The sequence below is a fragment of the Melanotaenia boesemani genome, chromosome 2 (assembly GCF_017639745.1).
Source record: "Melanotaenia boesemani isolate fMelBoe1 chromosome 2, fMelBoe1.pri, whole genome shotgun sequence".
Lineage (NCBI taxonomy): Eukaryota > Metazoa > Chordata > Actinopteri > Atheriniformes > Melanotaeniidae > Melanotaenia > Melanotaenia boesemani.
This window is the reverse complement of record NC_055683.1, coordinates 35,757,260-35,829,348: the sequence shown is the minus strand read 5'-3', so window position 1 is coordinate 35,829,348 and position 72,089 is coordinate 35,757,260. Positions and strand designations below refer to the sequence as shown.

General features: G+C 38.7%; 3 protein-coding genes across 4 annotated transcripts in view; 1 reads left to right on the top strand and 2 right to left on the bottom strand.

Moving 5' to 3' along the window:
- Positions 1 to 10,822: 10,822 nt before the first annotated feature.
- nog1 (noggin 1) lies at positions 10,823 to 12,216 on the bottom strand. Its single transcript, XM_041969975.1, has one exon. It carries the CDS (start codon positions 11,874 to 11,876, stop codon positions 11,208 to 11,210), a length of 669 nt encoding a protein of 222 aa, XP_041825909.1. The 5' UTR covers positions 11,877 to 12,216; the 3' UTR covers positions 10,823 to 11,207.
- A 30,126-nt stretch (positions 12,217 to 42,342) lies between these two features.
- On the bottom strand, positions 42,343 to 70,032 carry LOC121646773 (phosphatidylcholine transfer protein). Of its 2 annotated transcripts, XR_006011719.1 has the most exons (8): positions 69,873 to 70,032; positions 67,935 to 68,052; positions 66,023 to 66,102; positions 65,755 to 65,926; positions 65,502 to 65,569; positions 62,596 to 63,207; positions 43,888 to 43,890; positions 42,343 to 42,354 (listed from the first exon to the last, which is right to left on the bottom strand). XR_006011719.1 is itself a non-coding variant. In XM_041995924.1 (6 exons), exons 1-6 carry the CDS (start codon positions 69,999 to 70,001, stop codon positions 63,133 to 63,135), a joined length of 642 nt encoding a protein of 213 aa, XP_041851858.1. In that variant the 5' UTR covers positions 70,002 to 70,032; the 3' UTR covers positions 62,443 to 63,132. The 2 variants fall into 2 exon arrangements, 1 of the variants encoding a protein (XP_041851858.1); XM_041995924.1 differs by lacking the exons at positions 42,343 to 42,354; positions 43,888 to 43,890 and having other exon boundaries at positions 62,443 to 63,207.
- Positions 70,033 to 71,210: 1,178 nt separating this feature from the next.
- tmem100a (transmembrane protein 100a) overlaps positions 71,211 to 72,089 on the top strand; it is a 5,680-nt gene continuing 4,801 nt past the window's right edge. Inside the window, exon 1 of the mRNA XM_041997139.1 lies at positions 71,211 to 71,452. The gene's annotated coding sequence lies outside the window, so the exon portion shown is untranslated. The remainder of the gene's footprint in view (positions 71,453 to 72,089) is intronic.

Here is a 72,089-nt window from a genome sequence, read left to right as displayed (position 1 = left end):
AACACGGAAAGTTTCGCATAGGTTGCCGGTTTGTGAGAGGACGGTTCTTTTATACAGTCTATGAAGGACGGTGAACATAGCGCCAGCAAACATCATGATGAGGAGCGAAGATGAATCACACACACAGTAAGTTGCTATGCTTTGCAATGCTAGTGCTAATTTCAGGCACTAATTTACGTTAGCATAAAATAGAGTGTAAAACGCTGCATTAATCAACAAATGCCACGCAGCGGCAGTTTTCCCTTAGTCTCACCTAATTAATTAATTTGTTAGTAATTTCATAAGTTTATAAGGACAAACACAGTATTCACTTGGCCCAAACATCATTACATTTGCTGTTGTAAACTAACAGGCCACCAGTTTACTCCACTAATACATCCATACAGTCACACAAATACATTTAATGAGTGCCAAGAAATAAATTAGACTAAAATCTTTGTAAATCTTTGGTTAATTTAAGCAAAATTCCGGCGCTGTCGAGGAGAAACTTTGCTAGCTCAGACTTATCCACCTTTCAAAAGATTCTCTAATATTGATCCTCTTTTTATTCCGTTTTTTGCTTTTTTTAGTAGGATGCCGAGGCTTTTTAGGTTTTTCTGAAACTATTTCTGTTCCGTTTCTTTTACTAGCTTCCATACCTGCACGCTGCTGCTCTTTAGCCAACATAAAATACCAAACGCTGCTTTGTTGTTGTTAGGCAACCGTGGGGAGTCACATCTGATTGGTTAAGGAACCAGGAAGTTGGAAAGAGAAACACAGTGCACCCAAGTTATTCTGGCACAGAACTCGTATTTTGAAGGAGAAAAACTTGACAAAGACATTCTTGATGTAGAAGACAGATTGTTTATAGGGGAGCTACCTTTTATTCCTCGCAGCAAATGAGAACATTTTACATTATTTTTAAGGAAAAAATCCTAATTTTTCAGCCTTTAATAAAAGAAAAACTCACAGTGGTCACAGAAATAACTTGAATCTGACCAAAGGAATAATAAATAAAATTTCTATGAAATTTAACCAATGAAAGTCAGACATTGCTTTTCAACCATGCTTCAACAGAATTATCAAAAAAAAAAAAAAAAAAAAAACTCTTGAAACAGGCCTGGACAAAAATGATGGTACCCTTAACTTAATATTTGTTGACACTGTTTAGCAGCGGGGTAATGGACCGGTATGAAGTAGTTTTCTACTGGTCAACATGCCCTAAAACACTAGCATATCCTTTCTTCAGAAGTTCACGCAATTTTTATAGTCATTGTCCTCGTCTTCCTTTGCTGTTTTGTTTCCTTCCTGATCTTCTTCTTCTTTGGTTTGTTTCTTTCACTGATCATATGCTAGCTATTCTGCTCAGCAGTGTCCCTGCATTTTCTGGCGGTATTGCTCTATCTTCTGCATCAAGCGACGGATAGCGAAGCTCCCTAAAAGCTGACTAAATTATGCGCGTAACCGATGCAGAAGACTGTATATCGGTCTTCTGAGTCCAGCATAAATGGGCCTTAAGGGTAGATGTTACCCCAGACCTCCCATTCTTAGGTTTACAGCCCTCCAAACCACAAATGTATCGACTGTTATTGGGTTGCTAAAATAACCCTTCACTGACTTAATGTTCATGAATAAAAATTCATTTTATGGGACTCAATTTAAAAATAAATTAATTTAATTAGATAGAGGCTTTGTAATTAATTAATCTTGATTTATCGCATTTTAATTGCATAACAATATTTGCCCCAGATTTAAATGTATTGTAGTGTATGGCCTGTCACATCATTTGTTCCCATTTTTTAAGTTGCATCTGTGAAAAACATCAAACATAACACAGTTTAATGTAAAACAGCAACAAGGTGATTCCCAAAGAAATATTATAAGTGGAGGATAAAAGAGGAAGTGGTTTCCTTTAAATATTTAATGAAATAAGAGGCGGCTTAAGATTTTTGCACAATCTTGTCTTTTAAATACAATTAATCTTTAAACCTCACAAACCTCCTGCAATGATCGTTTTAGATACTTCCCATCTGATCGAAACCAAGAGTGAAGCAAGCGATTTCCTGTGTATGGGAAAGAACTGGCATGCACTCAGATGTGAATAAACCTGAATGCGCCTTTGGTTTACAGAGATGGGTGGACAGAAGAAAGTTTGGAGACACAGGAGAGGAGTGATGGATGGCTGGCACGCCAGTCATTGTGAGAAAATTATAGCTGGATGCTGCCAGCTTAGGCAGCGTGGTGGCTGGCCAAAGCTCAATGAGAACAAAGGCCAAGGATCCCTGAGTGAGCGAGCGCCGGCCTGCTGAGATCCAAAGCTTCATATTTACATGCGACACTCAAGAGTTAATTTGCAGGGAATTCCTGTGCTGGGTACAAAATAAGGGCTGTTGTTTCTTTATTTAACATGACAAATACACCATGTCCATCCATTCCTCTCTGTTTCTAAAGGATCTTTATCCAAAGATGAAGAAGGATTTGAGCCCTCACGCGTCATAATAAACTAATTAATTGCTGTTTATTTTAAATGTAATGCAGCTCAGGGGTGAGAAACTTGGTTTTTTTCACCACAAAGAAACACAGTGATCTTTACAGAGAAACAGAGCAGTACTAAGTTCATACAAGCAAAAATTTGGTTTAAACATTTTTTGTTATCGCTGCGTTTTCGAGCTCAAAACATGGACGTTTCACACATTCCTAGAATTACCTTGCATGTTTGGAGTATTATTTGCATTTAATTCTGCTTCTTAGAAAACGTTCATGTGTGCACTTTTGGCTGCAGGAAGGCAAAGAGGCCCCTTTAACAAACCAGACCTCATCTTCACAGTGGTCGATGGACTAAAGCCAAAATGTGTCAGGGTTGCTACGGTTCCTGATTATTTGCAAATAAACGGTGCCCTCTCAACTCTCCCAGCTTGGCAGAGCTGCCCCCGTGCAGATCAAAGTGAAGCCTGACCTTGCATACCAGATGAGGGTTCGATTAATGAGCTCTGGACATCAAACAGAGGATCACCCCCCAACACACACACACAAATCATCAAAAACCAAGCTCAGTGATATTTTACAGCAAGCAAAAATGCTGGGAAAAAGAAATCCACATCAAACTTGCCATGCATCTGAGTCTGGACATCATGACCAGGACAGGGAGCAGCAGCAGCAGCGAGGAGATTTCAAAAGAGCGCATCCCACTTAGTAGCATGCCGAACAGCATCTTCTACCAAACAAATGACAAAATTAACAATAATTCATATTCTAAAATAACAAAAAAATAAAGTGGAACCAAACAAAGCATAAATATACTGGCTGAAATCTCCTTAGTCATGGTTATTTGATACCATAAACAATCCATAAAATTTTGTTTATACCAAAATCTGAGAGGCAAGCAATAAGTTTTTATGCCAGATCCTGAAATTAAAGGAATTCCTTCAGGCCCAAGTTTAAAAATCCACATGCAAAAGCCTCAGTTCTGACAGAGGAATGATGTAGGAGGACGCTCCAAAGAAGCATCCACTTGAATAACGAAGAGATAACCTCTAATTACAGGATGATCCCACAGCTTTGGTGAAGGTATGAACTCCATTGTGCAATTATTAAAATAATTCAATTCACCTGCCAAGTGCTGAAACTTGCCATTTCCCAATGTCTGTTTTGCACAATCAACTTTGTAATTTTCCATCTGTACAATGGTGCATAAGCTGAAAAATCCCCTTGATGAACACAAGTACAAGGTTTTTCTTTTACTTGTATTTAAATCAATTGCAGATTATAAGAGGCTGATGTCAGTTAATCAAATTTTATTTATGAAATGCTTTACTACAACCATGGTTGTTCAAAGTGCTGGACAGGGATTAAAAAATAAATCAAGAAAAAAAACATATCACACTTAGAAATTATGTCTTTAGCCTCTCGATGTCACTAGTCTGAGTTTCTTCTTTGAGATGCTTCACTGATTGCTGCTGCCTTTTTGTGTCTTAGTGCCACAAGGTTTTGTCTTCAGTAGGTGAAAAGCTAGAATTCATCCTGCCAAGCTTCCCATTTTTATCACAAATGCAAACATTTGGAGTAAACAATGCTCCAATTTTAGCCATAATAGGCAGGTTTTGTTTCTCCATGCCCATACCATCACACTGCCTCCACCGTGTTTGATAGATGATGGGGTGCTTTTCTTTAAATCTCTATATTCTTCTCTTCCTATTACACCAGTACAGATTCAGCTTTCATATCTGATCTGAGTTTGCTGGATGTCTTCTAACACATCTAACCTGGCCTTTCAGTTGTAAGTATTAGCAGTGATTTGTATTTTCTAAGTTAAACTTTCTGGTTTTAAATAATCAAAAGGTTTTGTTGCCTTTACTTTCTGAGCATCCTCGTAGGCTAAATGTTGTAAAACCATTTTGTTGCGTTTCTGTTTTGTAACCTTCCCTAATCTTCTAGGCCTTTTTGGGTTCTTAAGTTCAAAGGATATTCTTTCTTTGTGTATATGTAAAGAATTTATATATGTGTATATAAAGAATGAGTAAAATAAAATAAAATAAAATAAATATGGGCACTTAATTGAAACAGGCTGGATCTTGCCTGTCTGATCATGCTCTTCTGTTTTTGGCTCTTTTCCTGTCAGCTACTTTAAAATAAAGGCCACTTGTGCCCAAAAATCCTCACAAATCTGCATCAATATGTTACTAATTCAGTTTCCTTAGACAACCACAAAAAAATGCCTCAAACTTTAAGTGATAAAGGGGGTTTTCAGATTTAATGTCCTTAACCTGTGAAGATAAAGGCACCACATGCATCTGTTTGTTCTGAAATTCAAGCTGAAAGTCAGTGGCATCTTGATTGCACAATTCAGATTAATTGTTGTGGTGACCTGATGGAGTCCAGACTGTAACTAAGCTACTAATAAGTTAAAGACAGGAGGTGGCCTTTGGAATCACTGGTATCACACAATATTGTAAATATTAAGAATTATATTAAAATCGTTATAGCTAAGCTGTTAGTTTTGTCTGATAATCTGCCTGAATAAAAAAAGATAAATGCGAAGTTCCCAAAGACAATAACACAAAACATCATTCACAGGAGAATAAAAGAAAAGGAGCAAAGAGCATAAAAGTTGTCCATGCTCTGAACAATACGAACCTGGCAAACAAAATGAGGCTGTAAGTGAGCGACAGGTTCATATCTGAGCTGTGTGAACAACAGAAACAGCTGCTGGCAGAGAACACCTGCTTTCATTCAGGTCCGTTTCCCAGAGGCCTCGGCTCCAGCCGTGGCCGGACATCTGGACGGTCGATGAATGAAACTTCTTCAGATTTCCTCAGATTTGATCATACTGACAGATGTACGCAGACAAGTCGCTTAGGTCACTGAAGGAGGGCTTGTTTGCACTGGCAGGTTGGGAAATACTGATGAACTCCACATTGAATTAGCTCAGAGATTTATGGTAGATTTTTATTGTTTGTATAGTTGCCGAGTGCTTGAACTTTCTTAATTGTGTCAATGTTAAACATTTCATCTCTGACTGTCGTCTTAAACTCAACATTTGATTGCAGAAATTTGTGTTTATGTTCCCTTAAACCCCAAATTAAAGCTTTACTTTACTACTGTGGCCCTTAAAATGAGCTTTTTGGTGTAAAAATTCATCTCTAGACTAAACTCTGTTGACTTTTTTAGTTTGATGAATATATTTTAATGAGATGTGCCTTGTTGCCAACCAAACCTTCTCTGACCTGCATTATCAGGATCAAAGAGTTCTCCGTCTCTTTCATCGCCGCATAAACTCATTTTATTACAGAGCTGCGCTCCGAGTCTGGCTGAATATTTATACACGAAGCTTTCAAACCCGATGATTACAGCACATCCTTTCATGGTCTCATTGGTATGGTATTATTTTTTTTTTTGTAATTTCCACTGAATAAGCATCTCTTTGCTGACTTTTACCAACCAAGCCTGCAGACTCATAATTGAGGTGCAACAAAGGCTACCTTTGGTTCATTAAGGAGCTGGTTTGACTTATTAAAACTAATTTTATCATCTGTAGAGAAAAATGAATGACTTGTGTTTGATATTGTTGGCTGAAATAACAGGGAGAAGTTTGCTTTGATCAGGATGTAGGAGAACTTAATCAGTAACAAGGTTTTGGTTTCAAAATATCTCAATAGAAAAAAAAAAGTTGATTAGGGTTAAAGAGGAGGGGACGGGGAGTACAGTAACAAAAACATGCATATACCCGAAGACATCATTAAGTTAATGGATTGCTGGTGACTAAAAGCATGACATTGTTGGGGTATGTGAGACTTTGGTGTATCTGTGGACGAGGCTGTGACAGAAGGCGTTAGCAGCCCTTGCATCCTCTGGTCTGCAGCTGGTATTAGCAGGCACCGAGTGCTCTGTCAACACATATTAGTCCGTACACAAATCATCTGACCGGCGTCGGCACTCTGCCTGTTTTACAGCAGGAAAATCTGAGGGACAAAAAGGTGGAAGGAAAAAGAAGTGACTTGTGTTCCTCAGATGTGATAAGGAATATAATAATCATATTACTTGAGGACAAAATTATTAGGTTCCTTCTAAAATTTAAAGGTTTTCTCAAAAGGTGCTTATTTAACCATGCAAGGAATTTTCAACAAGGTATTTCTAAACATACTAATAGTGTTTAGAAAGTACAAATTATTTTTATGTTTACACAATAACAGAACTAATTCAGAAAAAGTACAAATAAGTGTCAACATTATTAGCTGCCTTAAGAGTTTACTTTATTTGAGCCACTGTTGTGCAATGATGGGCTTTAACTATGTTATGCTCAAAACTCAAAAATCAAATTAAACCTGAGGGTTAATTTCAGTAAGGGTTGGAGCTGTTACTTGAGAAAGCATCAGGTCAAAAACAAAAGAAATCAGTTGAGACTAATGAAAAAGAGCTGTTGATGCTTACAAAGCAGGATAAGGGTTTTCTAATATCAAGAGCTGGAATGAGAAGGATCATCAAGAAGAAGCCTGGCAGGGGCAGGGAGGGACCCTGGAAAGTGAACTACTGAGAGATATGTCTAAAGACCTCAGAAGAAGAGTCAAGACAATAGAGAATGACTTGGCCAAGTCAGGAATATTGTCTCAAAGATGATTATCAGAGCTCTGCACATGAATGGACTGCAAGGTTGCAGAAGAGATCTTCAAAACAGACTGAAGTATGCAAAGGACGTCCTGGAGAAAGATGGTGCATACTGGAAGCATGAACTTTAGGGGCTGTCCCCACGACACCAGAAAGTATTTTAGCAAACCACCATTTCATCCCCACAAAGCCGGGGATTAGCCTCCATGAAACCGACCATGTCTGAAGCCAGGTACCAAAGTGGATAGATTTGAGTCCTCTACCGTCTGCTGTACTGTACAGACAGCGAAGCCGCACAACTCGAGGATATGACATCAATGTGACGAACACGTGCCGATTCCTTCCCTCCACCCTTCCTCTAAATTTTTTTATGCTTTGTAGTCAAGCATTTTTGAAGAAGAAGCTCAACTTCTTCATTAGTCCAAAGAAATGTTTCTCTTTTGCTTCGCAGTGAATCCTCAGCCATCTTCTCTTCTCTGCTTCCAATGTGAACTTCCTGCGACACGCAATGAGCCTTTATCTGTCCATGCGTTGTTTTGCTCTAGCTTTGGAGTGTTACTCTTTAGCACCCCCCACAGCCTTGTAGTATGTACTACAGTGGTGTCGGGCGATGTTGAAGCCTTTCTCCTAGTTTTCGTCACCGTTTTTACAGTGTTTTCACACCTGAACCGGCTTCGGTACCATGTGGACATAGTCTTAGTCAGATGAGACAAAACTAGAGCTTTTTGGCCACAGAAACATTGCTTATGTTTGGAGAAATACTAGAAGGAGTAAAACCCAAACACCACACTCTCCACAGTGAAGCACAGTGGTGGGACTATTATGCTGTAGGGAAAACTCATCAAAGTTGATGGAAATATAAAAACAGAAGGATATGTGAAGATTTTAAAAGAAACCTAAAGTCGTCAGCAGCTAAACTAGGTCTGGGTTGTCAAAGCCCTGATTTGATTCCCTGTGAAAACCTGTGGAGTAAACTTAAGATGAAGGTCTACACCAGAAGGCTATCAAATCTGGAGAAGTTTCAGAGATTTGCCAAAGAAGAATACGTAAACTTGTTGAAAACTACAGTAAACAACTGCAGAATTTAGCAAAAAGGGTTTATAGATGACTGTTGGCACGAAGGGGGGTAAGAATTTTGACCCTGGTTATTGGAGAATAATTTGATTTCTGTGTGCAAAACACAATAGTGTAAGCTTTAATGTAATCTAAAATAAAACTTTGATGCCCCTCCTCTTTGTTTAACAGCATTTATGAAAAAGTTATCAGACCCTGAGGGCTTCAACCCGGAATAAAGATCATTAGTTGTTATGGTAGGGGAGACCGGGGATGGTTGTAACATGGGGAGAGTTGAAACGCCACTATTTTCACCAATCAAGAATGAGACAGGAGTCAGATGATCATTCCAGTGTTTGCCCACTTCCTTCTCAATCTCACATGGCAGTGAACAAGGCTGAAAACACATGCATGCTGATTTTATTGACTAAAAACTGATTTTGGGATAAGAAAGTAATTTTTTTTACCAACACTTAATTTAGTTTAGTACTTATGCAACTTAAAATAAAACCATATGACTTACAGTAAATGAAAAAGCTGTCTTTTAGGCGAAATGTGATGCAGTCCCCCCTTGCTAATTTCAAATTACTATGCTAACACAGCTACCGAAACATTGGCTGACAGGGTTGGGGTGGGTTGTAACATTTATGTTAACAGTGTTACAACCATCCCATTCATAAAATTAAGTTTTTTTTTTTATTATTTTATTATTTTTAAATCATATCTAGGCAATGGAAAAAAGAAAGAGAGATGTGTGGCGGCTTTTTTTTTTTTCTTTTAAAAAGCATGAATAAAAACATGAAAAACGCTGAAAGGCAATGCTGAAGATTCTGAGACCTTGTGGGAATATTTGTATTATCTACATGGAGCCATCTTGCAGCTCAAGGCCAAAGGAAGTTTGGGTAAAATGTACCCAATGTAGTCTATGGGGCCACCAAGCTTGCACTCCAGGGTTACCAACTTTCATTTGTCAATATTGTGATTAAGATTAAGAACATAGTCAAACAAAATATGTACAAACTAGCCCTGTTTTCTTTTTTCTTTGTTTTTTATATGCAAAAAGTATGTAAGCACAATATCAGACCTGAATCTTTTTACACAAGTGCAGAGTTATCATTAAGCAGCCATAGTCCTGTTATGAAAGTTTGTTCAAGTAGGCTTATTCAAACACAAAGTCACATTAATTCAAGTTAAACATTGAACATTGAATGTTTGAGCTGTAGTCAGTTAAAGAGAAAAGAATTTGTTTGGGATCTTTTTTTTTCTTTTCAATAAATCCATTTTTGAAGCATATTATATGTTGTGGCATCTGTTTAGGCTTCTTTTGTCCAGTTGTTACAACCCTCCCCAGTATGTGTTACAACCATACCCGGTAGTGGGGTAGGTTGTAACAAAGGACAACCATGTGTTTGACATTAACATACGATGTCTGTAATGTTCTTGCAGATTTTTGAATTGGTGCATTTGTAGTGAAGAAAAATGGGTATTTCATATCAAAGTTTGAGAACTGTAGCTCAAAAATTCAATGAGTTACAGGTGTTGCAGCAAAAAGTGTTACAACCATCCCCGGTCTCCCCTACTGGCAGTAAGCTCACCAAACACGAACAGTCTAGCACACACTTCAAAGGCCGTACGGTGTGTTTGTTTAGGTCGTCCTGTTCAGATCGTTGGTCTTACGTTACTATCCAGTGACAAGCACGGGGATCTGTCAGCTGCACGCGTGCATGCAGAGTTGGCTCTGAGGTTAAGAAGCATCATTACGGACTAAACACAACTCAAACAAAACACAGGCTCTCTGGTGCCCTACAGTCTACCCAGCTGAGCCTCTGGAACAACTGAGGGGGAGTGGGTTGTCTAGAGAGAAGCAACCTCACAAAAACTTAAAACTGGGAATAAATTTTCATTGTACATTCTACATCTTTAAAGACTCATATGGGCTGTATTTGTTTCTTTTGGAAAATATTTACAATATTCCTTTAGATATGAGGCATTATGATGCTTAAATTAATAAAAACTGAATGTAAAATCAACATGAAGCTGGCAGAATTTTTTTTTTTAAGTTTATGATTTGTCACCCTAAGATTTAGATTCACTGGGGGAAAATGGCCATTATAAGTTTTTAAAGTGAAAAGATGTGATTCAGACTGTAAGAAGCAAACTACAAGTCCTGCTCTTAAGATTTATTAACAACAAAAAGATAAATTTACTGTAAGGAAATGTTTAAAATCTGCTCCTGCTGGGCTACAAATGGGGAGGAGGGATTGTTCAGATGAAAGTGTGACCTGCTGATTCCTCCAACCACTGGATCTCTGCTGCCTCCTTTATCAGCTTGTAAGGGCTCTGATGGCTCTGGTTGAGGGCCTCGCACTGATAAGATAAAGCTGGTTAAACCGAGAGCAGGAGAAAACCTACTGACCGCAAACAAAAGAAACATTTTCTTCCAAAAAAAGAAAAAAAGGGGAAAAAATCCTCTCTGTTATCATGCAGCGTTAAGACGGAGTAAACCTGACACCATTGTGGAGCTCATAAGCGCTTGATTGTAAGAAGTAGGTGATGCGTAAAATAGTGTAGGGCGAGAGCTGCGCGCAGCATGGCAGGTGACTTATAACTATCCAGCTCTCCTGATCAGAGTAAGAGGGAGGAGAACAAACATTTTAAATCATTTCAGTGTTGTTTTATTGTACGAATATAAAGAATAAATAATGCATTTCCTTTATTTACAGGATAAAAAGTCACTGATACATGTCTGTATCCATAATTAATGTTCAACTCTGAGGTCGATCTGCTTCATCCAGATATGGAAACAGTAAGTCCTTACGTGGCTCTGCGCCACAGCTCCATAAATACAAAATATATAACCAATATTCTCCACAAATAAAGTAGACTCTGGTTACAATAATACTGACTTTGTACAAGGAGTTTTATAGATAGCCATTTATATAAAAAAAAAAAACAATAAAAAGAAACTGCATGGCAACGCATATACAGAAAATACATTCATACACTCCGTAGTGCACGTGGAAAAATAATTATAAAAATACTGAGCTTATAATTTAAGTTTAGAGAATAATCTTTTAACTTGAGCAGGAGCATTTGCAGTCTGTGATGACCGGATACTGAACCGGGATCCAGGCGCATTTCAGTCCTCCTTTCCTCTGTATGCATCTCCATCTCAGTATGGTCAGGTGGGTTGAGTTCGCGGGTTTACACACCATCCCCTCCGGCACCGAGCACGACCTTTTGCTCAGACAGCTGCCTGCGCGCACAAACCGCGGCCAGAATCTGCTCCCCAGGTCGGTCCAAGTGTACGCCACCGGACAGAAGGAGTAGGCCCACAGCCACTGCTGCAACCGCCGCTTCAGTTTCTTGCTGGGCTTGTGCTTTTTGCCGAACTGGACGTCGAAATCCAGCGCTCGGATCTCCTTGGGCAGAATTCCGGTCGCCTTTTGGCTCTCAAAGTCATCGGATTCCTCGATGCCTGCGTATTTGTCCTCCACGGGCGGCAGCACGGACAAAAAGCGACTGTCAAAGTCTCCCAAGATGCTTTTCAGCTCAGTCTCGTTAAGGTCCCGCTCCTTGGGGTCAAAGACCGGATCCGGATCCTCTTTTAATTCCACAAGTGGCAGGCTGTCGCTCGGGATGGGCCGTAGTAGGTAGTAGTGCTGACAAATTCCTCTGTCTATTAAAAGGCCGAGCGACAGCATCAGCAGATAGACGGCTGTGCACTGATGAGACTGATCCATGTCAAACGGTGAGATGAGCGCGCGCACACACGAGCTTCTGGAGGCCACTTTCTTGTGCGCAATTACGCCTGAGCCGGATCTCAAATTTCCCTAAAACTCACTTTCCCATCATAAAAATCCGCAGCAGAGATAAGAGATTCGTCCGGAGCAGAATCAGAGGAACCAATTTCTGCTTATCATACGCGTGGCAAAGATCAGCTGTATCCCTATGCTCCGTGCGCAGGGGCTCGGCATGATGCTCCAGTAGTCCCTTTTGCAGGGAAAAGCGCTGAGCGTAAGCCGCGACCTCCGTTTTATCCTCCACGCGCAGCGTGATGTAATTCGTGTGCCCTTCTTTGAATGTGGGTTTGTTGTCTCGGAGGAGATCCCCAATACCTCCTTCTTCCACGCAGTAGGAGGGGAGGGGGCGCGGAGAGGAGACGCCCCCTGTTGGTTTTCCAGTCTACATTAAATCAGTCTTTCATTCTTCAGGGGTGTTGGTCAGAGAGTGAATCCTGCTGGGAGTCTCTGCAGGATCAAAAACCTCCAAAAACTACTCGATTAAATGAACCAGAGACTAAACGTGTTTATTTATTCATGTGGCATTCCTACATCACATGAGTATTTTCACTTTCAGGGGCATAAAGTAGACGAATATTTCATTCCCATGCAGTTTCAGATAATGGTTCTCTTTTAAAGAGCTACAACATTCAAATACATGGAAATTCAGCACAAACAGCTCCAACTAGATGGGCTGATATAAAGTTTCTAATAAATATTACACAAACAGATCCATGTCAGGATCTTTTATCTTAGTTTACAGTCTGTGAAACCTTTTGGACAGCTCCTTTTGGGGTTTGTGTTTTTTTTTTTTTTTTGTGGCAATTTAGCACAAACAGCCAAAAAATGTATTCAGACTCAAGTCAAATTAACTCAAACACCTTGTTTTTCCCCCAAGACCCCAAGTAGGTCGCTGGTTAGAGCCTCGGCTGGGGGGTTTGAACCTGGGGGCGGTGGCCTTTCTGTGTGGAGTTTGCATGTTCTGTGTATGCGTGGGTTCTTTCCGGGTTCTCCGGCTTCCTCCCACCGTCCAAAGTCATGCATGTTAGGTTAATTGGTCACTCTAAATTCTCCCTAAGAATGAGTGAGTGTGTGAGCGTGCGTGAATGGTTGTTTGTCTCTGTGTTGGCCCTGCGATGGACTGGTGACCTGTCCAGGGTGTACCCTGCCTCTCTCCTGTTAAAATGCTGGGATAGGCTCCAGCTTACCCACAACCCATATTAGATAAAGTGGTTCAGGTTCCTTCAGAGAAACAGATCACTGTATGGGCCATAACTGATATATATGATGGAAAACAGCAAGGTGACCCTGACAAACTGCAACCAAGTTTTTCAGTTTTTATGTTGTGTGGATGTGAATTACTTTAAGAAAAAGAAGAAAAAGAAAACACCAGTTGTATGCATAAGTGTAACTCTTAACCATAGAATAAAAATCTTGGGAGGAAAGAAACTAAATACTTGATTAAACAGTCTGGCTATCACTTTTTCATAAAGAGGTACAAGGCGGTCCTATAAATGATGTTCTGCAACAGCAAAAAAAAAATATATATCACCCTTTTATACTTGATTGAATAAAAACACAATTTACGGTTTGATCGTGCGATAAAACAGCCTGCTAACTACTACATTTACTGCTTGTGTCCAACTCAAGTGGGACAATATTTCTGCCTGTAACCCGGCCACAGCACCTCTCAATAAAGCGGGCCAAATTAACTCCCAAATAAACAACGCTCTCTAAGCTGCAGCCATGGAAAGTATCACAATTTGCAAACCTGTCTAAAGCCGAGCTCAGAGAATCATTCTTTGAAAAAATAATTTAATGGAAGAACTTAGCCAGCTGCTACATCAACCATAAACCATCTGCTTAAGATAAATGCATCTCTGTTTCATTTTGAATGAGCTAATTCACACAAGCACTTGAGCACACGACTCATTTAGTTTATGGTCAGCTGATGGTAAAAAGTCTGGAAAATGTCACGCTTATATTTTTCATCTGACCAGCACATATCATAAACCATCGCTCCTGAGAAGGCTTGACAGATAGGCTCAATCCAGTGCATTCACACCAGGGACGGTGCATGCAGAGTAAACAACTCGCACAAACAAACCTCGGTGCCCAGCATTTGATAGCAAAAAAATCACTGATTTTAACCCAAATTCCAATGAAAAACTTCAGTGCGGTCACTTCTCTTCGTATCATGATGAACCACTTTATCTCACACTTGAGTTAAAAAAAAAATATTGGCATGTCATGTTAGTTCTCTTAAGAAATAATATTTAACACACTGGTAAATTTCATGTCTGATGTGGCTGTATGGGAGAAGTCCAAATATGGTTCTAATTAAATGTCATCAGGATTGCCAGGCTCATTTAATGCAGAGTTGTTTTGGTTTCTTCTAATCCCTTCCTACTGTTTAACCACAGGAACATTTTGATAGTGAAATATTCCTCCTTAAAAAGTCAGGCTACTTGAGACAGACGCCTGCCTAATTGAGTAGTTTTTTTTTTACCCTTTAAGTTAACCAAACAGTTCTCTGGCTAATAAATCGCTGGATGTAATGACCTCTTTTTTTTTCTTTTTTTTTTTTTTTTTTTTACAAAAACAGGGTCTGGTTCCTGAAGACTTTTAAACCTGCGCTTTAGGATATACATCCAGAATTAATCTCTGTGCTTGTGCCGAGCGCAGGTCATTGTGGCCTTCCCTGCTGATTTCTCATTTAGTGAGGAAAAGCAGACTTCTGTCTTGGCAGCTATCTTCACAGAGGAAAGTCACGCTCAGGTAGAAACGCAACACAGAGACCTTGAAGGTTCAGGCCGGTTTCATGCATGCTGCATAAAACCACAAAAACTTGAGAATCCTTTCATTTTTTTTAAACTTTATTTTAAAGAAATAATTCAAGCAGACTTGTGAGGCTCCACATTCTGCCTTCTGAGCTTGGTGCAGCCTCAGTGTCATTCAGAAAGTGCTGCATCTTCCCCAGCAAGTCGTTTCACACCTCGTGCTGACTGAGCCCACACCACCAAGCTGAATACACAGACAGACACAAAGTGGGTGCCACTCTGTTTACTCTGGCACTTGGGAGGTGTGCAAATTGCTAGTTTGTTTAGCACTTTTTTCCATTCCTCTGCAATCCAAAGGCACACAATCGCAATAATCACTCCCGCTGTGAGCTTAATTAAAACTAATTGCTACTTGTGACCGCGAGCCATGAGTCAGATGACAGATTGTCTTCTCCCGTCACACTCTTCCAGTCCCATTTAAAGCCTGAAGCGGCCTTACTTTTTCAATTCTGCAACATTTTCATTTTCTGTTCATTTTACGTAGCGAAGAGGTGAGAAAACCTTGATGGACAGCATCTAACAAAATATGCATTCATAAGCAAACAACAGACTCTAACAGATGAGCTGGATTTAAATAAGAAACATTAAAGAAGATTAATTTTCAAGCATAATGACTTCTAAAAATAAAATAGTCCTAATGTGTCAAATCATGATGTGGAAGAAAAGTCATACAGAACTACTAAAGGGACACCCCATATTCCTCCAGTAAATGGCGCCAAGATATGTTTCAGGTATCTTGCATGAAGAGCCCTTCTGAAGTCTGTTGACAATTTTCATTTATATGTTGGGGACTGTGAGGACCATGGCTCAGCCTTTAGCTTGCTCATCTGGAAGCAGTCTAAAAACTCCTTGAATAATCCTCCAAGACAGTCATCTGTGGCCAGGGCAATAAAGTTTCAATCTAGGAACTATGGACATATTTTAGGTGTGATAATCATCAATACAGGCCATGTTCACAGACCACCTTCAGTTTTAATTCTTTACTGATGTTACAGATGTTACTGATACAAAAAAATACACCCCAAAGATGCTGTACTGGATTGAGATCTGGTAACTCTGGAGACCACTAGAGTACAGTGACCTCTTTGTCATGTTCAAGAAAGCAGGTGGAGATGATCTGAACTTTGTGACATGGAGCATTATCCTGCTGGAAGTAGCATCAGAAGATGCTACACTGTGGTCTTAGGCTAGGTTCACACTGCAGGGCATCATGCTCAATTTGGATTTTTTTTGTGAAATCCAATTTGAGAGTCCGTTCACATTTCCAGTTAAATGCGACTTGTATGTGATCTCCTGTATGAACCTTATGCACACCAAAAGTGTCCCGTATGCGTAGAAGACACGACGACGTGACAGTGAGTGTGCATGTGACGCCTTCTTGTTTGCGGAAGTAAACATGGACGTAACAGCGGAGCTTATGTTGCAATTTTTAATTTATTATCCAACCGTAGCCAGCACATTTTCAATGGCATCATTTTAAGGAGGAGATTACAAAGAGGAGAGCCAGATTTTTGGCCATGGCATTTTGTGGAGCAGTGGCAGCAACGTCTGTACAGAGAAACGTGTAGGTAAGAAGTCGCAGTCAGGAGTGGTGAGAGATTGATGTGAGCGCCTTTACAGATAAGAGTTTATAAACAATGATGTGTAAGATGTGTAGGTTGGATTAATGCAACCTGGCTGTTCAGACTGAAGTCGCATGGCAAAAGATTAGATACGTATCGGATTTAGGACCACACATCCAAGTGGCCTGGGTCGCATTTGAAAAAATCGGATCTGTGTCGTTCAGACTGTCATGAAAAGAGCAGATACAGGTCGCATAGGGGCCAAAAAATCGGATTTAGGTCACTTCAGCCTGCAGTGTGAACCTAGCCATAAAGGGATGGACATGATCAATAATCAGGTAGGCTGTGGTGGTTAAACCAGGCAACGCTGGTACTAAGGGACCCAAACCAACCCCCAAACCATTACACACCAGTAGCTTGAAGTGTTGATCCAAGGCAGGATGGATCCATGTTTTCATGTTTCCACCAAATTCTTCGTCTTATTTATTTAACCAGGAAAAACCTCATTGAGATTAAGACTCTTATTTACAAGAGTGTCCTGGCCAAGAGACCAGCATTCTGAGCCTAGCATCTGAATGTGGAGTTGAAATGGAGACTCCAGAAAACTGCTGCACACTGGATATTTTTTGTTTTCCTCTAGATTCTGAAATACTCTGACCAGCCTGTCTGGCACCAACAACCATGTCACATTCAAAGTCACTTAAATCTTCATTCTGATGCTCAGTTTGAACTCGAGCAAGTCATCTTCATCATGTCTATATGACTTAATGCATTGAGTTGCTGGCATGTGATTGACTGATTAGATATTTGTGTTAACAAGCATTTAAACAGGTGGACCTGATAAAGAGGAAGTGAGTTATCATATCTGTTGTGGTGTCTAAACTTCTGCAACTCTCAGATTGTACAAAAAACTAACCAACCAGGTTCCTGTTAAATGTTAAAAAGACTGCATCATCATTAATGGTGTGCTGTTGTACTCACTTGAAGCCAGCTTGTGGAGATTTCGGACTCTCTTTCAGTCCATACAGCATCATCATCATACTCTAATGGTTAAATATCTGTGGCATTTAACCACATTAAACTCTATAATTAGTGCATTTAGCTAATTTTTCCCACAGGGAGCAGAGTTAATGAAAAAAGAAAGAACCCAAAGCCTGATGTGAGTTTGTTTTCTTTCCATTCCCCCATGAAGTTTTCACAGACAGAAAATTCTGCCTCCAAACAAAGTTGTTAAACCGAAACTCAGAGCAAAACACTGCAATTTCTCAGACAACTGGAATTTTATTTGAATAGACATGAGAAAAAGTCGAGTTAAACTGAATCGTAAACTGAAATAAAAGGTATATAAAGAGCTCTCGTTTGTTATCTTTAAAACTCAAGTGTTTACTTCTGGTGTTTTCTTGATGAAAAGGTATTGGGTGTTACAAAGTAATGTAAGGGGTCAGGCAGTAGCAGCCTAACAAGTATTTTTATGTTTTGCTCGTAACTCCTGAACCGTGGCTTTATTTAACTTCTTCACAGCTGAGTTGTTGGCTCATTGTGAACACCTATTTTTCTTTCTGCTGGGACAACTTCTCCTGTCTTCTGAATTCAATTGAAACAACAACTCTGGTTTAAGTTCACCTTCCGTAACAGACTTTGACGCCAAAGCCCAATGGAAACAAACAGAAAGTGGAGGTAAGCTCAGTTCACACCTGAAAGCAACATGTTTTCATTGAACCAAATGTAAATCTGGAAGATTCCTTTGAAACTTGAATGTTGTTTACTTGTTATGTGGCGATTGTGGCAGCAGAGGATATAATGTTGGCTGCTGATATGAACATCTGCAGTGAGGACGCCTGATCACCACTCACACTCATTGATCTTATCCACAAATGCTACAATAAAAACTATTTTTAAATTAGAAGTAATTTCTGAATGGCTGCAGCTCAGGAGGAAGAGCAGTTGTCTGCCAAACGATTCCAGGCTTCGCCTGAATATATCCTGAAGTGTCCTTGGGCATAACACTGAACCCCACGTTGCCTCCTGATGTGTCTGTCAGGGTACGAATGTGAGTGACAGTAGAAAGCACTTAGTATGTAACAATAGAAGTGCTGTATGAGTGTGTGAATGAATGGGTGAATGTGACATGTAGTGTAAAAGTGTGAGCTAGAATGTAGCCAATTAGAGAGCGAGCTGGCTGGGGAACAAGGAAGTAAATAAAGTCCATTTTCACGCCGTCTCCAGTCTGTTATTTTCTTTCCATTTCTGCATTTTTCTGTTAACAATAGTCCCAAGACCACCATCATTCCCCCATCCTATATATTCTCTTCCACGCTGTGTGTTGTGTTTTCCGGTTGTTGCTTTGGTTCTTCTGCTACGTTTCGACGTTTGTCCGGCTCGGAGAACTAGATTGTAGATCACTTACAGGACAGCATCGTCATGCGTGTGTCGTTCTGTAATTACATTTTCGGAGCACACAACACACAGTACGATCAAAACAGATTTTTTTTTTTATTTTCACGTGTGAGGTCTCGACCAGATAAAAAATCTCATAAGATTAAAAAAATTGTTATGTGTGTACCAGGCTTTAGATGCAACCCTTCTCCAATACACCTGAATCAAATGGCTCACTTCCCTCATCCACATGTCATTCAGCTCTGCAGACGCCTGGTAACAAGTCATTCATCTGATTCGGGTGTGTTGGGGAAGGGTTGCATCTAAAAGTTGCAGGATAGTAGATCTTGAGGACTGGACTTGGGCACCCCTGATCTATGGGTAACTGGAAAACTATTCTTAGTTATTATAATTGATATGATTAGCATTCTAGAATTCACCAATTTGGCAGCAAATAGTTTTTCAAAGATAGGTGACTTTTTTCTAAGACTGTCCACTGTCACGAGATTCTTTCATGCTGGTTTGGAGGCTGAGTTCAAGACTCTTTCAAGATTTGCTATCATGAGTGTCTGTAGAAACAGAAAAGCTGTTTTCCAGTGGGGGACACTGATTAAACTCTCAAAAACCAAATGAATGAAATAACACCAAATCCCAAGAGTTGAAGAGGCAAAGGGGATCCAGGGCAGGAGTAAGTTAGAGAGAAAAGAGGCGGAAAATGAAAGTATTTCTTCCAGACATTTTGATGTGAAATGTGGTGTTGTTAGCAAACAAAACTGATGAGCTCAAAGCGCAACAAGGGCACCGAAGAATACAGAGAATGCAGCATTATGTGTTTTATCAAGACATGGCTACAGGAACATATACCAGACTGTAATGTGTCTATAGACAGCTATATGACTGTCTGTCTGCTCGTACAACCAGGTTAACAGAAAACTAAAAGGAGGATGTCCTGCAATGATTTTCAACTTTAACATGTCATGGCAAAGGAAAAGATCTGCACACAGGATACCATTGTCAGCAGTGAGTTTCCATCCATATTATTTTACAAGAATCAAGATTAAGAAGGTCTGGTTCTGTACTGGGGACTGATCTGGAGGTCCTGAAGCAGACTGCCCAGAGAGGAAGGCTGCAAAAACGGCAGAACATGATGGAGAATTGTTCACATCCTCGACAATGCTATGAGGAAACAACAGTGTGTTCACGCAGATGCTACATGAAGACTTTGAGAAAAATACAATAAGTTATTCCTGCCAACAGCCACCTCTCTCCGGAACTGTATGAATTATAATTATTAAAATAATAATAATTTAAAAAAAAAAACTTCTACAACATTGTATTTCCCCTCTGGAGATTAATTAAGTATTTTTAAGTTTCATTTCACTTACAGGGGGATGACTTGTTTATTCACTAGGCACAACCAGGACTAACACTGTTGGATGTTTGACATCAAACCATTTAGACAATGCTTTAATCCAAAGAGATTAACAAATAAGGAACATACAAACAGTAAAAGTAAAAAACTGTTACTAAATCTGAAGTAGAAGACCACTGCTGTAGTCAAAGCGAAAGTGACAATCTAAGTCTGATACAGCAAAGACACGGCCAAGAGACAGATGCAACATGGTCAGAGGAGGTGAATTGGTCATGATTCAGAGCCACTGAGTTTCAGACTTATCTCCAATTCTTTTGCTATGTCCTGAGTTATGGCCACTTGCAGGTATAAAAAGAATCTACAGCCGCTTTAAGCCAACATAATGGTCAAGCCCTAGAGTGGATTGACACAAGCATGCGGGCACAAACCACCACCATAAACTCTGAGTGTCTGGTTGGCTTAAAGGAGAATCCAGGCCAGCAGTTTCAAATGATCCTCTACTTTACAGGAATCTGAGTAAATACTTGTACTCCTGATGGATGATGCAGTGCTTCATCAACCTGCCGTGTGATATAAATGAAGCCTGAAGACCCAGCAGGCATCCTCTGTTGACGGTGGGGCTTTTAACTGAGGCATAGATCTCCTCCTGGTGATCTGGCTGGATTTCTACAGATCTTCCTGTGAATGAGCAAACAGGCCTGGAGTCAGAGCGCTGGAGTTGGTTTCATGGGGGGATGACAGGAGGCTGTTGCGGTGTCTCCAGCCTCTACAACACAGACGGCTGTTTGTGCCAATGCAACCTCCACCTCCCCACTGACCCCACCTTGGTCTCAAACTCTCAGCTCCTAATTCACACTTCATAAATCAAGACGACCTGTCCCTCACGCGAATTCATCTCGCTCTGTGCTCGATAATAGTGGCACTATTGTTCCCGGCACGAGGATTCCTTTCAGAGACAGACCTCACTGACCATGCACAGCCTCGGTAGCTGCAGTGGCTCCTGCTTGTCCTGCACGGACACGCCGAGGCCCGAATCTGCAGTCTTCCTCGTCCAGCCATGTCTGCTCAGTTATATTTTCAACTCCTCTGGCAGCTAACGCAGTTCCAAAAATAAGAACACTAATTGGCCAGTGTTTATTTCTGTATGGCAGAAATAAGTGTTTTTAGCAGGTTGTTTGTGGCGCGATGGTTTAACAGTCAGGACTCTCTGGGAGGTACAGCTCAGTCCACTGCATGGAAAAAGAGCCGACTCTCCCCTATTTTTAATAAATAAGGTCTTTTATACGAAAATTGGTACTACAGTATAGTTGTGTGTAAGGCTGGCAGGGCAGCGTGTGACATCATGAGTGTTGACTCAAGAGCAGATGAGTGATGCACACTGAGCTTTTTGCCTCCTCTCAAACTGGTATTTAGTGGCACACAAACAGCAGTAAAGCCTCACTCTGCTCCTGTCTGTCTCTGCAGTTAGAGGAGGGGGTGTGCTGGTAATGAAGCAAGTGTTTCTATGCGTTGTGAGGGGGCTGTCAGCTCCACACACAGCAGACCTCTGTCACCTGTTGCCACCAGCAGGAGACTTAGGCGACGGGCGTGGAGCCAAGCCTGGCGGCCAGTAGCGGGACCCTGGCTCCACCTATAGACAGCTCGACAGGGTGATTTACTCTGCCTCCACGCATAAGTGTCTACAGTAGCATTGGCATGCGATGCAGCCAACGCCTGAGTTTGTGCTCCCTTGAAATCTATCATTGCATATGCACATTTTGTAGAGCTAAAGTTTGTTTCTGCAGGCAGTTTAGAAAGAGATAGTGAAAATGCTAAATAGTACAGTGTCATCTGGCCACATCTAAATTCAAAAGTGTGGGAAAGATTGGGAGCATTTACCATCTGCCACAACATCCTTGATCTGTCTCCAACAACAGTTTTTGGCATGTTCAGTCACTCCAGGGCAACAAACAATAATGAGCGGCTTAGTCAAGGAAAACTGATTTAAGAAGCTAAACCTAAGAAAATAAAATTTACGTTCTGGATATTTTCATTCCTTTGCATCCAAGTTCTTGTGTGGACTGTTTTTTTTTTTTTTTTTTAAATTTACTGAAGCTAATGCAGCGCTTGCATAAAACACGGTTGCAGTTTGCATGATTGGGTTTACGAGTGTGATGTCAGGCAACATGCAAACAGCTCAGAGTGAAAACAGAGAAATTAGTTTAATTAAAACCTGGGCAAAGCTGCTTGTAATGCATGGAATAAATGTTCCTGGTAAATTACTCAAAGTTTTAATGGATTAAAATTAACTGCATTTTGCTGAGTTCTAAACAAAGACTGACCAAACAGGCCAACTGCCCTGTATTTTTTATTTATATGTCATTAAATATCTTTATCCTCACAGAAGGGCCACCACTGCAAATGTTGTTGCATGTGATCGGACCACACAACATGTCTACCTTTCAGCATTACGCGGAAGGAAAGTGCTTTGACTGCAATAAATGGTAGCCCATAAACTAGCCTGTAGACCTGACTAGTTCTGCCTTTGTGCATGTTACACACATGCACACCTGCAATTGCCATTCTCATCAATAAACTTGAGTTTTAAAACATTTAAACAGTTATTTAATCTTTATAATATTCACAGATCACTTATAACTTTTTATAATATTAAGCAGAATTGAGGTTTGAAACTAGGAATGTCTCAGTATTACAAGCCACAATTAACTAATCGTAAAGATCCCTGAATATCATCACTTTCCTAAAAGGAATATGTCTGAACCGTAACAGCAGATCAATGCATCTTGAGCACAGAATGAAAAATGAAAAATTACATCCACACTCGTGTTGCTTTGTTTTTGTTCCAAGTGAGTTGCATGGAAGGTGTGTTTAAGTGGTAAAGTATGACAGAGACAGTGTTATTCCCTCCAAACAAATGCATTCGGTCATTTCACGAAAGGAAAAAACAAAAAAAAAAAAAAAAAAAAAAAAAAAAAAAAAAAAAACAAGGTGCCATTGTGGAGGGCGGCTCATCTGCCTGAAAAGATGAGATAAAAAGTTGCATAGGAAGAAGGAAATATATCCAATATGTTTCACTTCCTGAAGGAAAACCACCTGCTTTGTCTGCTAAAGGCAAATGTTCAATAACTGGGTTAAATCACATGAAAATTCACCTCATGCAACAATTAAATTAAATGTCAATTTCAATTTTATGGTTGTGTACAACTCAGTTCAGGATTACAATACGTGATGGATTCACTGTTTAAACATGATTGACTCGGCGTGAGATTGATGCCTTTGTTGTCACTGCTGTGCGATGGCCTGTAGTAGAAACTGTATTTCATTTCAGATACCTTCACTGCTGCTTCCAACAGCAGCTGTAGTGGTAAAGGAAAACTAGAAGTCAAAAACTAGATGTTTTTTTCCAGAGTTTCAAAAATTTCTACTCACGTTCGAAATAAAAGCTCAAAATCCTTTTATAATGTAATAATGTAGTCTCCAGAAAGAAGCCTCCCAAGTCCAGTTAGAGGTCCTGGAGCCTTTTCCCTCCATTTTATCTTGTGAGATGTGGGATTTATTTATTTAGGATATTTAATTGGAATGGGACTTTCTGGTTATTTTATTTGATGTTGTGTTGGTATAAAAATATAGAAAAAAATTCAACTTAAAAACCAATAATATAACTTAATGAACTATAGTGTAAAATTTAATTAATGCAGAATAATCATGATAATCTCAATAAATGAGGATTATTTCTCTGACAATATTTGTACCAAGCAAATTGTGACATCGTTCCCTGACACACAAATTTGCATTTTTACTTACAGATGCTTGGAAATAAAGAAACGTTTCTGTGGCAGAGCTGCAGCACAGTTCAGTCATGGCACCACTAACACGATATAAAAGTTACACAAAACCTTCTTGTGTACTTCATGAAAAATTATACACAACAGTCCAAACTGCCCACAACTGACAGCTACTCTGACTTGTCAATAACCCAAAAAAACTAAATAAGTAGAGGGCACATGATGTTTTTCAGGTGAGCTGTCTGGCTTCAGCTGAAAAGGGAAACGGTGCTGCAGTGGTTCACAGTAAAATGAAGACTGACAGCAAGAGGAATGGGACTTGAGCTGAAAAGCGGGGGTTTGGGGTCTCGCCAGCAGCTGCAGTAGCAGTCAGTGCTGCTGTGGAAAGGGTTAACCGAGACAGTAAAGTGAATCCAGATGTGCTGTTATTATTAATATCTGTGGCTGATGAATGGGAAGGTAAAATTACAGGCGCCAGCCAGGGAGGCCCCGTGCATTGCCCTGCCACCCAGGAGCTTCCCTGGCTCACCCCTGCAGCTCGTTGGTGGGGCGTGAGTGGCGGTGTGACTTTAACATGTTAAAAAAAGAAAAAGAAAGAAAGAAAATCTGGTGTTGAAGCACTGGCCAGAGTAAAGAGCATTAGACACATGAATTCATAACTAAACTTCATCTCAGTCGCTGCTCTGTGCCCCTTCAAGTCAGAATGAAGGATCTGATTTCATTCCAGGATTTGACCACAAGGGCAACATGATGTGATGATATTTTTGGACTGAACTTGAATTTTAAACCACTTTCACATTACAAACAAGCTTCTTTGGTTCAGAACAGATACAACAGTTAATAGTAAATGTTTTTAATATGATAAAATGTGTGAGAAATGTTTTACACAGTGTCACATGGCATTTTTTCCAGGATAATAAGAAATGCCACATTCATCAAGTACAAACCCAATTCAAAAAATGCTTGGGATGCTGTGTAAAATGTAAATAAAAACAGAATGCAAAGATCTGTAACATCTTTACCATTTCATGGAAAATTGTTTTTTAATCTGATAGCAGCAATACATCTGTAAAAATGCTGACCAGGGGTAACAGAAGGCTGGACTAGTAACTGGTACAAATTAATAATAAGTCAAACAACTAACTAGGTAGATTGGCAACAGGACAATAACATGACAGGTACAAAAGGAACATTTCAGAAAGGCAGAGACTCTGTAAAGAAGGACAGTGTTTCACCAGTCAAACAGAATCTAAAAATTATTGAATAATTTCAGAATAATCCTCTGATGTAAAATTGTTAAGACTTTGAAGGTCCAACCATCTACAGTATATAATATTAAATAATATAGAGAATCATAAGAAATCTCTGTGTGCATGGGACAAGTAATAAGGACAAAACTGGATGATCATGAAATGCTCATTTAAAATTGTTTGAAGCAAAGAGGAAAACCTTTTCTGTGATAAGATTATTCAAAATGTGAAATTGTTTCTGGAAAGACTGAAGAGGAGAGGGAGCATCCAGCTTGTTATCAGTTATCAAAAGCCTGCATCTCTGATGGTATGAGATTGCATTAGTGCCTATGGTGTGAGCAGCTTCCACATCTGTGAAGCTCCATCAATGCTGAAAAGTACATGGAGGTTTTAGAGCAACATCTGCTCCCATCCAGACAACGTCTCTTTCAGGAAAGACCTTGCAGATTTCAGTAAAACAATGCTGAACCACATTCTGCATCCATCACAACAACATGGCTTCACAGGAGAAGAGTCTGGCTGCTGAACTGGCCTGCCTGCAGTCCAGACCTTTCACCAATGCACAACCTCTGGAGCATCATGGAAGCAGAAATCCAGCAACCAAGGTCCAGGACTGTAGAGCAGCTAGAATCCTGCATCAGACCTGAATGGGACAACATTCTTCTCCTAAAACTCCAGCAACTGGTCTCCACACTTCCTAAATGTTTCCAGACAGTTGTTAGAAGAAGAGGAGATGCCACACCATGCTGAACATCACCCTGGAACTACTTTTTACACCATGCTGAACATCACCCTGGAACTACTTTTTACACCATGCTGAACATCACCCTGGAATTACGTTTTACACCATGCTAAACATCACCCTGGAACTACTTTTTACACCGTGCTGAACATCACCCTGGAACTACTTTTTACACCATGCTGAACATCACCCTGGAACTACGTTTTAGACCGTGCTGAACATCACCCTGGAACTACTTTTTACACTATGCTGAACATCACCCTGGAACTACTTTTTACACCGTGCTGAACATCACCCTGGAACTACTTTTTACACCGTGCTGAACATCACCCTGGAACTACTTTTTACACCATGCTGAACATCACCCTGGAACTACGTTTTACACCGTGCTGAACATCACCCTGGAACTACTTTTTACACTATGCTGAACATTACCCTGGAACTACTTTTTACACTATGCTGAAAATTACCCTGGAACTACTTTTTACACTATGCTGAACATTACCCTGGAACTACTTTTTACACCGTGCTGAACATCACCCTGGAACTACTTTTTACACCGTGCTGAACGTCACTCTGGAACTACTTTTTACACCGTGCTGAACATCACCCTGGAACTACTTTTTACACCGTGCTGAACATCACCCTGGAACTACTTTTTACACCGTGCTGAACATCACCCTGGAACTACTTTTTACACCGTGCTGAACATCACCCTGGAACTACTTTTTATACCGTGCTGAACATCACCCTGGAACTACTTTTTACACCGTGCTGAACATCACCCTGGAACTACTTTTTACACCGTGCTGAACATCACCCTGGAACTACTTTTTACACCGTGCTGAACATCACCCTGGAACTACTTTTTACTTATGTGTTTCTGTGATTAAACTAAAAAAAATTAGCTTAAGTTGTTAGTTGTTTAAGATCTACTAGTAAGAAAATATGGGTTAATGAGACTTGTAAATCATTGCAATATGTTCTTGTTTACATTGTCCACAGCATTTTTACAGTGGGATTTTTACAAAAATATCATTAATAAGAGGTCGAGATACAAAAAAATGACAACTGGAACTGAAATATGAACATAGTACATTTAGATTAAATGTATAAACATTAAGATGCATCTAAAGGACTCAAATAGCTCACTGCTCTGTGGTCTCTGCAGATGAAAACATGTCTATTGAAGCTGCTGTTGAACAGCTGAGCAGATCGCTCAGCCTGATAGGAAGGACCCTATAATCACTTTATTGCCTCTATAAGCTCCTCACACCCCCTGCAGTTTCTCACCTCAGTCCGCTTCCCATGGAGCTTCAACAAAGCCACACAACTGTTGTCGTCTTTAGTCCAAACAGACACGGAGACACTAGATTTTTGTTTCTACCATTTCCCTTTAATCATGAACATTAAGTAGAGTAAATGTGTGTGAGCTGACATTAAATGGTTTAGAACTGAAGATTCAATCATACAGTAAGATTTTATGAAGGAGGGTAAATAATACAAAGGATTTCCAATAAAAAGGTTGCTACAGGTTAAATTAGTTACTTTACTTATGTGTTTGTGGCAAGTAAAAACTGAAAGCTACTAGAGTATTTCTGGATATTTAAACTGACTTCAAGAACCAGCAGTAACTAAAATGATCTTTTGCTGGGTGTTCTCATGTTGATAAACAGCATTTCAAACAAAGCATTTAACCCAACCAGCGGCTGGGAAGACCATTTATACCTGAATATAAGAGCAGAACTCTCCGGCATGGCAGGGTTATTCATTCCAGGGATTAAGCTGAGATATGTTGGTTATCCTGCATCAACTTATCTGTGATCCAGTTGCACAAAAGCAGGATAGGGGAAAGTGGGATATGTTGTGGCATAAGTTACCATGGAGATTTACTCTGTGGAGCTAGCCGGCTCCAGATCAGGCTAAGTTCCAGGATTTATTTATTCTCAACCCTTATTACAGTCAGCAGTCACAACAAATGGAAACCAATATTTATTTTACTGCCTGCTATACACATTATCACATTCAACTAGTAGTGAGTGTGTAGTAGTAAATGTGAGTATTTGTACGCTTCTTACACATTTGGGCGGTCTCTTTGTTTTATAACTGTAGCAGTGTTTCCCTTCTTTTTATTATGTCCTTGACTACTTCGTACGATTTCCTGCTCCAACGAAGAGAAGTACGCTGCTCTCGGTGCCATGGTAGATCAGTGATTCTGTTATTCTGATAGACTGCGAGGGTCTATTTGAAAAAGCCACAAGCCTGCACTTATCCAAGTTCACCTGGCTTGATGAATCTGTATCTGCTCATCCTAGCTTGTGCTTTGTGCAATCAAATGTATTAATTAATTTCCAACCAATTAGGTCTGGACACCCTTGCTATAGATTGGATGAGCCCAGCTTAGTTATTCATCTCTGATGTCTAAATCCTACTTTTGTGCAATAGGCCCCAGGAAACCAGAAGACATAGGAGGGTTTGTTAATTATCACAACAGAAGTTTCTGTTTGTAGGTTGAGAATAAGTTTAGTACTTTCGGCCTATTGGTTGTGGAAGTAGATGGGACAAGATGGAGGCGATAAATAACAAAAACCTTCCACTATGGGGCTGAAATGAATTCTCCAGCAACTCTGAAGTGCTTATCAGAAAGATCTCCATTGGTGACAGACTCAAAGATGATTCAACACGCTCAGCTGAACGAATAGCTATCAAGGTGCTGATGGTGTATTGCACACTGAAAAAAAGAGACCATCAGTTTGCTGTGCAAGGGTATTTTAACAGGATTTCCCCCAATTTTTCATAGCAAGCTCTTGAAAATGCTCCATTTTGACACTTTAAAGATACAAAAACTTATTTTTCTTTCATTCACTCACTAACAGTCTCATCTAAATTGACACTCATGCATAATAGGATCAAAGAAAAACACAGCTGCAGTATTGATGGTGAAATGATCCACATAGAGATCCATTTACCACCCTTTCTTGCTAAATAACGGTAGCATATTCATGCTGCCACTTGCACTGCTTAAAATATGCAAGCCAATCATGTGATGATGGATGTCACTAACAGAAAAGAGGAAGAAACGATCATAACCCATGGTTATGATCAGTATTAGGAAATTGTATAATGTTCTTCAAGCTTGGAGAGAAATTTACAGGAGGAATACCTGTGTATGTGCTTCATCATGATCAGAGAGCTGTATGAAGCAACTTTGACAAACCCTGGTTATCATTAGGTCTCCAGGCTTTGCTAACCCTGAAAGTAAAGATTTCACTCATTAAAGTCACAAAGCTTTTCATCAACCTAATTTCAAACTGACAATGAGAACAAACCCACCAGATGATCATTTGCATACACGGGTCTATAGCTGCATTCATCACAGGAAGAATTAACGACAACCAGATGCCCTAATGTTGTGTAGGACATCAATTATTATTATTATTATTATTATTATTATTATTATTATTATTAATAATAATAATACATAAAGAGACTAAAATCATAACCCAGGCTAAAAGCCATAAAGGAGAGCTGGCAAAAAGTATGAGAATGATCAGATCTTATCATCACTCCTCCATTAATAAGGCCCGATCAGATCTAATAACTACAGCCGTATTCTCAGTGAAATGAAATGAGTTTTCTTAGGTTGTGTAAGACTATTTTTATTTCAAGAAACAAAACTAGCTAATATATTTTCATAAAAGGCTACAAAATGTTTACAAAAATTTATTTTAACTGATTCAAACTTTGAATTGCTTGATGCATTTGAGGCTTATTTTACATTGTAGTTCCCTGTTTTAGAGATTTCTATCATTTACAGTAAATGTTCATCAGTGAAAGTAAAAGGCTGCAACTCTTGATATTAATCAACTGATTAAAAGGCTTTGCTTTTATAAGGGCTAATCTCAGATGTCACATAAACTTTGGTCTACAGTTGGTTAGTAATTACAAAAACATCAGTCCGTGATGTAGCCATGCCTTTAGGTACGTCTGTCAGTGCAGTGATGAGGAATGTTCCTGGAATTCTGGTGAAATTTTGCATTTATAAAGTGCTTTGGCTTCAGGTTTGTGGTGCATTGCTGTATGAATAGTTCTCCAGGGAAGCAGAGGGACCTTGACAGACAAGAAAGGAATACAGTTCCTGCAAACCACAAGATGGAGCAGAAGCAAAGACAGGGGAGAAGGGTGGGAGTGGGTGGTGGGAACTTAGAAGGAGAAGTGTAAATCCAGTAGGGTAGAATATGGAGCCTGGCTGGTCACGGGGGCTGTTGTTTTAACCGTCAGATGCACGGCTGCAGGGAGGGGGTGGTGCAGTGATTCAAGGCAGGGATCTGCCGGGGAGGTGGGGGTGCTGTTGTCCCCAAACAGTCTTGTGGGAGCTGAGCCAGCCTCTGTGTCGCTGTCTGCCTGCATGGGCCCCCCCACCACCTTCAACATGACAGTTCAGAAGACAACCCCATGCTGGCTTTACTCGCCCTCCTTTGTACATTTCCAACACAGGGATACTAGACAAATTATGCTTAATGACTGGCTGAGGTTGCCAGAGCAATGGCTGCTTTGTTGCCACTGCCAAGTGTGTAAATGTTAAGAGTGCAACCTTATACAACCACCCTCAGTGCTACTAAGCAGATGCGCTTCCTGTTTCTGGAGTAAACAGAACCAGGATCTGTAGGCTGGATGCTCAAGTCTGAAGAGAAACCTAAAATCCCAGGACTGACTGGGACTGGCCAAGGATGAAAGAGAGGGAGGATTTATGATGTTTGCACCACAACTTGTGAGCAGCTGAGTTTCTCAGATCACCCAATTCAGCAAACATGTTGAGAACCAAAGACTTTTGCTGTTACTAGTATTATTCAGCAGTGATTAGGAACAATGAGCAACTGTGTGTGGAGCAGAAAGACAAAAAATGAGAAAGCAGAAGTTTGCTATGCTGCCATGTATTTTAACATTTAACACAAGGTGCTGTAATATTTAAATGAGAATCTAATTACCCTGAGCTTTTTAAGTGTACTCTTCCTAATTTATTTATTTATTTATTTTTGATTAGATTCTTATTTGTAGTGCAACAATAATCTGCGTAACTTTTGTCATAACTTGATTTAACTGAATCTTGCCAAACTGTCATGTTTAACTTTATTTTTGAATCTAATTGTAATTCTTATACATATTTTAGTTTTTTAAAACTGTATTGAAGGCATTTTATGGTATTTTGTATGCATAATTGTACATATTCAATTATTTATTAATTTCCTTCGCACACTTTTCGTCTTTGATGTTTCTAACAGCTGTAAACACATCGCTCAAACTAATTTTCATTATACACCATGCAATTATAATAATACATTCATTCATTCATTTAAGAAAATGTGGTCGCCTGGTTATGTCGTTACATTAATTTTGTTTTTAGTGGTAGTGGTCTGTCAGCCCAGCCTCAGTCCCAGTCAGGCCAGGGGCTGAGGCTGGGCTGACAGATCACAGCCTCACTTCCAGGTGTTGACTTTGTTATTTTGTTCATGTAAACCCAAACCACTATCTTCAACTATCCAATTTGAGTTAAATTCAGGTCTCTGTAGTAAAAGCTGCACAGTTATCCACAGCCTTCCCACCTGATTTTATGATTCATTAATAACGCAGCATTTGCTTGTGACTTTGAGCTTTCGAGGCCTCTCCTCACCAGACCAACACCAAATAAAACTTCATGTATATCTTAGAGACACATGGTGTCTTCATAATAAGTATGGGTTGGAATTGTTCTTTTGGGAGAGTAATAAAGCAAAGATCAACCATTCAGAGACAATCCCACCTTTTACAGTGACCTTAATCGGATGGAATATTGGGAGACTGGACCCCTGCTGGTGCACCTGCACTTCCAGCTTATGGAGGGAGGAAAGGGTGGACTGGCAGAAAAGCTCCAACAACTCCTGAGAGATCAAAGAAATTGTTTAATTTCTGTTTGACTGAAATGACCATAACTGAGTAAACTGCAACGTGAGACAGACTTAACCATGCCAGTTTTATTTGTATCATGCAGAAAAAAAAATTGGAGATTGACAAGATTCAGTTAATATGTCCTTCAGTGTGAATGAACACTCACGGGAGTACTTTAAATTTGCACACTAGAAAAAAGTCAATAGAAACCGAGAAACTAAAATTTTGACCGTTCTTTGAGATGATTTGGCAAAAAAGACTATCCACAAGGGAAATGGAAGATTCTTTCAAAAATAAGTTTTAACATCACATGATGATTTGCTGTTTACACTGCAAGACACAAACCGTGATCAGTACTGACTGATATGAAAGGAGAAGCTGGAAAATAAAATACTTCTGTGCTCTTTCCACTTCTTTTTGAAAGGTTTCTCAGTCACTCCTTAAAGTATTTTTCTTGTTTCCAACTTTCTGCCTTTCTGGAAAAATGTGCCAAATGTGCATTTTTAATTGAATTGTTCAGCCCCATCCTTTCTCACACATACTGCTTTCAATTCATCTGGTGGCAACAAAAACTGTCAATGTCATGGATTTCATAGAAAAAGTGACACATGGTTATGAGAAAAACTATGAGGATTACAGAGTTTTGTTTGCTTGTGTAAAGATGTCTGTCTCAAGTTGACAACAGCAACGCTGTTAATATTATGCAGTTAAACCCTCAACTATAACTGACTGTTCATTCACTCCCTCACTCCTTCTGTAGCTGAAACACTTCTGTTAACTGATAACATGTTGACGTGAAAGAAAAGTTGACTATAAAAATACTTCACTTATGTACAAACTAGTTACATGTAAGGATTTCTGCTCGTTCTAAAAACAGTTCCTCTACACCAACAGTCAGTCCGGTTAATGAAAAATATCCATTCACATACAGATGGCACCTTCTGTACGTCCTCATTTCCGTGCATATTTTAGTCCGTTTTCATTGAGTTTGTGGATGCATAGCCAGACGTATAAACAGAGCGGTACCACCAGACAACACGGGGCCGTGTTGTGCAGCATAGTTGACATGCAACTAGTGAAAGGAACAATGAAGAAGAAGTCGTGCAGCATTTAATGCCGTACAGAGAACCATTGTCTACTGTGCTGCCTCTTTTTCTGCTTCTTTCTCCTCCATTGTGTCTCCTCCACCATCATCATGTTTGCTGTGGTCAGAAACTGATATCAGAAGGTGATTGGAGGTGAACTCTGCTCTTTCCTCTGGTGGCTATATGGCCAAACAGTCATGTGAACATAAAGCACACACATAGGAGTATGTAGGCAGTGACAATATTTGACACAAATTAACCTTTGTACGTAAATGGAGCATAAACAAATGAGCTTTACTCATTGCACAGCTCGTGAAAATACAGGAAATAGATGACTGAAAAAGATTATTTCAAATAACGACATTGTTTAGGATGGCAGGATAGCTGACAAACATGGACCTCAGACGGTCTGTTCAAAGTTGCCAGATTTTAGGATCATCACTTCAATTTTGCTTTTTAATAAGTTAATAAAAGCTGATGTGGGAAAAATAATGGGGAGATTACAAAGAAAAAAGATATAATCTAGACATAACCTATCCACAAGTGCAGTTTATATGTGGACAGGACAACAGACAATATTAGCATGTAGAGACAGCCAGATTGGTCATACCCATAAGGTGACTGTGCGTCACTATCTGGGTATACAGTATAATCCATTAGATCCTTTGTTGACATTGTAATGTTGGAAGGAGCAGGGACTGTGCTGCTGCTAATCTTATGAACAGGATTTTTTAGGTTTGCATATAAATATACATTTAGTAGCTGTCTGCACTGAAGAATGACGGCATCACGCTGCGTTATTGAGTACAATGCTTTAATTCCACTTTGCTAGTACACAAAAAATTCTGCCTCTCTGTGTTGCACAGAGAGGCAGAATTTTTTTTCTTTTGGTAACCTTTCGATTTGCCAACGTGGATTCAGAGGTGGGGGCTATGGCGCTACCTGTTTTCCTTACCAAAGCATAACTTTCATGGTGTCTGAGCAAAATTAACAACAAAAAAAAAAAGCAAGATGACGGAAGAACCAACAAAAACACCATAGTTATCCAAGAAATTAAGAAATTCTAAAATTAGTGTCTCTAGGAGAAATGAAAAAGCTGTCTCCATGTTTGATGAAGCATTACTAAAAAGGAATAACCAGAAAACGAGAGTAGCCTCTATCACACTGACCCAGAGTGTTTGAGCTGCAGCTGGAGGCTGCATAAAGAACAAAAAGGATGTTTATTGTGCCAAGCTAAACTGGTAAAGCTACAGAGATTAGAGCTAGTCAAAGCTGGAGAGGTTCGAACCCCAGCCTGGAGCTTTTGACTGCAGGTCACCCCCTTTGTCTCTGACCCCCTTTCCTGTCCAGCAACTGTCTCATAAAGGCATCTAGAGCTAAAATATTAATATTGTTAAAGATATTGAACTTTTGAAATTTTATACATCCACAACATGATTAGGCACAGCACCCCCTGGGAAACACCAGGTTTCCAGAATTAACAAACCAGAATTCAGGGAAATAAAACAGAAAACAAGGAACTTGGGAGAAAAACAAACAAACAAAAAAGACCATATCATCTATGTGAACATGGCTTCAGTTGAGCAGTTGCAGAGTTCGGCCACTTCAGCATCCAATGCCGACTTGGCCGTCTAGGTGCTCCAAAAATGGATCAATTTCTAACCAAACAAAGGGAAAAAGAAATCAGATGGAGAGACACAAAGTTTTGCAACAACTGAGGAAAATAGTGACTGTGGCTGAAGCAAATGAAAACAGATGTGAAGATGCCGGAGCAGGGAACAGAGTCCAGACAGTGACTATGAGCTATGCATGATGAACACAGGAAATTTCAAGAAAAATGGACGGACAAATTATACGTTTCAAATTTTGGCTGGCTTGTTGTGTTTGTGGCAAAAGTGGCTTGACTGTTGTCTTGAAGATAACTGTTCTATAACGTAACTTAATTCAGTAAACTTTAAAACTGACACGTTTTATTATTTTTAAGGCGAAATGTTTCTGCTTTGATAATTAATATATGCTATGATTTTCGTTCTTGACCTTTAGAGCACGACAGAAAACAATTACAGCCTCTGCTGTGAAGAAAACTGTAATTTATCTCTGGTGGAGTTGAATTACAAAGCCACTTTAAAAAATATCTACATAAAAAAACAAACAGGAAAACGTTAATTGATTTCTAATCAATGTGACTGAGCTGCTTGGGTAAAGCAAATACTACCAGAAAGCATTTCATCTATTCTAAAAGAGAAAAATGAGGAGTGGTGGAGAGAGGAGACTTTTTAAAAAGCTGGAGTCAGTCTGATTGCTCCCTAGGGAGACATTTCCACCCCAGTGTCCCACAAATGACATGTTTGTATGTAATATGATATGCTTTCTTTAAGAGGTGACGCTTTAGTGGGAGACACATTCTTCTCGAGGACCCTGCAGTCAAATGCTGAAAAAGTGCCAGTTAATCTACTTCATCTTTCTTCTGAGGAGGAGAAAAGTCAGAGCGAAAGCTCGTACCTGTTCAGGTGGCTGATTAATGCTTGATTTATGCTCAATATTTACAGAATTCCTAAATTTGTCTGCATTCGGACCAAGAAGTCACTTCCATCTGTATACGTTTAATTTATAAAGTGAACTAATTATAAGTAATTTCAAGTTTTTTTTTCCTATGGAGATTTTTGTGGGCAGATTTATTGGGACTACAAGATCAAACAGCTGCGTTGCACATAACTAAATTAACAGGCAATTTGTACCAATGAGATCTGTTTTAGTTTAAATTAGACCATGACATAAACACAGAAACAAAGACATTTTCCACTACTCCGGGCTCAGCGCTGTTTGCTTTCTGAAGCAGTTTTCTCACGCAGAGCACCATGTAAAGTCACCAACTCAGGTCCTGTTTTTAGTACCCAGGTTTATGTTGAAGTTATCCATTGTTTTTTATTTTATTTATTTATTTTTTTTTTTGGGGGGGGGGGGGGGGTCTCTGCTTTGACTGCAAAATGGACTTACAGCAAGATGGAAGCAGATGAATACAAGCGACTGGTGAAACTTAGAGTTTTGATTTCCTGGTGGTAATTTGTAGACATCTGTGGAATAAACAAAGGAGGTTTTAAGTTGGACTCAAAAAACTCAGCTGTAATAAGTCACTTAATGTAGTTTAATGTTAAGTTCCTGTCTTATTTTTAATTGTTTAAAAATTATGTTTCTGTATTTTCTGACAAAATTCTGAGGTTGCCTCCAAAACAGTCTAAATGTTGTCAGATACAGTCTGAATTAAACCACTCCCAGTTCCAAAACAACTTAAGACAAAAAAAAGCTTACAGTATTGCAAATATTACTATAACTTTTTAGAAAAAGTTGTCACAAATTCATGCATTTAAAAAACAGCTTGTGAAATCCAGAAGGAAGCGATTGCTTTTTTAGTCCCAAACTGACTCCATATTTGAAAAGATAGAACCTCTAATTATTTTCTTTTCCTACAGTATAAATGGCCGAAGCCACAAATCTGTTCAGACTGTTTATAAAGACACGGCCAACTGCTGTAATTGACTAATTGTTTCAGCTCAAGATGAAACCACAGAAAATGGCATTTGGACATGTGCTGCGGAGAAAGTTCCTGAGTTTGTCACGCCTCTTTGCAGCATTACAAATCTGCTGCTGGGGAAATTCACATTGATAGATGGCCTGTGATGTCGTGACATGGCAATTTGGCATGGAGTGGTGCGCTGTCACCAAGCTCCAGTGATCAAAGGAGTCCCAGGGGTCAGAAGGACAGTCACCGTCTTTACACCTATACCAGCCTTCCTTCACAGTCTCTGCATATTTCTGCATCTTTTCCCCTGATGTATAAACTATGCAGCCTTAAAATTTGACTGCTCTCTGCTTCAGAAACAGAATTTTCCCTTATAAGTATGTCCCATTAGAGTATGAGTTTTATTACCTCCGCCAAGACGGAGGTCATGTATTAGGTGGTCTTGGTTTGTCTGTCTGTTAGCAACATAACTCGAAAAGGTTATGGATAAATTTTGATGAAATTTTCAAGAAATCTTAGAAATGGAATAAGGAACAAGTGATTAGATTTTGGGGTTGATCCAGACTATCGCCTGGTTCCAGGAATTTTTTTTAAAGGATTCTTTACTATGAGGAGATGGGAATAATTTTGCCATTAGAGCTTTGAGCTCAAAACAATGCCCACAATCATTGGCCAAAAAAAGACAATGCCTTGGTGGAGGTCTGCGCTATATGAGTGCTTCTAGTTTAATAATGGGGTTGCAAAAGCATGAAGCATTGTGCTGGCTGTGCTCTCTTCTTGATTAATATCGCTGATTGATGCAGAGGATTTGTCCAGGGAGGCCAACCTGAACCCTGGTATGAGCAACTACAATCAAAACCTCAGTGAACTGGATATGTATTAGATAGTCATCGTGTGCCATTAGTGAGGCAAAAGCAGATCAATTATATGTATTCTTGGTTATTTTGTGCACAATACTGACCACGTGGAGGGGAATTAGTAAAGTAGTAGTGGCATATACAAGCTCTTTGGGGGATCAAAGAAATTCTCAGCCAGCATAGTGTTGCTTGACAGTGAAAAAGCAAAAACTACAAGAGGTTCACTGTGATAGAAAAGGCAAGGGAATCAGTGGCTGGATCGGCTGAGGGAGGGAGTGAAGAAGGAGAGGGTTGAAAGCAAACAGCTTACTGCCAGTGTGATATATGTTAGCCCACTGGGTGCAGAGCAGAGACACCAAGCTTAAGATCTTTAACTCGTCTCAGCAACTGGGATGGTCAATCCCCACCAACTCTCTGACTCACTCTGATGCTTTATTAAAGAAAAACAAAAGCTGTGCTTAAATGCCCATATGAGCGCAAAAGCCAAAGCTTCTTATCTGCTCTCAAATCAGCTTTGTTTTGTGAAGTTTTTCTTTTCACCAAACAAACGTGTAAATGCAGGAATTTACGACCTGTAACTGTACCCTGAAATATTTTGAGAACCTCTGACACCAAGCACTTATATGTGGCAAGTGTCAACACGTCCCTCACGAATTAGCAGGGGGTGTAACTGAAAAGATTTTACAGCTATAAATATACAAGCAGTACCTACAGAATACTATTTTTAGACAGAAAAAAATAAAGCCCTGAAAGGCAACACAATGATCTCAGTTTGGATGCCGTGTGAAATGAAAACACATAAAAGAAATGATTAAAGAATTATATAAAACATCAAAACTATTTCAGGAGTACATGTTTATCTTGAATTTGATGTCTGTTCTTTTCAGTAAATAAATGCACAGAGGCATACTTTCATGATCTCGGTCTAAAATTTGATTAATTTAATTCATTTAGTCTTGCCATTTTAGGCTTAAATAACCCATAAAACAGAAAAACTGCACCGGTTATTAAACATTTCTTTTTCAGGGGAATTATAGTGTAAATGTGCTGATTTATTGGTCATCAATAAACAATAAAGAGCTTGTTTGTCCTAAATTTTTAAATTAAATCTATCCAATAAGTAATACATGCAGAAAGCTAGTTTTTATTTTTGGCTTTAAAATGTTCAATGACCACGATATCCACTGCTGCTTTCAATAAATTTAAACAACTTTCCATCCTCACAGTCTGCTTCGATCTGTTCATGATCAACTTTCCCAAAATCAGCAACCACAACTTCCTAAAGGCTGTTCAAAGAGAAATATAATCTTCCAGCTATAAATGTCACATTCAAGATGGATCCAAAGGTTGTGAAGCTGGATTAAAGTCAGATGAGGAAGGGACCAGGTCATTTAGTCATTTTGAGTCTTGAAAGCTTCTTCATGTACTACTGCTTAAAAGTATCTGCCAGAACTGAACATTTTAAATTTGGATCTTTAAGTTCTTGTTTACCAGCAGCCAGTCGCAAAGACACATCATTCGTTCCATTACTTTACTTGCATCCATTGAAAACACCAGAAAAGAAGAAGAGTCATGACTTAAAAAAATATCTACAGCAGATGAACAGGATCTGAAATCTAGCAAAGACCAGAACCAGAACCTGAGAGATGCATGTGTACCTTCTGGTGAACCATCTACTGTTGGCCGAAGCCTCATCAGAAATGGTCTCCATGGAAACGTGGCTGTCAAAAAGCAAATCTTAAGGAAGGGAAACAGGGAGAAAAGGCTGAAGTATGTCACATGACACAAGAACTGGACTGAAGATCAGTGGCAACAGGTCTGATGGAGGGATGGATCCTCCCCATAGACCAGACCTCAACATTACTGAAGCGCTGTGGGATCATCTGGACAGAGGACAGAAAACAAAGGTAACCAACACTTAAAGGGGAGCTTTGAAAATTCCTTCAATAAATCTGGAAAACAATTCCTGAAGATTAGAAATTGTTAGATAGTGGGTCGACAGTGTTTGAAATTTTTTTCTTTCTCCAATTTAACCGTTAGATGTCAGTAATTATTACCATTACCAGTATCCCTCCCCACATTTCTGTTGGCAGACTGCAAGTGGTCAGAGTTTTTTATTGTTGTTGTTTTTAACTACACTTTAGTAGAAATGTTAAAAAACCATGTACACTAAAAACATGTTTGGTAAATGGTGACATTAAAATTCTCTAATATTTGATATTTGTGGATTTTTAAGAGGTTAATGAAGTGTGTACCAGCTGGAAAACAGTAGCCTGAGACAGTTGCTTTTTTTCCTTTTCTTTTTTTAACATTACTACATGGTCGGTGTTAACATTCGCTGAAGTGTCCTATGATATGCAAACACTAATCTCAGAGGTTTAAGTGATTCAACTACCTATGTTGTTGCTATGGGAAATTCTTGTTGGCTAGGTAGGCTGTCCCGTTTCAAAAACACTAAGCGGACTTCGACTACGTAGGACACTCTACATAATCTGCACACTTCAAAGTGTGCAGACCTTGAATTGGGACACAGCTTCGATCTTGTGTTTACTTTAAATAATTAGCCATACTAAATTTATATCTGGTCAAACTGCTGAATATGACATCATTACTCAGAAATTGCAAAGATGGAGAATTTTTTCTGCTATTTGTTCAGTAATTTCTACATAACATGAACTCACATTTAACCAATTTTATTCATATAGCTGCATTCAAAAGACTTAATCTAACTTAACCCTTAAGCCAAATTTATGACAAAATAACACACCAGTTAACCAAACTATTCTAATGACTGTGTTCAAAATGGAGGCAGAATTTCTGTGTTTCATTGACAGACATCATCCAGTTATTTTCAGTTTTATCATGTCATTGCTGATAAATCATCAAGGTCATCCAAGCTTAAAGTTGTAAATGTCAGGTGAGGCTCTGGTGATCTGTTTGAGTGCTGCCATGCTAAATTGTACTTTTTATGGCATCCTGTGACCAAGCAGTAAGGCCTACATTAGCCAAGTGAAATATGTGATCAAAATGTTTCGTTTAAATTTCTGCAGAAATTCACTTTACAATATGTTGGAGCAATTTTAAAGTTCCCTGGTCGGTCAATATGAGGCGATGGAGGGGCTGGAGAGTCTTTAAATTGACTGGAACAACAATGCGTCTTCATGATAAATATGACATTCATCCCTTTCCATCAGCTCCATCTGTTTTTACATTTAACCCACCGTCTCTATGCCGTGTCCAGCTGCTCTGACCGATCCTTAACTGTGCCGTGGAAATCCATCATACCGTCCACGAACATTTACTGCTCCAAATCAGCTTCCCAGACACTGAAGTATGAAAACAGTGGCTCAGAGACAGAAGCCCAGTACCCGACCCTGAGAATGACTCATACTTTTCTTCCCCCCCCCCCTCTTTTCTTTAAATTTCACTCCGACGCCAACTATAGTCCACAAATAAAGACGAGGAACTGCTATTTGCCATGTTGTAACAATTAATTGGGAGACACTCAAATTACCTGAGACAGTCAACTGAGAAGCTCCCACAAAGAGAAGAGACACTCAGACCACCCAGATCCACATTTTTACAATTACAGTAAATAGAAATTGCAGTGTTGACAGAAAGCAAGACAAAGAATGAGACACTAGCTGATTGGGGTGCCTATTTATTCTTTAAAAAAAAAAAAGCATTAGAATAATTTTAGTATTCATTTAAGCAGTTTCAGAGTCCTGATGGGACAAAATGTACAAACATACAACTCCTATTTAAAGCTTGCTATTCTTGCTGGATTTGTGTAAGCTTCTTTTATTTTCCCTGTGGAGCTTTTTAAAAATAACTCTGGTACTGGAAGACCGGAGTTATGACAGTCACAGCTTGATGGACAGCAGGTCGACATCCTGTACCTCTGCTCAGCTGATTTATTTAATATTGTAACCCATTTCACTGAATTTTCTGCAGAAACAAAACGAGGCAACTGGTGAGGACAGACAGGAGAGTGTTGACTGTGAAAGATGAGGAGTCGGTTTGTTTTTGTTGTCTTTCTGACCCGGCTTGGCAGGAAGCCTGCTTCTGCACCACTTTTCATTTACATAGCAGGAGACGGTCTATGCTTAATGTGCCACTGTGATGACACATCTTACAGAATTTAAAGAGCTGAGGATCAGCCGTCTTTTGCTTCATGTTTGTAGAACCATAGATTAAAAAGAAAAACGAAAGTTCATATTTTGTTTTTTTACTACATCACATTCTGGAAGAAAATAAAGTCTCCTTAAGGGTTTGTAAAATCAGAAAGCACAGAAAGGTATACTTGTGTTACTACCACATGCCTTCAGAAATTAAGAGGAATTTTTTTTTTCCCCCAAATTGGGTTCCTTAACAATATCCACTTCAAAAATAAACTCTTTCACATCCACAGTACTAGTGAAATTTCAGTCATACGTAACAAATCAAGTGACTGTGACAGATCTGCACCAGGTAGAAGAATAAAGCAAACTACCTGTCCTTTGTAGCATTATTTGCTTTGGAGAATATTAAAGCCAAAGTAAGAGACTTCATTTCTGAAGGGCATTTTTCCAGCATTAGTTACCAGAAAGCTTTTGTGTTTTTGGAAATCATTTTTAATTGGACTCTTAATACCAGCTCAGGTCAGCAGGCATCCTACAAGAGAAAGTCCCACAAGGTTCTGTTTTGGCCCCAGTATAATTTCCCTTTTCATAATATTGGAATTGACATACACCCAGCTAAAGTGTATGTGTATGCAGATGACACCATACTCTACTCCCTTAGTACAGCTATTGATAATTTACAGCTTGCATTTACAGTGTGATCTGGTTCTCGATGCAAAGAAAACCACATTCATGGTCATTTCCAGGGCTCAGTCATAGTATACACCTCTGTTGTTACCTCATCTATAGATAACACTAAAAAGGTCTCATGTTATAAATACTTAAGCATCTGGGTGGGCCATAAGTTCTCTTTCAGAGTTAATTTTGACACCTGATAACATCATCTATACAAATGCTTCATCACCTGTGTTAGTCGTCTCAACTCTTTTTAATCATCGTTCCTTGAGTATTAGCTCGAATTCCTTACCCAGCACACACCATTGTGTTCTTTATAATCTAGTCTACTGGCCCTCATTGATCCTTAAGGGAAAAAATTACTGGTTAATTTAGTCTACAAAACTATACTGGGTAATTTTCTGTTTTATGTGAGTACCTTTAATAATGTGTGTTTATTCAGACTGCTGCTGCTTAACCTACCAAAAGAAACAGCCTTTTCTTATTTTGCACATTAGTCCTGAAATGCCCTCCATTAAAGATCAGAAATTTGGTCTCTTTTGGTCATTTTAAAGCTTTAAGAACTCATTTAACTGAAGTCTGTAATTGCTACTCCTGAGATTATTTTATGTTTTACACTTGTTTTATTGTCAAATTGTTTTGTGTGTTGTGTTCTATATGTGTTGACTGCTGTAGCGTACCCTCTTGGCTAGGTCTCCCTCAAAAAAGAGACATAAGTCTCAGGGGACTTCCTGATTAAATAAAGGCTGAATAAAATAAATAAAGAGCGAATAGTATCAACAATAGACTAATGTCAATCTGCAGATAATATAATGGCTGAGTATTTTATTGTTTAATTGTGAAGCACTTTGCAATTTTTTTAATCATTTGGCTTGTACTAGTGTAAATTCAGTTTTTGTGCATGCTAAAGTAAGCTCTGAGTTAGGGTTAGGGAGATTTAACTTAATGGAAAATGTAAAAGTTTCATGCTACACTGATAGTATATCATGTAGGGCATTTAAGTAGAATAATGCAATAGTAATTGCTTCATGTCAAACAATTTATGGAAATAAAAGTTAACAACAGTGAAGGGTATAACAACATAAAAAGTAAATTTCTCAATAACTTGTCATGTGTTAGGTGGTGTTTTGGTTTGATCATATCAAAATGTGAACAGTATGATGGCGACTATTTAGATCATCAAATTGTGTACAACAGATTTTTGAGCAAAGTTTTTACCATAAAGTGATGTAAAATGCCTCAGAAAAAAAGACATGGATGTACATCTAAAAGTTTAGAAACGGTTAAATTAAGTTCACCAGTAAAGGTTATAATGCATTATAGGAACAATCTGACATCATATAAAAAGACAAACTATTTGTGAGTAGTGTATGTACGATGAATTATCATGCTTGATTGCAAGAGTCATCCTCAGATTGCCTTTAGTTTAATTGCGACTTATTTATTAGAAAATAATATAGTGGTGAGAAAAAAAATCTAAATAAATAAATAAATCTTGCATTAAATGTAACAACATTAAAAAAGAATCTTAAAAGTAGAACAAAGACAGTCATTGAGAGACTGAAGTGTAGTAATAGTTCAAGCTGAGAAGAACTGACAGTGACTGATGCACTGCTGGTCATTCAGACACTCAGATTGGTGTCTCCAAAGGCTTTGGGGAGCAGAGAAAGCACGCTGAGGTCAGACTAAACAAAGACCCTGTCCACCCTGGACTCTTTGGGGACTACAAAGGGCAAAGCTGCTCTTCTCAATCCACTTTGAATCCAGACCAGGGCTCAAAGCGGGTGGCAGGTAAACTACTTAAAGGGCTAAACAATACGGTACAAGTATTAACAATGGGCCTGCAGAGAGCAATGGTGAACATCCTCTTGATTTAAAGCAGGACATCTGTCAGATAAATACTCATTTAAATAATTAAACCAAGAATTGAAAAAAAAAAAAAAAGATTTTGTCAAACCTCACAAGATGATTGATTCTGTTGCTTTGGACCATCTGAATAATGTCTTTTTCTTTAACTATTTTTGGATAACAAACAAAAGGATTTGAAGAGACATGTGGTCTTGTTTATAGTTTTGTTTTTTTTTGTTGTTTTTTTTTGTTTTTTTTTCCTCAGAGATTCAGCACAATAACCAACGAAAACTTTGCATAGTGTTTTAAATAACACCGATGGACAGACAAGTAATCAAGCTGAGGACATCCCACTTGTGTTGAGCTGATTTCAGGACCTTGTTTAGCTGCCGAAATAAAAAAAAAAAACAAAATAAAACAAAATAAAACAAAAAAAACCAAAAAACAAAATATACCTGAAATACCAAGACCAGATTAACCCATTGAGACCCAGCCCATGAAAAAATGATAAAGTTAGATTTTTTTTAATATGAGGTCTTTATTTGGCCCTTTAACAAAATGTAACAAAAAAATTAACATTTTTTGGGAGGGATATCTACCATTTATTACCATGTGATATATTAAAAATATTATAATGTGGTTTTCTGCTTCTGGGTATCTATCAGGGGACAGAAGACAAGTATCAGATTGTGTTCAACAGGATTTTGAGCAAAGTTTATACCATAAATTGAAGCAAAATAAACTGTATGTAACAAATATGTCTCTTTGTGCTCTTATGGGTTAAAAAATTGCCTGTTATTGTCATGAAAATCATTGTTATGTCAAAAGTTGGATTATATTTGACTGAAAATTTAAATTTCAAAACTTATTACTAAATAACCTTTTTCATACCTGAACACAGCGAAAAGTTTAGAAAATGTGTTAATAATTGGGTCCAGATTTAATTTGCAGCTACCCATTTACACAATTACAATCATGTGTAAAAGGAAGCCCCTCCTCCAATTCTAAGGGTTAGGACATAAAAAATGAAGGCACCTAACCTGTCCGCTTAAGCCAACAACCTCAATTAAACAACACTTCAAGTTGATTATGTCACGATTTAACAAAAACTATCATTTGTTCTTCCAGCTAAACAACAGGGGGGCTATTTTATGCTGAATTAAAGTGACCTGGGATCCTGTTTAAAATAGCTGAAGATGTTGAAGTCAGAATAGAACTTGTTCTTGAGTTGAAAGGCAAACTTGAAAGGTAACACTAAACAAAAAAATTAGGAGCCTATCTGCAAAAAGCAAGCTTGGATTGTTAAAATGATAAATAATCTATGCAAATGTGTAGCTGATTCAAGATAAAAGAGCAGTCTGTTAATCTCCACAAGAGAAAGAAAACTTGTAGCTCCGCACAATAGCACAGCATGCTTACAGGTAGTGGTTTTACATGTAGTTTGCAGCTCAAGTGGTTTTAAAATGCAAAAGTCCATTCTTACGTCTTCCACAGGAATTAAGAGGGTATGAAGTAGCCAGGTGCTGCTGATCAAATGTTCTTAATTGATTATCTTCAGAACGATTGCCTCTATGAAAGCAGAAATGTCTGCAGTTTGCAGGTCTGCAACATTAAGGTGCGTTTACATAGTGGCAGAGAAGAAAGACATCAGCAATAATCTTGAAGCAATGTTGCTGCCCATCAATCTGGGAAGGGTTATAAGGTCTTTTCCAAACTATTTAGAGTCCATCATTCTACAGAGAGACAGATTATTCACAAGTGGAAAACGTTCTAGACAGCTGCTAATCTTCCCAGCAAGTTCAGACTGTCCAACAGAAAAAACTGCAAAAATCCCATGAACTACATCTCAGACTCTACAAGCCTCAATTAGCATGTTAAAGTTCATGACAATCCACTTAGAGAAAGACAGAACCAGTATGGCTTGTTTGGAGGCATTGAAAGAGAAACCCTCTCGTCTCTAAAAAGAGAACATGGCAGCACAGCTTAGTTTAGCAAAGCTGCATCTGAACAAACCACAAAACCTATGAACCAATGTCCTTTAGACAGACCAGAAGTGGAGATGTTTGGTCAGAATGCACAAAAACCAAACACACCATATCACACAAACACTTCATACAGACTCTCAAACAGCAATGGAGGGATGATGATGTGGGCTTGTTTTGCACCCGAGAACCTGGACACCTTACAGTCATTGAGTGGACCATGAAGTCCTCTGCGTACAGATTCTAGAGTCAAACGTGAGACCACCTGTCGAACAGCAAAAGCTTGGTTAAGACAATATGCTGGGATGCTGGCGTGTCTTCAGTAAGAAAAACTGCATCCTTCCAGGAGCTTCGTCAGCAATCTTTAGTTGGATCCAACAGGTGCATTTGTGTGTGTGTGTGTGTGTGTGTGTGTGTGTGTGTGTGTGTGTGTGTGTGTGTGTGTGTGTGTGTGTTCCATTATTACATCTGGACAGCCAGATAAGTCAGATGCAGATGCACATGGGTCATACAACAAGACAATGATCCTAAACAGCAGAAAAAATGACAGCAGAATGACTGAAAGAGAAACGAATCAAGATGTTGACAAGGTCCAGCCAAAGTCCAGACCTCAAACTGATTGAAATAAACGAGCTGTACATAAAGAAATGCTGCAAACCTTAAAACTGAAGTAACATTGTAAAGACAAGTAGCCCAAAATTCCCCCACAACAATGCGAGAGACTGATAGTCATCCAGGAATCCATTATTGCCAACGATGGTTCTGCAAGCTGCTGATTCATGAGATACAACTAGTGTTTTGCAGTTTGGCTTAATTTTTGTTAAATTATTGCATAGTTGTTACTTAGCAAAGGGAGATCAGTCTATTCCAGCCAGTAGAAAGGAGTAACAGGCATTAGGATTCTCTCATCTACCCCTTACAAACTATGTGAATACTGCTTTTATTGAGAGAAAAGTGCAGTTAGAATATGAAAAGCCTGTCAGATTGATCTTGTTCTCTTCAGCTCTGAGAAGGCAGGTCCTGAATTGTGCAATTTTCTGCCAATTTAAGCAGAGTTGTTGAGTTTGATTTGTGTTCCAACAGTTGAGAACATGACCATCTATGCAGCAGGCTGAAGAAAACAAGTCAGCCACTTACACAAATTGCCCCTGGCTTGGCACTCGTAGGGGAAATATAAAAAATGCTGAACCAGATTCTACTTATGTAAGTGAACATGGCTTGTTTTGACCTTCTGTTTGAAACCTGTGGACACAGAAAAGATCTTTTAAAGACTGTCATTGAAATATTTTTTTCAATGTTTTAAATTGAATTCAATTTAAGTTATCTAAGCCTGGGAATTTGAAAAATTGGTAGTAATAATGATTCATGATTAAAGTCTTGATTAAAATGATTAAAAACAAACAAAAAGAAAAAAGGAACGAAGGGCTTTTTTGCCCTATCCCATATCTGCATTTAATTATTTATTTGCACATATAGGTATTATCTGAGCCTGTGAGTGTGTCAAATTTTGGTTGTGATAATTTAGCAGCAAAAAAAAAAAAGAAAAGAAAAAAAAAAAAGAAAATGCTCTTTTATAGACTGTCAGAAAAGTATGTTAATATATTTTTTCCATTTTTCTTATATATTTTTCATGAGTACCATTATTAAATTCAGTCCTCACCATGCATAACTAATAAGCATGCTTATTAGTTATGTATGGAAACAAAAGCTAACATATGGATGTATTATAAATATATATGTAATATATAAAGCTAACATATGGTTGTATGTATGTTACTAGAGACTCCAACTAAAAAAATGCTTGCATGCATTTTCTGAATTTTTAAAACAAGCCCTTTTTTTCAATCCTATTATGCAGATTGAATTTTGGTGGGAAGTATTATCTCAGTCTGGGATTTTCAAAAATTTGTAGCAATAATGATTCTGTTTAATTTTTTTTTTTTTTTTTTTTTTTTTTGTGCCAAGTCCTAAATTGTATACAATTCTCTGCCAATTTAAGCAGAGTTGTTTTGTGCCTGTTTGTGTTCCAGCAGTTGAAAACATGATCATCTTTTTAGCAATCTGAAGGATAAAAGTCAGCCACTTACACAAATTACCACTGGCTTGATGTTCACTGGAGAAATATCAAGAAATGCTAAACTAGATTCTATTTATGCAAGTGAGCATGGCTGGTTTTGAAGAAAATAATAACATGATTACTGTCGAGTCAGAGCCAGAAAAGTATCACTAACTTAAAATGAACAGAGCAAAGGGACATGTTTTGATCTACAGCATGCAGCAGCAAACATGGAAGAGCCTGATCCTATTTCACTTCAGGACAGAGGGCCTCAACTAAAGCTTCTATGTACATTTTCTTTAACATAGCTCAGGTTTTAGACAAACTCATCTCCTGCTCCTGGTACAGGCTGGTATTCAAGGCTCAGGCATTTTCTTCTCACAATATTGGTCAAGTTCTGCCTGTTAGGAACTGTGTGTATACATACATATATCCTTATTTTGCAGTGTGTGTGCTGCTGACAGTTTTAGAGCCAAAACAAACTACAACATGTGGAATCATCCCACTTAAGAACCACGGCACCAAACTCATCCAGTCAAGACCGAACGGCAAGCTCTGCGAGAATCCAGTCTGCAGCTTGAATTCCTTCCAGTATTTTTAGACGGCTTAATAACTATAGAATTAAGCTAATTACAAACACAAACTGTGGCAGAGCTGATACGTGCCAAACCCTACGAGTCTGGACCTTAGCCTATCTCCTGCTTCTAAAAACATGCTAACCAAATAACCAAATTAAGTTAAGATTTATTCATTTATACACACAAGTCTCACTTTAAGTGTTTTGCTTGTGGAGGTTGCACTACTTTGCTGATCCAACATGAAATCAGTGAAGAAAAAGAAAAAAAAAGGAGGATCATAATTCTACTCTGACTCGAACGCTAAACTCAAGTGTGTAGCACAGTCGATTAAGATAAATTTTTCCTGGAAAAAGCAAAAAAGAAAAAAGGGCAGACTTTCTGTTGCCATGGCTGCAGCCGTGAAACACTTTTGATTCCTGCCAGTGTGTGTGGATTCAAGGACAAAGCCATAATGAGCAGTGGCATTAATGATGCTGCAAGATGTGCTCCCGCCACAGTGTGGATTACCACAGTTAACTGGGTTTGTAATGGGGGTAGTTTTTCATACACGTGTCTGAAAAGAGCCGACGAAGAGCAGGATTCAATCACATCTAAGTGCATTACTGGAAAGCACGGAGAGGATGTGCAGTCATTACTGCACACAGAGAGAAATCAGGTCAGGCAAGGTGGAGGAAAGTTTCATTTTTCTTTTTTCTTTGCTTGAATTTCTACTATTAAATCTTCCTCACATAAAATCCTGTTATGTACATAATGAGACAACTTAAAGAGGGATTTCCACCGCGTCTTTCCAGCAGAATTACCCATTACCAGTGATTTGATAGTGTGGAGTGGAATGATAATAACAGTAATATCGCCTTAGCCATTGTGCATCCTCCCACGGCTCCCAATGTGCCTGTGAAATGGGATGCTATGAGGGCGACTGGGCTTTGATTATGGAAACCAGTAAATCAGTCTGCAGGCTACAATCAGACATCTCATTGAGGTATTTGTGTATTTTAGATTTATTGCTTCCACATCGCCCCCCTACTCATCTCTGCATATTCTTTACTGGAGAAGACACTGTTGAGAAGTTTAGAGGAAAACTTTACCGCTGACTCCATGTGCATGCTGTGAAAGAAACATCTCAGAGAATGGGGGATTATTGAAGCCTAAAGAGCAGTGGAAACAGATTCACATCTACATTAATTTTATTACAAGCTTTAACATGCTTAATAGAATTAGACATTTTGCATTTAACTGATGGTATTGAAACGGTGAGATTTTATATGTTTGTAAAGCCACACTGCAACATAGACTTAATGAATTTGGGATGATCATCATCTTGGATAATCATCTTCTGAATGGCACATGCTCGTACATCGTACTTTGTTTCATTCTATTTCTTTTTATTTTGTAAATACGTAGAAGTCTAACCCACTTCTATCCAGTTATGCTGTATTAGACACCCTAGATCCAACATTAAATTAGAAAGTAATGGTCACAGCTCTGTTAATTGTACGCTTTAAATTATTTGTATGCTTTCAGTTCCTGCAGTGTGTATAATCTTCTTCTAGTCACCAAACATTTAAAGATGTCAGCGTACGCATCTTCAAGGAAACTGTCTCAACCACTCACTTGTTGCAAAGGCATGGTACGGGTCTCTGCCGCGGATAAGTCCAAGGTTTATGTCATTTCTTTCTTTAGAAGCAACATTTAAACTTTCCCTGTACTTTGTTTTCACTTTCCTTTCGAAAACAAGGTCATGTTAACAGATAAATAACTCTGCATGATGTTTATACAACATTCCGATGTTTATATGAGTTACAGATAGGATACTGTATTGATATTCCTGACATGTTTCACAGCCCGAATAATGATCACATTATTCGAACCGACCCAGCCAGCCATAATTATATCCATATACCTAAAAACACAGTGTTTAACAATTCAAGTTTCTCCAACAACTATCATCTTTTACTGTGGACTACATCTTCAGTATTGATAGTGCATTTGATTTGTACTCGGAAGTTGGATTAACAGAGTTCCTAGTCGGAAATACAAAGCGAACATCTCTTGAAGTCAGATATATGACTCAGAAAGGCGGGGCAAACTCACCAACCCCAGAAAAGATGGCTACCCAACAAATTACCGGTTTATAGCTGCATAAACTTTATCTACAATAAACAAAAACAAGTTACACACACACGAGAAACTACATCAAAATAACCACTCTTTTTTTTCATATAGTAAAACAGACATTCTTATCTGAAGCCTTGGTTTACTTTCGACATCTTTCATATTCTTCTGTGATAATTTCCACTTACTGGTTCAATAATCTTCTGTAAAGAGACAGAGCGAGCAAAGAGCTTCCTGGTGGCATACATATTGGTTTTTCAAATTTTCTGACTTTGTCAACAAGAATGCTCTTAGCTGGGATGAGACATCATTCCCAGAGCCGACTTCAGAGCTCTGAGTTAAAACAAATCCACCATGAATTCTGCTAGAGCTGCTGTCAGATCTTGAGATACAAATGAACAACCCGATCTATAAAAAAACAAGCAACTGTGTTCACACAGACATGCGGCCTTTTACTTTAGCACCCCATCTGTGTATGGGTACAGTATTTTATCATTTTAGTCAACAGAATAATCACAAAATTTCACTGTATTTGTTCTTTGGAAAAACTTCTAAATTGACACCAGTCCCAGGTTAAAACCAGAGAAAAAAAAACTCCATGTTGTACTCCTGTAGCTCTTGTATTTCCCAGCTATTTGTTGAGTGGTATTCGTATGATTTAGTCTGATCCAAATAATCGCTGAAGGTAAAGCGCTGTTCCAAGAAAAGCACTCGGATGGTGCCAACACAAATCACGCTACTTATCATTCCACAGTAAACATGTCTCTGCATTACATGCATTTTTAACCAACACCCTTATTTTCTGCATGCTTTACATCTTCGCACATCAGCAGATATATAGTTAGAGATAATGACATAATTTGAAGAGTGAGATCCAGGAAGTCAGAGCAGGGAGTCTGGCTGCATCTAACTCAAACAGAAATCCTATTGTCATTTTGATAACAGTGTTAAAACACACTGAAATTATGATGCTCTCCTTTCTCAAATGCATGAATCAGTGTAGCTCATTACAACAGTCGTCTGGTTAGGATGAGCGGTAAACTGAGAGAAGACAGATTCTTCCCCTTAGTACCCCCCCCCCCAAAAAAAAACAAAAAGAAAAAAAACGCTTCACCTATTTTATGTTCAGCCGTTCATACTGCTTTGTTTCAAGTTGCTTGGCTGACTGCAGGTCGGGTCTGCTGATTGCACTGATAGACATGGAGGAATCTGGCACTGGCTGCCAGAAACCACAGACGAAAGAGGAGAGGACCCTCAGTCTGCTGCTGGTCTGTGCCGGTAGGGAGAGGTAAACATGAGTCGTCCCACTTCTCGGTATGCAGGGCTTATGTTGGCCTGAAGAGGAGCTGCAGCTTGAAGGAGGTGCCAGTCTGTGGTCGGCTCGGTACAAAACACAATTATTTTTAATGAGCACCCAGGAAAACAAATACCTGCCATTAGCCGTGCAGTCTGCGATGCAAACCATGAGCATTACTGTTATGCAATCAAATCTACACCAGCACAGACAAGCAGCAAAGTTTAGCCATGTTAAATTTAGAAAAGCATTCAGTCTACGTGTATGGTAAAGAGGAGGCTGTCTTTAATTGCAAGGTGTATGCTATCTGCCGCTTAAAAAAAAACAAACAACAAAACCTGCAAAGACTGCTTCCTTGCAATCCTCATGTTAGTGATAAAAGGAATGCACAGAGAATTAGGAGCATATCAATTTCTTCTTTCATTGAGGCTGATCTGATTTTTTCACACCAGGAAAACTTGTAAGAGGAGAAGCTACAGCCTTTAACCACACAAAACACAGCCCGGGTGGTAGAAATACAGAAAAACACTATCCATCACTACCCATCACATCATTGGTTCTGCTCAGCCGTCCGATAATGTGAGCATCATATATGGTGCCGGTAAAATACTGGAAGCATCTCCCCCAAAATAAGTGGACAGAGTCTAAATTAAAGCACAATTGCAGAAAATTCCACTTAATTGAATGGACTAGCTGATATTTCATAATGACTGCTTCTTTAAGCTTCTGATTCACACCCTTAATATCATTCCCCAAGTATTCTGTTAATACTACAGAAATCTATTTAAACCTGAATCTACTGTAGAGTCACCTAACACAGGACTGAATGCTGATTAAACACTTTCACTCCACTGAAGAGCCATGTGTTAGCAGGTTATCTGACCAGCGTAAAAATGGCCTAATACTCTGTTTATCCAATCAGGCAAAGTTTACAGAGATGCTGCTGTAAAGGAGCAACCATTAAGAATGGTAAACAGCAGCTGGATGCGAAAACAGATGTAGCTCACTGTCTACATTTCTTGAGAAGCAGAATTAGGTAGAATTCAATTGTGTTTAAGAGACAGTTTTTTCATGTAGTTTCCTAAATGCACACATAGATCACATCTACATTACATTGCCTGAGGGTACCTTCTTCTTTTATAGGAAACCAGTCATCTGAGTGAGCGTTTAAGTGGGGAGCAGTTTGATAATCATTCACTGAGGTAGAGTTACCTCAAAATGCTTAAGGTTTGATTTACTTGACTGAAGCTGGCAGGAGAAACTAAGCTGTGCTCAAGTTAAAAATGTAGCTATCAAGAAAAGTTATACAACTTAGAGCCTGAAGGTGTGTGTTATCAGCTGATAGATCTGATATGTTTGCAAAAATAACCTTATACAAAGCCGTTCTGATATGTGAGTAGTCTGGAAATATTGTTTTTCCTTTTTAGAAACAGAAGTGAAGTTAGGATAAATAGAAGTCTTTTTCATTTGCTTATTTAAACACCAATAAAACCTAAATAAAGTAAAGACAGTTCAGATCTGAATATGCAGACTTGCTGTTGACACCTCCCACCCCACCTACCGGAGTACAAACACACATCTCTGTGATGTTTGAGTTGTGTGTGTGTGTGTGTGTGTGTGTGTGGGGGGGGGGGGGGGGGGCATTTCTGACAACACCAACCATCACCCACTTCACACAGTGAAAGGCCTGAGGAGAGAAGGCAAACTTCTTTTATCCATTCTTTACATTTACGTCCATCAGCTTTCTGAAAATCATCCCAAAACTCTAGTACTCTGTTTCCTGAGAGGTTTACAATATGTGTGTAGTGGTGCTGGGCAAAAATTTAACCATATTATTTTCTCAATCTTGCTCACAATGTAGAGTTTGTTTATGCTGTAAATTCTTTAAGTATACTAATAATTCATTCATCCATTCATTGAATAAATGAATGATGAATGAATACTAATATATCAAACTGCTTCCATAACATTGATAAAGTGAGGTCTTTTTTGTCAGCTACTACTAACAGTTTGGTGAGATGATGTGAGTTCAGGTTCAGTCTCATCTTGCTTTAGTGGCTGTTCTGGGTTTTCTTAGCGGTTAGCAACCAGCTAGTGGTGAATTACCACCAGTTAGAGGACTGGAGTGGGTTGCAGGATACACAGATAGATAGCTCTGTAGATAGACTGAAAAGTTGTCATGCTTTATCTTTGAAATCAATGTGAATTCAATCACAATCTCCTATCCAAATTCCAAAATGTTAGGATGCTATGTAAAATGTAAATTAAAATAATGTGAATGTAATGACTTGCAAATCTCATAAACCCATATTTGACTCCCAACAGAACATAAATATCAGACATTGAAACACAGACATTTTAACATTTCATGGAAAATATTTAGAATTTGATGGCAGCAACACATTAGAAAAGTAATTGACAAAAATAATTGGACAAGCTTTTGACAATTTGGTTAACTGGCAACAGGTCAGTAACACGACTGGGTATAAAAAGAGGACTTCAGAGAGGCAGTCTGTTAGATGTAAAGATGGGCAGAGGTCCACCAATCTGAGACAAACTGCATCTAAATATTCAACATAAAAAACTTGGAAGATCCCACTTTCAATAGTTTATAATATTGTTAAAAGTTTCAGAGGATTAGGAGGAATCTCTGTGCATCTGGGACAAGGCTAAAGGTCAAAACTGGATGCTGGTGATCTTGGGGTCCTCAGGCAGCACTGCATTAAAAACAGACATGACTATCTATTGGAAATCACTGCATGGCTACATGGACTCATGAAGACTTCCAGAAATCACTGTCTGTGAACACAGTTCACCCTGAAATCCATAAACGCAGGTTAAACCTCTAACATGGAAAGAAGCAGCCCTATGTGAACAGGATCCACAAACACTGCTGTCTTATGTTTTAACATCATAGAAAAAGAAATAAATGTAAATAAAACCTATTGAAGATTAAGAATTCCCTCAAGTGTGCCAATATCTCTAATAGTAATCTATAAAAAAAAAAAAGACTAAAAAATGGGCTTCCAACTGGAGCCATTATTTTGTTAACCCTGGCAGACAGCGAGGCACCTGGGAAATCTGAGCTGACGTTAACGGGCAGTAGCAGTCCAGCAGAAAAACTATATCACTTTCTTTAGCAAATTAGGCCTGTATATTAGCAATCAAAAGAACCCCACTCTGAAACACAATGGCCAGCCAAGAAACATATTTATCTTCCATTTGTGAGAGAAAGGCAGAGGAGAGACTCCAGGACTGAATATTATTCAACTAAGACATTCTAGGGGATTTGATGCTGCATTAAAGTGAGATCTAAGCATCTGATCTTTGTTTATGTTTCCAGATTTATTCCCCAAAAAATGGATAAGATGAATTCTTCAGACTTCAGACAGAATTTCTCAATTAGCATCTAAAGTGAAAGCATGTCATTACTGGGGCAAGATTTTTGTTTTTATTTGTTTGAAGCAATGTGTGGAAAACTGACTTAACAGAGTCTGGACAATTTCCTGATGAAGCTAGAAACCTAAACTAATGAGTCAAGCTGACTGACATTTCTGTATGCTTAAATGTTCCTACTGCTGCGTTTTGCATATCTGTCTTCATTTCTGATAAAGTTCCATTTTTTTATAAGATTTATAGCTTAAAACTACATTTATTTGTACCTTCTAAGATATGTTATGTAATTCCCGTTCCTCTTTGTGAAGGAAAGACAGAAGAGCAGTACAGTAAATGACTGTTGTATTATAGGGACATATTCTTTCATTCTGTACTTAAGTTTTGTATTTTTTGTCTATATAAAACTTAGTGACAAACAGAGACCTTTTGTAACATATTGAGGGAGGCTTTTAAACACTTCATGAAAGTTTAATCTAAAAATTAAGTTTATTGATGTAAACTCTTATTATATATGTATTTAATCATTTGTAGGGAATAATTTATTGAAAGATTCTGAGAATTAGAGAAATCCAAAGTTAATGTTAGATATTTTTAGGTCCTCGAGACATTTTGACTCTAAAAACAGACATGATTTTATAGAATAGGGTCAGGAATTTAAGAGGAGCACAGTGGCCCCTAACTTAAATTTTTAGGAGCGCAAGCAGAAAGTTTAGGGGTGCACACTGAAATCGCCTTGCAAAGCAAACATTCACATTTCCTCTCATTTTCACTGTATTAGTGATAAATAATTGAACAATAAATTAATATTATTGTGCAGCAGCTGACATATTAAAAAAAAAAAAAAAAAAAAAACATTTTACAGGTCACACTAATACAAAACAAGCAGACATAGAATTTGTCAAATCAGATCAGATTTGATTTGATTTTCACTTTGTAGTCGAAGTAGAACGCAACTTCGTCACCATCATCCCCCATAGGGCATGGTATGACTGGTCCATGTAGTTCCTGGCAATAAACAGTTTCAGGGACTGATACTCCTCTACAGACAGTATTCCCAACTCCTCAGTAAGAAAAGTAGCTATTGGCTGTCCTAAAAGTCGCAAGAAGACGCTAATTAGCATAATCAGTCTAGTACATATAGTTGTAATGGATGCTGCCATAAAGAGGGATGTCATGGGAAAGACAAAAAGTGAAAAAAGACAACCTTAAAAATGTTTAGAATAGCAAAATAAATAAATAAATAAAATAAAAATTCTGTCAATATTTTCTTTATATTTTAGTTTAAGTGTTTTTTTTTTTTTTTAATTAGGAGTCTGGAACATCACAATACTTTTAACTTTTTATATATTTTTGTCCACACTCTTCATTAATAGACATTACTCTGATGGTAAACCAGGGCAGGATCCTCCAGCAGCAGCTTTGTCCGTTTTATTTTCAGCCTGGTCATGAAACAGAGGCGAACGTCGTCTGCTATGAATGCAGCAGCTGCTGCTGCAAGAAGCCTGGTGTGAGAGGCGTCTGCACAGCACTCGCTCCTCATTAGGAAGAGTAAACTATGTTCATTCACGTCAGTCTCCAAAAGTCTCCAATTATACCTGAAAAAAGTCGCTAGTTTGTCGCTAATGGCTTAAAAACTGCTAGAGGGGTCTGAAAACTCGCTAAATATAGCGAGAAAGTCGCTAAGTTTGCAACACTGAGAAATAATAAATTCCCCCAAGACCCGCCTCTTTCCAAACATAAGCCAATCACAGTGCTCGCTCGTTCCCGCTCACACGCACATTGGGTGTCGTCTTCTTCGTTGGTGTTTGTCTCCTTTTCTCGTATTGAAGTTAGTTTGAGTCGGCAAACCAGCAGCTAATTTGCGCATTACTGTGAACTACTGGGCTGAAGAGGGAAGCAAACGTTTGTTAGCGACAAAATAAACTCAGTTATAACTACAAGAAAAAAGACCGGCAAATGTATTGGTCGCCATTGCACGAGTATATGAAAAATTCACTTGCACTGTCTCACATTTTAGCCGCAAAATGCAACCATTTGGTTGCAGTCTGGAGCCGTTATAAATGAGTTCATGACTGCATCTAACCTACAAGAGCGGCCATCAGATCTAAAATGACTGTTTTTAAACACATTTTTTTAAATGGATTTGAACAGCAACATGTTTGACATGAATTATTTTTTATAAAATCATTTTCTCAATAGCATGAACATGAACCCAAAATGATGTGCTGATGTTCGGATTTTTAATACCATCAGAAAAGTGACTGAGGTCGCATCTTTGACAGTTACTGTTTGGATGTTTCCTGATATTTCAAATAGCTAAGGCAGAGCTAAATATACTAAGAAATATTCTTATAATCACACTCTACGATACTAAGACAGCTCAGATGGTTTCAGATCTACCAGAACCAAACTTTTCAATATGTGACTGGTCATTGATAACTGGACATTTATTCCTTCTCCTCAGGTCATCAGTCTGAGTGTCCTCCTTGACAGGTCGCTGTCCAATAAAACACATTAATCCTTATTCCAAGTCAAGAAAATCTGAGAAGATGTGATGTGAATTTGTGAATTTATTGAGATAATTTTGGCTAATTGTTCCTTCGCTGTGAAAACTGGGAAGGATGTTTTTGGGTCCCCCCCAGTTAATTCTGAAATTCTTAGGTTTCATCTCTTGCCGGTGTTTGACTGTGCAGATGTTTCTGTTACATTGGGACTGTTAATGGCAATATTTTTTTTAACCATAAACCTCCATTATAACCACAAAAAAGGTTTTTCACAAATTTGCAACTTTGGGTGTCAAGGGGTTAACAGTCCTAATGTAACTTTCTTTAACAGGACATGAGGGTTTATAATCTTACTCCGAGTTTATTTGCATCTACAAACTGTTAATCATCTTCGCCCATTACCTACAACCACATTTTCATCCACACTCTTGTTACTTCTTACATCAATTCCTTAAACTCTCTTATCTGGTTGTCCCAAAAAGTCAATCCATAAACTCCAATTAGTTCAGAATTCTGCTGCAGGAATCAATACATGAACCTCAGACGTGCTACTGAGCACATCACTGCTACCCTCCAACAACTCCACTGTCTTCCTGATCGTTATTGTATTGATCTGAAAAATTCTCTCCTTCAGAGATCTCCGTATTTGCTCCCCCACATCTTTCTAAACTCCTTCATCCATAGATTTAATCCTGATTGTGGACCCATGGATGAAGTGGAGATTACAGAGAGAGTAAGATCCTTTAGAGCAGTGGTTCCCAACCCCCTTCATGGGGGAACCACTGCGGAGCCCCCCACCATACCCAAGTTGAAACCATGCTTGGTTTTATTTCTTCATTTGCTGCTTCTCACTATAAATAACGCATTCTGTCTGACTCCTTTTCTTTTATAAAACCAGAGTTAAGGTAATTATGAACATATAGCCTCACATTTATTTAATTTCAAAATAAGGATGAATCTTCTGCACTGTGTCATTTCTCAGACATGTTTCTTAACAAAATGTTAACGTGTTCTCAGGCTCCCAAAAGACTGGTTCTATGTGAATAGAACACCCAAATGATTAAAAAACAAAACAACAACAACAACAACAACATAAGTCAATAGACTTCTACTCGTCTCTGTGTGAACATGGTCTTAATTTAAATGACCCCTGGGGACCCTCTGTGCTCTTTGGGGGACCACACTGAGGGTCCAGGGACCCTATGTTGGTTACCCCTACTTTGAGCCCCTCACCTCCTGAACACCTTTCATCTATTCATACCATTTAAAAATGTCCTATTTTTAAATCTCCTCTTTTATCTAATTTGTAAGTTATTTATTTCTTTATTTATTTACAGTTCAAATAACCCATGTTTTCATTTAAAAGTGTCCCACAAATAAATTGAATCACTACAAACATGTTCCTCTCAGCATCAGCTCATGGAGACAAGCTCACGGTTAGTGAACATCTTTTAACAGCAGAGGGAGTAAAAACATCAAAGATGGGACTGAGCTGTTGGACCAAAGGAAGCAAACTCTCTGTACAAAGCCGCTTTCTGCTGAAGCAGACTGACTTCAGACAAAATCACTTCATAATTTCCAAACTAACCAATTCTAAAACACATTTTGTGTACTCTTTAGACAGTTAATAGAATGCTGAAGGCTACCATACTGTCAAATAACTGTTCACATCTTACCTTAATGCAGTGTTTCCCAATCCAGGTCCTCAGGACCTCCTGCCCTGCATGTTTTAGTTGTAACCCTACTTTTAACACCTGAATGAAATGAATGGCTCATTAACAGGCTGCAAAGAACTTGATGAAGTTCATTCATTCATTTGAATCAGGTGTGTTGGAGTAGGCACACATTTAGGACATGCAGGGCAGGGGGTCCCGAGGACCTGGATTGGGAAACACTGCCTTAATGAATCTAAAAGTTTAACTTCTGATTCTTGGTGCACTATTCAACACACTAAATATAATTTTTGACCACAATCTTTGACCGGATAATATGACCAGATATAATTTATGCTTTTCAGCCTCTAGTTTTCTGCTTTCTATTGCCACATTTCCAAAGTCAGACCCTAAAAACGTCTTATTTGTTTCTGCAAGTTACTGTCAAGAAATAAATCTGAAGGTCTGAGTCAGTCAAGACAAGGAAAAGGGGAGGAGTAAAACCAAGAAGTCCACAAAAACAGAAAAGGAAAGAATCACTGCACCACCAGCAGTGACCTCAAGGGAAACTACAACCATCTTCTTCCTTCAGGAAACATGTGGGCCAAAACTTCACAGCTTATTCACAAAGAAAGAAAGAAAAAAGGTCTGGGGTGGGAGGGATTTGAGTAATGAAGCAAGGGTTAAGCGCCTGGCCTGGGTTCACTTTTGACTCTGTGGTTGAGGTGTAATCAGGAGGATTATAGGGGCAGCAACACTGTAGTTAACCATTACAATGATGAAGACAATTAATGTGGGTTTACATTGTTTATTTTTCTTCAATAATCATAATTTTGTTCCGTTCTGTGTCCAGATGACCCCACACTGAGGTCGGGTTCTGGGGAGGATCCATCCCTCCATTAGACCTTTCTGCTGATCTTGATTTCTTGTATCATGTGACATACCTCAGCATTTTCTCCGTTTCTCTTCCTGTGTTGCTTTCGGCATGATAAGTGCTTTATACATAAAGTTTGATTTGATTAAGAATGTCTTGTCGACAGCCACATTTCCATGGAGATAATTTCTGATGAGGCTAGAGCCAACAGTAAATGAATCAATCCAATGTCAGGTCTTTGCTAGATTTATTCCCATTAAGGGTGTTGCTTTCAGATCCTCTTCATCTGCCATTTTTTTTAATCCTGAAACAACTTTTTAGCACTTGTCTATTTTCCTCAAATGTTTTAATGGCACACAGCACACCATGCGGAGATATACCAAGTTTTCAGCAAATATTAGCAGTGGCCTGTCATTGTCGACACAACAGAACTTTATTTCTTTTTCTTGAATGATTCATAGATCAGTGCTTAGTGGCTTAAACAAACAACATTCCTCTGAAAATGCAGGTATAAGGACTGGAAATTTGAGAATTTACTTAATGATGTAGGTTTATTTTTGTTAAATAAGTAGGATTGTTTTATAACTCCAAGACAGCAGAAAATGTCCTTGAATTGTTTTTTTTAGAGATTTTCTGATGTTCTTAATTATTTAAATGCAAGGGGAAATCACACGCGCTCTTTCACTGAGCAGATACACAACACCAGCATGCAGCTACATGTGTAGCGGTGCCAGTCTAACGGTAATTAGCATCACCTGTTTGACATCTATCACTGATAGAAAGCTAAAGTCATGCAGCTTTCATCGTGTTTTCTATTTTCTTCTATTTAAACAAACAGCGGGTTTATTTGTTTGTTACTCTTTTTTTCTTTTTCATTAACTTTTTTTTTTCTTTGCCCATGTAGTCATAAATAAACCTTAGATGAAGCAGTCAGGTACAGTCAGGGGGTTTAACTAGCTAACTTTTTAAACGTTGTTCAGGACGTAAACAAATCGTTTTGCTCAGAAAAACACACAGATAAATCTTAAAAACGTGTATGAGGCATGTTTAAGGCTGTACTTGAAGTATCGGGAGGTTAAAATATTTAAAATATATAAATAAATTATGAAAGTTCTTACCGGCCGCGGCACCTCCACCTGGAAACCTGAGGACACAGTCTGTGTAGTGCGCATGCGCGATAGATAGATAGATAGATAGATAGATAGATAGATAGATAGATAGATAGATACATAGATAGATAGATACATAGATAGATAGATAGGGGTTAAAAGTATATAAAACTAAAGGGCAAAATTATAAGCCAATTAATACACGCTCACATCTATTGCATCACTTGGCTAAATAATAAGTTTACTTTCTTTGAGGGAAAAGAAACACACACACAAATAAATAAACAAATAACCCTTGGCTAACCTTAGTTAGGTAACAAGTAGTGAATTAAAAGAGCACCCAAAAGTGATTGATAAATAAAATAAAATAAAATAAAAAAAAAATCACTTTATGTGAGATGACAGCATTGTCTGCAAAAATGCAAATAGTTTCCATTCAGTGTTTGGCTCTACAGTAAATAAGAAATATTTGTTCGCAATTAGTCAGTCATCAGCTGTGACTGTAGAGCATGATATCAATTTTAACATCAATTAACAAATGAATACATAGGTCACATATACAAATCTGCATTCAAGTTTATTTGTGTTGATAACACAATTATATTACACAGTAATAGTCCATTCATCATGAAAATAAACCCTATTCACCTCAGCAGGAGGCAAGAGGTTGTGCTAGAGCAGGGCTACTCAATTCGGTCCTACGAGGGCCGCAATCCAGCAGGTTTTCTATGTATCCCTGCACCAACACACCTGAGTCAAATTAATGAGTCATTGTGTAGAACCTGATTGGCTGTTAGAGCCACCTAATTTGACTCAGGTGTGTTGGTGCAGGGATACATGGAAAACCTGCTGGATTGCGGCCCTTGTAGGACCGAATTGAATAGCCCTGTGCTAGAGCCTAAATCAGGGGTGCCCAGGTCCGGTCCTCGAGATCTACCATCCTGCAACTGTTAGATGCAACCCTTCTCCAACACACCTGAATCAAATGACTGGCTCGTTACCAGGCCTCTGCAAAGCGGAATGGCATGCAGATGACATCTGATTCAAGTGTGTTGGAGAAGGGTTGCATCTAAAAGTTGCAGGATGGTAGATCTCGAGGACCGAACTTGGGCACCCCTGGCCTAGATCAATACAATATCTAAGATAAAACGGCATCTTTCACTTTATGAACATTTGCATAAGTCAAGAATTGAAACCCGCTAAAAGTTTAGCTATGATTGTGCAAATAAATTAATTCCAGTGATTCAAAAAAGACAAAAAAAAAAAAGATTCCAGTGTGATCAAACCCACAATTAAAATGCATTGCAATAACCTCACTGAACAGTAAACAAAAACAAAACAATGTAAAGTGATGAAATTCAGTACAACACAGGCGGCTTGATGCCCCTTATTCTGTAGAAATACTTGGAAAAAAAATTTCAACTGACTGCTCCTAAATCCTGCTGGGAGTGGAGCTCATGATTGCATAAATGAGACACCAAAGTATTTGGTTAATACAGCAGATCGGAACATTAACGGATTCACACCGGCCTTTTAATGAGGGCGGCCGGTCATGCACGTCATGCCTGAGTAAACAGCAAGTTATGACAACAAGTGGCAGCCCACACCGTACCACATCCCCCCACACACATCCCCAAAGTACCTCCTCCCCCAGAGAAAATTTAAAAAACTGATGTTAGCCCTTTAGCATCAGCTGCATTCACTTCTTCTGGCAGTAGTTGTTGTAGTTGCTGCAAGCCTTCTGCATGTCTGTTAAGAAACCTGGAACCCCGCTCTGTTTAAACAGAAAAAAAAGAACAAACAAAGAGCATCTCAGTCAGCAAGCGTCATGAGAACATGTGCCAAGAGGACCCACCTAGGAGGGGCAACATAACTGGGAAATATTGACGTCATCCTGAAGCACATCTGCAAACAATAAGTATGAAAGGCAGGCAGGGATGGAGCTCTCAGGAGGCCTGGGACTGAACCCTTTTAACACTCAACATCAAAGATGTGTTTAAGCAGGTCAATGCTGAACACATGCACATTTTAGACACTCAGATGTGTCTGTGGGAAATTATTTCTTCAAGATTTCCACATCAGGGAATGTAAGTGTCTCTTTTAACAGATAACTAAAAAGCCCATAAGAAATATTGCTCCTCATAGAGGTTTAAACTAATGTCTCAAAACCTTTTCAGATTATTTTAGAAATGTGTTTGTACGTGAAGTTTATATGTTTAATCTGACTAAATGGTACAACTATATCACCTTTTGTCGTAAACTGGTAGGCTACCTGAAGGTGGAGGCGTTGCGAAAGTGAAGCAGAGCTTTCTGCCTGGCACCCCGTCCCACCTGGAGTGTTTAAGAGAATAGTGTCTCTTCCACGGCTAGATCCTTCAGTTCACTCAATCACGCAAGGATGGGTGCACATATGGGCATTTAAAGAGAAAAATAAGCCAGCAAAAGGTTATGTAGTCAGTCCAACTCATGTCTCACAGTAAACAGTAAAAAAGAACCGGTCAAAAGTGGAGCTGGTTCTAGTTTTGCATGTCCATATTTGGAGCTGCTGGACAGAATGATGGGTCATTGACCAGCAAACCAACTAACACACCATCCACCACTGAGTGTTTCACTAATGAAGACAAACCGACTGGTTGACTACAAGTTAGGTTGATCATATACTGGATGGAATATTTCATTTTGAAGGAAAAAAAGAAAAAAAATATATATGGTCTTAACACACATTATATATTTATATATATATATATATATATATATATATATATATATATATATATATATATATATATATATATATATATATATGTATATATGTCGTCTGCATAGAATAGATTGTTTACTTTAGGAAATCATAAGATATAATGGAGGCTGACAACTTTACCATCAACTTTTAGGTCCAAATCTCTAAGCTTTTTATGTTCACTTCCAGTAAAATTCTCCCACTGTGGTTCTGATTAAACTGGTGTGAAAGTGGGCCAGTCTGACAGAAAGGACAAAGGTTCTGAGACACCAGAACAGAGCTGGAGCTGTAATGATGTCTGTCTAAAAGTACTGGTCAGAAAACAGCTGACCCTACAAGCTATGATCAGTTGTTCTGCTGCTTTCAAAACATATTAATGGCAACTCTAAAACTAGTGAAGCTACTGAAACTGAAGTTCAAAACATGCATTTTTCAGGTAATTAATTAAAAACAGACAACCTGTAAGGGTAAGAGCTGCACCCCAGCCTGTGGTCTGTGTAGTCAGGTGCAGGCTGTGTGTGCTAATGCAAGTGATGCTACACTGCAGCTGTGTTTTCGCCTTAAGTCCCTTGATCATATTTTAATGGAGGAGCATCCAGGTTCCAGGATCATTTAATCCTGACAAAGTCCATTACAGTATGGGACCTCAACCTGAGGACTTAGATGCACTACTTAACTTTTGCCCTATCGATGGCCAATCCAGCATCCACCTTGCAACCTACCTGCACTGTGAGCTCTCTCCAGACAGTAAAAACAGTTTTATGTTGACTCTTATCTCTTGTTCTGTCTCTGGCTCTCATTTGTTTTCTCTCTTCCTCAGCTAATGTTGTCTAACATTTCTTTACTGAATCAGCCATGGTGTGTGTTCAAAACGGCCAATTTGTTTACATCTGCTTGCTAGCGTGTGACGTGTGCGCAAAGAGAAACTCAGCTGGAACGTCACGCAGCATCCCAGATGAAAAAGTTGCATAGTTTCTCAGCCGTGGGACGCTGCTGGGCAGCTTCAGATATACACAATAGATGTCTATGTGCCATCAAATGAGTCCAGAACGCAGAGTTTTAAAGTCAAAAAGTTACAGAGTGGGTCTTTGAAGCCCATTTATATTCTTCGCAAAAGATGGATACAGAGAATTCCGTCTGTCTCTCTGTCTTTCATGCGTCTAATTTAGCCTGTTTGATGGAAAATTCTTTACTTGTGGCCAACTGCCACTTAAGCTACTTAAAGGCTTAATCTGAGAGTTTTCTTTTATACTTTATGTAGATCTCATAATTATTTATGTATGCATTGTTTCTATTTACTGGAATTAGAGAAATTTGCACACACTCACCTTTGCTGCCCAGTTGACCAGCCATGTAGGAATCATACCTCCGGGGTTGTCAAAGTAATTCATGAAAACTGAAATGCAAAATAAAAAAATAATTAATAAATATACAAAATGTGCAACTAATGACTGATTCATTTTCAGACAAAGGTCTGATTTACAAACTCCAAATCATACGGTGAGCAAGAGTCTTCAAGTTGGTGAATTAAATGAGCATGTCACAGTTACGGTATGTTTCTGATAGTAATCTTAATGTCACCTCTGGTTCCACAGGCCCCGTCACTCTCCAGGGCGACGCTCTGCTTGTAGTCTTTGACCCGTAGCACACCACTCTTCTCAGGACATGGCGTACCGGGGGAGCTTTTAGCCAGGATCACCCAGATCTTCCTGCCATTCACATCCAGGTCTCTCCGTTCCCTCACGTACACATACTGAGGTTCAGACTGTTAGGAAAAAAAACCCTGTAAAAAGATGCGCAACCTCTCTTTTTGCTCGATAAAACCAGATCTAAGAGACTTGAAGGATACATCTCTGTTGGAAAGAGGGAATGGGTATTTTACTTCCCAGTAAATTGCAGATTGTCCACTAAAGTCCTTCTCGTAGAGCTCTGAAGAAACAAAGACGTGAAAAAAAAGTGTTTAAATGCAATGTAAGTGCATTTACACACTAAATGCAATTCATAAAACGTTTTCATTGTTCCAAAAATCCCTGCAGTTCATGAAGAAGACAAATTTGTAACCAACCCTTAACATGCTGTAATTAAGATCTCCTCAGGTCCTCTAAATACTAAACACACTAATCTGAAGAAAGAAGGACAAGCTTATCAAGACCTTGGGTGCAGAGGACACAATGATTCTGCAAGGCCAGAACATTTTGTTTACATCCAAGTTTAAATGGCACAGAAGCATGTGATTCTTCCCAGACGGCTTTCTGCAACTAAGCTGCCTTTAGTCTCACGAATTTCATCCACAATAGTGCATTCATTATGAGTTTCTGGGAAGTCTGGATGAGCTCGTTTTCCTACAGCTATTTCCTAAAAGCAGGACAGAAACAATAATGAGCTGCGAGGGAAGAAAATTTCTCTCATGTGGACGAGAAAAGTTTTGTTTGCAGGTGGAAAAAAATCATGCATAGATCTGGCTGTTCAGTAAAGTTTAACTGGAACTTTAACTACTGACGCGACTGGAAGTCTTTTAATATAGTCTCTCATGACTTATAGGTTACCTTTTATTTCAAGGCAAGGGAAGTTCATTTGTATGGCACAATTCAACAACAAGGGTGATCCAAAGTGCTGTACAGAGACATTAAAACATAAGATAACAAAAGATAAAGGAAGAAAAAAGAACAATAGATAGAAACATGATCAAGTTTAAAAATTCAAGCTTAGAAGAAACAGATGCAGATTTGTACTTTTTAAATAGAAACTCTTGAAATGCAGCACAGAACAGGTGGGTCTAACCCGGATTTAAATAAACTGAGTGTTTCAGCTGATCTGAGGCTTTCTGGGAGTTTGTTCCAGACATGTGGAGCATAGAAGCTGAATGCAGCTTCTCCATGTCTGGTTCTGACTCCGAGAACTGATAAGAGACCAGATCCAAATGACATGAGGGTTCTGGTAGGGTCATACTGGGTCAAGGGGTCACTGATGTATTTTGGTCCTAAACCATTCAGAGCTTTATAGACCAGCAGCAGAACTTTAAAGTTTATTCTCTGACAAACAGGCAGCCAGTGTAAAGACCTCAGAGCTGGACTGATGTGGTCCACTTTCTTGGTTTTAGTGAGGACTCGAGCAGCAGAGTTCTGAATAAGCTGCAGCTGCCACCACAAACTCTAAATGGAATTAAATATTGCATGTCCTTAAAGACTGCAGCCTTACAATTTAAATGTTCTACAACTTTTACTCACATGCAGTCAGCAACTACATGCAAACAGACCATCGCTGCAGCAAATGTCTGCAGCTGAGCTGCATTGTGGGTAATATGAGCCGCAGCTTTTACAAGAATTAAACAACGATGCTGCTTTAAATGCATTGATTGTAACTCTTTTTACTATCAGCCTTTAACTTATAACATTTCATTTATATATTTCCATCCTGACAAAGCACAGCTGGGAGGAAGTTAAACTTGTTTTCTCTAATATTTTTGGGAGGGGACATAACATGTTAACACTATAACTAAAACTAGAAAAACCTTGTATGACTACAGACAACATGTTGATCCTTAAAACAGTCCTACAGTGGAGGAAGAAAACTACATAAACTACAATAATCTGTTTACTTCACTACAGACTGGAACACGTTACCTGCTTGTTTCTGCAGATGTGCATTGAAACAAAGAAATCCTGAGTATTATTAGAATACAGGTCGTTGAAGCTGAAGACTTTTCCTTAAAAGTGGGGGAAATGTTGATTTGGACTGTAAGGATGATGAGTGTGTTTTACCTTTCACATATCCATCCCAATGTTTGCGATACATCAGGTCCATGTAGACGTCTGCACACAGCTCTGGAGTGCAGGAGCTGAGCACGCCGAAGACTTTGTATTCATACAGTCCAGTTTCCTGCAAACAGCACAAGAAAGTTGTGTGTTCCTGCAGGCCAAACGCCACACCCACACTGGGAACCTAATCCCAAACCACACAACTCTGATTACAGCCAGCCTGCGTCACACCCTCCCTCCCTGCTGAACGGTGGGGAAGACTGGGGGATTTATTCAAAACCTGGTGTAAAAAATGTGTTAAAATGAAAATATTTTAAGCAATTATCTTAAATAATGAACACTGGATGAGTTTTTCTGTAACATAAAAACTATTTTACATGGAACTGATGTGATTATTTCTTAATAAAGCGTATCAGGTGATTTTTAAGGACACATCCCAGACAGGGTTTATTCATTCATTCATTCATTCTTGCTGCGAGAAGTACAAATTAAGAGTTAAAATCAGAAAAAATTCTGCTTTTTTTTATTGACAGTTCAGTGCTTGTACCTCTTCATTTTTTACAGGAAAGTGTTTTCTCTATTAAAGCCATTTCGCATGGGTCTATGGATCATTCAAAAATAAAAAAAAGGCTCCAAACTCAAGGGATGAATCAGCATTGAGTCAACATATAACAGACAACTTAACAAATAAGCCAGTTCTAAACTGGATCTGCAGACTCTTTGTTACTTGTTAGTCTCTGCAGGGATTTGCAAACTAAACTGTTGAAAGCAAATTCAGCCAGTCCTCCTCGCAATCACCTCAACTTTAATGCAGCTTTGACAAATCACAGAGCTTTCCTGCACACGTGTGAGAGAAATCTGTCATCAAAAACCACCACCAGGGACAGTGCATGAAACTTTCCCAGTCTCTGCATCTAAGCCTTCGAGTTTATGTTTGTGTATGTATATAGAATAAAACAGCAGAGGCCAATATATGTTTCCTAATAGAAAGGGGTAACATTAAACAAACTAGACTTCTTCCTACTCCTGTTTGAACATGTTGAATTGGAATGATTTTTTTTTCTCTTGTGTGCTGTCAGTAATGTTGGGCATTTTGCTGATTCATCATTGTGGTGGAAGATGAAGAAAACTGTGGCTTGACCAGATGCCAGATGCACAATAAACAAGACAAATAGCCATGATGGAGTTTATAACGTCCCAAATTTGCTGTAGAATCCTGAAATGGTCAGAGCTGTTTGCTTTTTCCTTTTCTTTTGTCGATTGCTGTTTGAACAAGACGTCGCACCTTAATGGTGAATCGTCTTTTGGTGTGCTTATTTCAATAAAGAAAGTTAGAATATCCAAGTGTACATTTTTAAGAAATAATTTCCATTAGATCTCAAGTGCTTTGGGATAAATTAACAAAAAAAAACAACAACCTTCTAAGAAACACTGCAACTTTTCACAAAAGCTTCCCCTAATTTGGAAATTATTTGCAGGGGTGGCTCAAGACTTTTGTGCAGAGTTCATTGCAAAAACATGTCCAGCTCTCATCTGCCCCGTCCCCCTTTTTTTTGGTAAATGATTGTCTCTAGAGAATGCATTCTGTTCCTTAGATGCATTTTAATTCATCTCTGATTTCTGTTTGCATGCATTTGTGTTATCCTAAATTCTTCTAACTAATCCGAGGTGACAGTTGGACAGGTGCAGCAGGTTTCTGAGCCATATAGAAACAGCGAGGCAGCATATTGTCGCTCAGTTTCCGGATATTTCCCGCACTGGCCGCTAGGACATCACTACCTGCTACTAATATTACTGTATATTATACTGGAGATGACAGCTTCACACTCTGAGGGAATGAATGGGAATGAATGGTGCTGCATGTTGTGGGGAGGAAAGCAGACTTCACAAAGGCCGGTGTCGCTGCTGTAACAGCTGAAGTCTTTCTCATAACACCCCCACCTTATCGTAGAGTCGGTAGATTTTGACTCCCATCGTCTCGGTGAAGAGCTCCCATCCTCCGTCCAGCTGCGGCTCGTCCAGCTCTTTCCAGGCGCTCTGGAACTCCTCATCCGTGAACTGCAGCGACATGACGGCTCCAGTCCTTTCAGTCCACTCGTCAGTTGGCAGCAACAGCCAAACACTGCATTTCCGGGTGGCGCTTTCAAAATATAAGTCAAGCTTCATACACAAACTGTTTCTTCGTTTTTATTTTTAATGTTTTAGTTTTTATTGATTTATTAATTTATTTATTCATTATGCGTTCTGCCTTTCCTCTACATGTAAATTCATTTTTTGGGCACTGAAACTGAGCATTTCTGGACAACATCTCACAGGGTGAAGATTTTTATTTGCTCCAACTTTAAAGTTTATGTGTGGACTCTAGGGCACCCTGGCAAATTCCTCTGGAAATAATGCAGTTTTTTAGCTGAGGTGGCAGTGTACGGAAGCAAAAGGTTGTGGTACTTGAAGATTTATTTGAGTAGCATTATCTCAAGATAACAGAATAAATGACCTCCTTATTTTGAGATAACAGTTTGATTATTTTAAAACCTAGATAAAACAGAGGGCCTTTGTTAAACTTCAGGAAAGTCATAAAGCAAACAGAATAACATGTTTGCCTCAATTGTGACAATTAACAATTAAATTAAGTGCAAATAGCTTGTCCTTGAACCCTGATTACCTTGTGTCCTAGAGAAAACAAAGCAACAACCAGTTACAGTAAGTCAAAAGAAGGCTGATTTCTTGAGATAATGGTAAAATGTAAAATATCACATGAAAAGGTTGTTCGCTATCTTGAGATAACACAATATAATCAACTTGTGATCTCAAGATAATGACAGAAAATTTAAAATTGCAGTAATGGCCGCTTTCTGCTTTGATACAATTGGAATAACTGATCATATAAACTCTATTACACTTGCTAATAAAGTTTGGAATTATGATATGTCTTGTACAATTAACTAATATATACATAAATGTTTAATTAAGGTCTCAAAACTGTTGTTGACATTTTAAGGGGACCCACCCCAAAGTTCCGTGCTCAGGGCACCCAAATAGCTGGCAGCGGCCCTGCTATGTGTAAAAACCTAATAAAGTGGCATCTGATTATCTGCCAGTGAAATAAATCTAAAGCTTAACTAAAACAAAACAAAGAAAATACGAACTAAATGTAGCTGTAAATCGTAGTGACCTAAGTTGGCCTTTTTATTCTGAACCATTCAGAAGGATCTGTGAGTTTTCCTGATGACGTCCAGCTTCACATCACCGTCAACGATACTTGTAATAGAGTTTCTCATTGAGGATGGCAGTCCGACCCACAGCTCTGAATCTGAGGATTTACGGGACACATTTCTCATGAATGGGAGTCAGATTCCAGCCTCCAGAGAAGCTGTTTGTTGTCAGCTTCAACACGGAAAAAACTTTTGGCTTTTAAATAAGAGTCTGACTGAAACTCTTAAGCTGCAGGTTTTACTTCCAGACAAGTTTCCTTGCAGCAGACGGACTGTTGGATCGCTCCCGGCATGGAAAACGGCTCTGAGGTAGCAAAACGTTCTTCTTTTGTCTTCTTGGACCTTTTATCATCCACGTTAGACATATTTATTACCCGATTAATAAGCATTAAAGTTTATCCTAACAAGGATTCACCTGCTGGATTTTTGAATTAGAAAATATAACTTTTATAAGAAATACCTCCTTTTTAAACAGATTTTCTTGCTGTTGTAAGAGCAAGTCTTTCCATTTTCTTAGATTACACTTAATTTCCTCAGTCTGTCCTGCAGCCATTTTTAAAATCTTTAATCACTGCAGCTCCAAATAATTAACTAATTAATCATCATTCTATGATGATTTTCTTTCAAGAATTTGTTTTCAGATGCTGAAATGTGAATTTTCTGGCATCTGTCAAACTAAAAATTTGGACTTTAGCTATAAAATGATATAACAAAGATGTCAATTTTTAATTTCCTTCAGTTTAGCTGAAAAATCAAACACGTCTGAAAGTACAGAGAACAGATCAGTTTACCTCATTTGAACAGCTAAAGGTGTTCTCTGTATTTTAATCAGAACACCAGGCCGACTTTAATCAAAAGTTTCATTACAGTGTAAACTTTACAGCTGTGTTTTTACTTCTATACAAATAATAAACTTTTCTAATGTGGAAATTACAATGAGAAATGT

Bases quoted from the DNA above. Each gene is read 5' to 3' on its own strand.
- nog1 (XM_041969975.1), bottom strand. From the start codon at position 11,876: ATGGATCAGTCTCATCAGTGCACAGCCGTCTATCTGCTGATGCTGTCG.
- LOC121646773 (XM_041995924.1), bottom strand. From the start codon at position 70,001: ATGTCGCTGCAGTTCACGGATGAGGAGTTCCAGAGCGCCTGGAAAGAG. The intron at 68,053-69,872 runs GTGGGGGTGTTA...TGCTGTTTGCAG, and splicing joins TCTACCGACTCTACGATAAG to GAAACTGGACTGTATGAATA. The intron at 66,103-67,934 runs GTAAAACACACT...TTGTTTCTTCAG, and splicing joins TTGGGATGGATATGTGAAAG to AGCTCTACGAGAAGGACTTT.